This window comes from Sphaerodactylus townsendi, linkage group LG09, assembly GCF_021028975.2.
Source record: "Sphaerodactylus townsendi isolate TG3544 linkage group LG09, MPM_Stown_v2.3, whole genome shotgun sequence".
Taxonomy (NCBI): Eukaryota; Metazoa; Chordata; class Lepidosauria; order Squamata; family Sphaerodactylidae; genus Sphaerodactylus; species Sphaerodactylus townsendi.
In genome coordinates, this window is record NC_059433.1 from 19627516 (window position 1) to 19699604 (window position 72089).

General features: G+C 45.6%; 2 protein-coding genes across 3 annotated transcripts in view; both read left to right on the forward strand.

Moving 5' to 3' along the window:
* The first annotated feature begins 4558 nt into the window (after window positions 1–4558).
* GFOD1 (glucose-fructose oxidoreductase domain containing 1) lies at window positions 4559–52995 on the forward strand. Its single transcript, XM_048508513.1, is given in 10 exon segments — window positions 4559–4832; window positions 52175–52240; window positions 52242–52344; window positions 52347–52391; window positions 52394–52427; window positions 52429–52468; window positions 52470–52786; window positions 52788–52809; window positions 52847–52904; window positions 52907–52995. Coding segments are annotated over 10 exon segments (1035 nt in total). The 5' UTR covers window positions 4559–4571.
* Window positions 52996–70487: 17492 nt separating this feature from the next.
* TBC1D7 (TBC1 domain family member 7) overlaps window positions 70488–72089 on the forward strand; it is a 17744-nt gene continuing 16142 nt past the window's right edge. Inside the window, exon 1 of one of the 2 annotated variants that reach the window (XM_048507811.1) lies at window positions 70488–70640. The gene's annotated coding sequence lies outside the window, so the exon portion shown is untranslated. The remainder of the gene's footprint in view (window positions 70641–72089) is intronic. The other variant, XM_048507812.1, reaches the window with a different exon arrangement.

A 72089-nucleotide genomic window follows, 5' to 3' on the forward strand; every position in this document is an offset into this window, starting at 1 on the left:
TGGATCCCTGTGGTTCGCCAGAGTGAGCCAGGAACAGGCGTAGCTGGCTCATCAATTGAAGCTGGGTGAAAGTTCTCTAAACCACGACAACCACCAGATTTTCAAAGGTGACTACAGTGTCATGCAGCATTTCCAGGCTATAAACCTGACTTTTCAAGGGGAGTGTAGCTCCACCCAAGAGAGGGGAGACCTCAAGTTCCTGGTCTGCCTCTCTACTAACCCAGAGTACCCCTGTCATTATTCACACTGTCTTCATTTACCATATTGGGATTTAACCCAGAGTACCCCTGTCATTCACATTGCCTTTGTTTACCACGTTGGGGTTTACTCAATCAGTCTGGAAACAGCTTCCAAGTGTCTGAAGACAGCTTCCGAGCATCTTCATAATCTGCTCTGGTTCTCACCATTCTGAATAATGACATGGCATTTGCATACTTGGCTACCTGGCTGATCATAAATTAAATAGTTGCAAAGGCGGTCCCTGAGGAAAATCAGTTTTTATTTCCCTCCATTGTAGCCTGCAATGGAGCCAACAATGGGCAAGGATGACATATGCATTTAATATGACAAATAAATAAATAACATTGTGAGAACAGTTTTTACTTATAACCTCTCTAAGGTTTTTTTAACCAATTTCTAATTTGCACACCAATCCATCCCGTGAAAGCTAAGTTTATTCAGGAGCCTTTGACAAGGAACTTGTTTGTTTTTTAAAAAGGAACTCCAAGCGTACAATATCTACTATAATATCAGCAGCTCTTATCTAATTATTTTATCTTAAGGAGTTTATGGGGAATCATCCAGTTCTTTCTCCAGGGAACAGAGGTAGGCTGCACAAAAGTCTTAAAATACACTTACTAGCATTGAGCAGCTGCAATAAGAGCAGAGGTGGGATCCAGCAGGTTCTCACAGATTCCCGAGAGTAGGTTACTAATTATTTGTGTGTGCTGAGAGGGGGTTACTAATTGGTGATTTTGCCACGTGATTTTTGCCTTAGTTACGCCCTTCCTCTCAGCAGTAGCGCGCAGAACTTGAAGTAGTCTAGCAGGAGGTGCACTGGCATGCGTGGCAGCCTGTGCGCTGGCATGCATTCGCTTTCCGCCCAAGGATCACCGGCGAAGGGCTGCATCCTTGCTACACATCCTCGCCCTCTGCCCAGGTAAATGCTCCAATTCCCTGGAATGCTCCCTGGCACGCACTCTGTCTGTGCTCCAGCCCAGTTTCTCCCATTGGCGCTACGCCACAATTTGAATCCCACCACCATCGGAACCTGTTACTAAAATTTTTGGATCCCACCACTGAATAAGAGGATCCCAAGGGAGCAAGAGTAGAAATTCACTCATTTGGCTTTTGAAGAGGAGAGTCTAGCTTAGACATGAGGTACCGCAAAGATGTGGTTGTATAACAAGAGGAATAATGAACTTTTGTGTATATGTGTGTATATACTGAGATAAAGAATACACACCTTACCTAGAACATCCCAGGACGAAGGACCAACCCTGGGTGAACATCTGGGCATAAAGGAAGAAAAGCTTCAGAGGTTGAATATTGTAAGTATTAGAAAAGGATTCAGCAAGACCTTACTAACATGTGACATGATCAGCCCTCTACACGTGGCTGAATGTGGAAAACCTACATTAAATTAATTCACATTTTGTTTGTAAAAATCGTCCAAAGGAAATAGAAAAGAAAACAAACCAGAATGTGCTATTCTTAGGGGATGCTTGTTTTGAATTGCCTCGAGTTTTATTTCCATATATTGGAGAATTTTGTGGCTGCAAGTATTTCAGTGGCACACTTCCAATATACTAATATAGTTAAATATGTCTGAGTTTACAATGCAGTATACAAATATAAAAGGAGATGAATTTGGAAAAATAATAAAATGATATAATCAGCTGGCGACCACCCAAAGAGAGAAAAACAAACTGGAAAAAGTTTTTTTTTTTATTCTTCATTTTTGCTATCGGCCTCTACATGAAAAAAATTAATTTGGTTTGGTATGCTATTAATTTAAGCACATTTGATCTCAGAGGAGATACACTGGCGTGACTGCTTATCTTTTATGACCTTCTAGCAAATAATTTTATTTCATTTGTATTTATATAATCACTGGGCACATCTTGCAAGCTGTGAAATGGCTACAATTAACATCCCCTTAAATGACCGTGATCTTGTTGAAAGGACTGCTTTGGGTAATCTTTGAATCAGCTCTTAAATTAGTAAAATCAATGTATTTGTATCTCAGTTAGGAAGCCTTTCCACTTCTCCTCCCAGAAATTTCCCTTTCAGCATCTCTTAACTGATAATCCATTGCAGTCATGATCCCCCATTCTTCCTTCCATTGCGACTTTCCTAGATTATATACCTGGCTATGAGTAATATACAAATGTATGCATAACTAGAATTATCAGCCTCCAAACGGGGCTTGGAAACTCCTGGACTTACAAATGATCTCCAGACTATAGAGATCAGTTTTTCTGGAGAACATAGATGCTTTGGAGGGTAGACTCTATGACATAATATCCTACTGAAGTCCTGCCTCTCCTCAAACCCCGCCCTCCTCAGGCTCCACCCCCAAAGAGCCTCTGTCAGACCATATTTGCCTTGACAGCCCATTGGTTAGATTCCTTGTAAGGCTGGTTTATGTTCCATTCTGCGATGCATCTGTTACATTTAAGCTAAGTATAAATAAAACCAAAACATCCATAGGTATCAGCAGAGAAAAAGCTATAGAACTATTTTTTTTTTAAAAAGGGAAACATTTCAACACAAGATTGAAAACATCAGCTTTCACAATGTAGTAATGTTGTGCGTTCCCAAACAGCAGAAGGGAAGGCGGGAGGCATAGCTTGAGCATAAGGGCTTAAAAGGTGGGGGCTGACCTCCCTCACTTCTGGTGGCCTGACAGAATGGCATTTTCCTGGTTTTTCAAACACTGGTGGGAGGGGGCAGGAAATACAGAGATAATACCTGAATAAAATATATAATAAAATAATTGTATATTATATTTATAATAAAATAATATAAAATTTTCAATGATACTGAAAAGAGCAGCTGGATTGACACCCTTCTTTCCTCAACAATAAAGGCATCTCAAAGCACCTACCTCACAGGGTGTTTGTTGTGAGGGGGGAAGGGCAAGGAGATTGTAAATCCTTTGAGTCTCCTGCAGGAGAGAAAGGGAGGATATAAATCCAAACTCCTCTTCTTCTTATGCACCCCTTTCCCTTCCTCTCCCCGCAACAGACACCATGTGAGGGCAGGTGGGGCTGACAGAGTTCTGAGAGAACTGTGACTAGCCCAAGGTTGCCCAGGAGCAGAGGTGGGATCCGACCTGTTCTCACCACTTCTCTAGAAGTGGTTACTAATTTTTTCTGAGTGCCAAGAAGGGGTTACTAAAGCAACCTCCCTGCCCAATAGGGACTGGAGGTGTGTGTGTGCGGCGGCGCCACTGTTTGAATCCCACCACCATCGGAACCTGTTATTAAAATTTTTGGATCCCACCACTGCCCAGGAGGCTTCATGTGCAGGAGTAGGGAAACAAACCCAGTTCACCAGCTAAGGGTCCACTGCTCATATGGAGGAATGAGGAATCAAACTCGGTCCACTAAATTAGAGTCTGCCAGCCAGGAATGGGGGAATCCACCCTGGCGCTCCAAATTATATACGCGGTGTATGCGTATCTGTGCGTATGTCCTGGGGAGGGAGATTGACAGCGCGATCCTAAGCAGAGGGACGCCTTGTTGAGCCCTTGGATTGCACCGTGCAACAGACGCCCGCCTTGCGCGGGGCTGCAGCAGCAGCAGCAGCAGAAGCTGCCGGGGCGCGTGAGGGGAAGCCGCGCGCGCTCCTGCCCTGCGCGCCCTGCAGCGGCGGCCTCTCCACCTTCCTCCCGCCCTCCCCCGTCCCTTTGCCGGCTCTGCGGCGCTGCCTTCCCCTGCTTCCCCTCCGGCCACGGCGGCCAGAGCCACCCTCCCGTCGCACTGGCGGCCAATGAGCGCTCCCGAGGGCGGCGCAGGGGAGCCGCCCGCCCAGACTCCTCCTCCCCTCGCCATGCCCCGGAGTGTCTTGCGGCGAACATGGCAGAGGGCGACTAGAGCCGCCGCGCCTCGCTCGCAGCCACTTGTTGGCCGCCCTCGGCGGACCCCGCGCCCGGGAGGGAGCCCGGCTGGCGCTGCATGACAGCCGAGGGGAGGCCGCTGGGGCCACCGCCGCCGCGCTTGCAATCGGGGCGTGCAAAGCGGGCGGGCGGGCGGGCGGCCAGAGCAGGAAGCGGCGGCAACCGGGAGCCGGGCGCGCGTGCGGGGAGGTGATGAGCCGGCCATGGAGGCGACCGGCGAGGCAGAAACAGGGGAGCAGAGCCGGCTGCAAGCACCAGGAGCCGCTCGCCCTGCAATGCCGCAATAGCCGCAGCGGCCGCTTGCACCAGCTGGGACCGGGCGCCTTTGCAAGCCCGCAGTGCCGACCTTGCTGCTCGGCTTGAGCCGCCCGGGAGGGAGGGAGAGGGAGGGCAGAGCGCGCCTGGGCGCATCGGAGGAGCTCGGGGGCGGCAAGCAGCAGCAGCAGCCATGCTGCCCGGGGTGGGTGTGTTCGGCACCAGCCTGACCGCCCGGGTGATCATCCCGCTGCTGAAGGACGAGGGCTTCGCCGTCAAGGCGCTGTGGGGGCGCACGCCCGAGGAGGCCGAGGAGCTGGCCAAGGAGATGAGCGTCCCCTTCTACACCAGCCGCATCGACGAGGTCCTGCTGCACCAGGACGTGGACCTCGTCTGCATCAACCTGCCGCCGCCCCTGACCAAGCAGATCGCGGTCAAAACGCTGGGTGAGTGAGTGAGTGTCCGCACGGTGGGAAAGACCGCGCTGGAGACGCTTGGCGCCACCTTCAAAGCACCGGTGTGGCAGGGTGCGACAGCTACATAATGAATGGCCTTTTTCCTTGTCAGGCATTTTCCTTTTCAACGGTCTCCTTAGTTACTGGTTGGGTGGTCAAGGTGGGTCTGCACATGCTCAGAGGCGCTCTGTTCGTAAGATGAATGTGCAGGCTGGCTGCCTGTACACTGAGAGGATGAAGGACCTGAGGACTCCCCGTTTTGGTATCTGTTCAGCATATAAAGGGACCCAGGTTCAGTTCTCATCAGGCCCACTTGGAGGGATGAGGTGGGGGGTGATGTGAAAAACCTTTGTCTGGCCTGTCAGAATAAGCAGTACTGACCTGGACGGGCCAGTGGTCTGACTCTAGCTCAGGGGTCTTCAAACTATGGCCCTCCAGATGTTCATGGACTACAATTCCCATCAGCCCCAGCCAGCATGGCCAAGTGGCAGGGCTGATGGGAATTGTAGTTCATGAACATCTGGGGGGCCATAGCTTTAGGCCACAACATGCAGTTCTGCTAGTAACAGCATGTTCCACAATTGAGATTGCTTCAGAGGGTAACCCTGTTAGTGTACAATAGAACTGCTAGATTCAAATCCACTATAGTTCAGTCTAGCTGGATCTCATTGGATCTCGGAAGCAATGCAGGATTGGCCCTGGTTAGTGTTTGGATGGGAGACCACCAAGAAAGTCCAGGGTTGTGATGCAGAGACAGGCAACACAAAACACCTCTGAACATCTCTTGCCTTAAAAACCCTACGGGGTTGCCATAAATTGGCTGTGACATGGAATTTCCCACCACCAGCATTTTGAAGACCAGATTTTGAGGGAAGATTTAATTCTCACACAACCCCCGAAATCTTGTTGGTTCTAAGATATTACTGGACTTGACTCTAGTTGTTCCGTAATCGACCTCAGGCTCAGATTAAGCCCCGGAGGTTCAATTAAACAATGGGTTTGGAGGATTGGATTCATACTATTCTGTGGTGTTTATTTCTAAGGCGTGAAGGTCTGATGTGTGGTCCTACCTACGCAAAAAACCCTTTCCCCAAGCTTAAGATGTGTAGTTTGCACTCCTTTAGGGCAGAGGGAAAGGCCCCTCTGCATATGCTCAAATACATTCTTCTTTCCTGTTTGGTTCTGGGCATTTGAAAAGGATCCCAGCCTATGTCCTGATGAACCTCCAAATAAAATGCTATCAGAAAGTCCCCAAGAATCATTTATCTGGCTCAAACCAGTTACACTGTACATCCAATCCCTCTCCTACCATTTCATAGTACTATCTCACGAGTCATTAATTTTTTGAAAATATTTGATTTCTGAAATTATATAAATTGACAATATAACGACAAATCAGCTTGCAGTTAGAATTCCCCATCCAGTCCCAGGTGCTGGTATCTGTTTTCCCCAGAGACTGTAAATATTGTAATTTATGGAAAACGCCCTGGGCAAACTTTTTTTAAAATATAAGTGGGAGTCAGTGCCGGATTTAGATGGAAGAGAGACTCTAGGCCAGGGGTTGGCAACCTTTATCACCCAAAGAGCCATTTGGACCCATTTTCCACTGCCCCAAAGATCTACTGAGCCAGAGAGGCGGCTCCACATGGAGCTGCCTCCGGTTCGGCCCTTCCACTCACCTTTCCTTCCAGCGCTGCGAGGCAGAAGCGCCAGGCAGGGAGACCCCCTCTGCCCGACGGAGCAGGCAGCCGCCTGCTCTGTGGGGCAGAGGCGGGATGGCAGCTGCTGGGATGGCAGAGGGGGGATGGCGGCTGCTCTGGAGGGACACACCCACCCTACCGTCCCCCCTCCAGGGGTTGGAGGGCAGCATGGGCGTGTCCTTCCAGCCCTCCAGAGCAGTCCTAGAAGGAGAGATGAGTGGAGGGGATGCAGAAAACGGTGCCCTCACGCACGGAGCCACCTCCGATTCGGCCCCTCCACTCACCTTTCCTTCCAGCACTGCTCTGGAGGGCTGGAGGAACACACCCATGCTACCCTCCAACCTCCAGGCCATGCGGAGCTGCAGTATAAGGCCGAAAGAGCTGCATGCGGCTCCGGAGCTGCGGGTTGCAGACCCCTGCTCTAGGCTATCCCACTTGCGAGGCCTATCCCCATTCCACGCCCACACCACTAGAAGAAGATGGAAGAGTATTTTAAACAAAATTGAGTAAAGTCAAGGATGATGACGAGTGTTTAAAATCCTGAAATTTACAATTCCTCCTCTAAAGGACATAAGATGTTGTTGTTAAATGCTATAGTGACTGAAAAAAAACACCACACAAATAAGTAAGAAATGCCTATGACTGTAAAAAATATTATGCATCTTGGCCAGAAGACCTAGGCCAGTGATGGCGAACCTTTTCGAGACCGAGTGCCCAAATGGCAACCCAAAACCCACTTATTTATCGCAAAGTGCCAACATGGCAATTTAACCTGAATACTGAGGTTTTAGTATAGAAAAAACAGTTGGCTCCAAGGCGCGCGTTATTCAGGAGTAAGCTTGGTGGTAGTCAGTGGCTTTGCTTTGAAGCAACTGTGCAACGCTTCGAATGGGTGAATCATGACCCTAGGAGGATTTACTCAGAAGCAAGCCCCATTGCCAGCAACAAAGCTTACTTCCAGGTAAAGGATCATGCTTTAGTTCTTCCCGTGAAAATTAGTAGGGTTTAACAGCTCTTAACACTGCTTCCCCAAAACTAGGTCTTAGGTTTAATGCTAATAATCTCAATGAAATAATTGCACTATTATCACATGACAAACTCTGTGCATGCGTGCCCACAGAGAGAGCTCTGAGTGCCACCGCTGGCACCCGTACCATAGGTTCGCCACCATTGACCTAGGCTTTGGCCTGCCAATCCTATAGGTCAGTGGTGGCGAACCTTTGGCACTCCAGATGTTATGGACTACAATTCCCATCAGCCCCTGCCAGCATGGCCAATTGGCCATGGCCACAGCTATAGGTAAATCCGTCACTAGTTGGAGGGGATTCCATTCTTTTTCAGACATATCCTGTCTTTCTGGACAGGCAAGAATTCCTTGTTTTGAGTTGACTCTTTGAAGCTGTATCACACTTGCATTTGTCTGCCTGTTTTATCTCCTCCCTGCTTTCAAGAAGCCAAGACCAGAATGGGAGACCTTCCTACATTTTACCTTCATGTGAAAGAGGTTAGCCTAAGGGAAAGGGAACAGCTCAAGGTCACCCCATGAGTCTCACGGATGAGATGATACTTCAGCTCTGTTGTCTTCTCTGGTCCAGCTCTAAGGCCTGAATACATAAATCTTCCTGCCTGGTCATCAATTAATTGATACTTCTATGCATTTAACATTGTTTTAAGTTTCACACACAAGCACGCTAACTGCAGGAGAATGGTTAAATTTGAGTCTGATACTGATTGAACGATACTGTCGCATGATTTATAAATGTTATCTTCCATTCCCCCCCCCCCGATTCCTCTGCTTTTAATAGCCAGCTCAAAACCAGAAATTAAGTAAATTAAGCTTTTTAAAGCATGCTGTTACATAATTCCACAGTTAAAGGCAGAGCTAGAGAGGATGGTGGAAAAAATTGGTCATTCTGCTGGCACATCCTAAATAGATCATTATGTCTCCGTCCACCTGATATGGAGAGATGCATAAACATCTAATGTCCTCACCCTTAAAAAAAAACCAGTTTGGGCTACTTGAAAGTAGAACAGGAAACAGGAAGTTTAAAGACCTAGTGCTTCTTCTTCCTATTTCCATCATGTCTGAAGTTAATCACAGAGGTCAGAAAGATTATCAGATACGAGGTGCGGAACTAAACATAGTTCAGCAACAGAAACATAAATAAAAGAGTTGCAGCGGTGACTTGCAATAGATTCATTCCAAAGGCATCACTGAAAATTAGACTCCTAGCTTTACAAATAGGCCTGCACCCATACAATAAACTGCTTTTGTTGACAAAGTGGTCAATAATAGAAATCCTTTGATCTTTTGGGTCTCCAGGGTAAAAAATGCTGCCCCTCCCCCTCCAGGTCAGAATCAATTTCTGTGGTTTGACTGTCAGTGTTCTACTTGTCTGCAGTCTGAGGGCAGACGTTGGCTCATGAAAGTGCAAGCAACATTTGGGAAAGAATATTACCAGTCATGTGGGTCACTGACAAAAAATATTTTTAGTTTCTCAGATCAAATCCTGACTATTTAGTGGCGTTGGCTGCCTGCCAGGTCCCCTGAATTTAACATTACTGTTTGCAGTATTCAGTAAAGCCGCTTTACCTACCAGAGTCAAGCAGACCGGTAGTGCTAAGGGTTTATGAGCAACCGCTGGGATAATTAGTAAGCTCAGTCTGAGCAGGGAACAGCTCTGACTGCCTGCTCCTAAACACCTTTATTTGGAAGAAAGCAATGCTGATTTCGACGAGCTCGATTCCAAACAAGCATTTGTTAGGTTGGAATCGTAGCATCTCTGTGAGGAGTGGATCGCTTCCTTAAATAAGAGAACGTGGGACGGTTTAGTATGGTTCGATCTTGTCAGAGCTTGGAAGCTAACGGTTAAATTTGAGCACTTGGAAGGGAGACCTTCAAAGAAGAAGAAGAAGAAGAAGAAGAAGAAGAAGAAGAAGAGTAGTTTTGGATTTATATCCCCCCTTTTCTCTCCTGCAGGAGACTCAAAGGGGCTGACAATCTCCTTGCCCTTCCCCCCTCACAACAAACACCCTGTGAGGTTGGTGGGGCTGAGAGAGCTCCGAGAAGCTGTGACTAGCCCAAGGTCACCCAGCTGGCGTGTGTGGGAGTGCACAGGCTAATCTGAATTCCCCAGATCAGCCTCCACAGCTCAGGCGACAGAGCTGGGAATCAAACCTGGTTCCTCCAGATTAGATACACGAGCTCTTAACCTCCTACGCCACTGCTGCTCTGCAAAGGAAGGCAGTGGTAAACCACTTCTGCTTAGTCACTTCTTGCCCCACTAGAGGTTTCTAGAAGGCATCTGAGTCTTGATGACACTTTACACATGCAAAAGAATATGATAATTTCCGACGGAAAGTTCTTGATTTTTCTGGATACGCTATCAAGCTGGTTCTGGAGAAGTACACCTCTTTACTTAGGATGCTTAGCTTTTCCCTAGGGCCTATCAGTATGTTATTATACAATGAAGTGGTAAATTGTTTCCCTTTTATAATAAATGTTTTAGGCAGTTGTGATGGGATATTCAGAGATGCCGTTCAAAGAAAAGCTCTGGGAAGTAGTATTAAAAAAAGGAAGTAAAGGTAGGTAGAAGAAGAGTTTGGATTTATACGCCACCTTTCTCTCCTGTAAGGAGACTTAAGGTGGCTTACAATCTCCTTTCCCTTCCTCTCCCCACAACAGACACCTGGTGAACTAGGTGGGGCTGAGAGAGTTCTGAATGAACTGTGACTAGCCCAAGGTCCTCCAGCAGGAATTTAGGAGTGTAGAAACGCATTTGGTTCACCAGTTAAGTCTCTGCCACTCAGGTGGAGGAGTGGGGAATCAAACCCGGTTCTCCAGATTAGAATCCACTTGCTCAAACACTACACGACACTGGCTCTTGTGGTAGGGTAGATGTTAGTGAAGTGCCATACCTAAATCTACTGTGTACATAACATGCTGTCAAGTTGCAACTGACTTATGGTGACTCCAGCAAGTGAGAAGCAGAGGTGGTTTGCCCTTGCCTTCCTCTGCAAAGTCTTCATTGGTGGTCTCCCTTCCAACTACTGACTCTGCTTAGCAGCCATGACATGAAGAGATTGGGCTATATCACTCTGCCTTCTCTCTCACCTGGGTCCATTATCTAGACAAGAAAGGCAGGAGCAGAGCTGGCTTCTTTTTGCAACAATGGTACCAGTCACCATTTAAGGAAGCATACCTCTTGGGTGCAGGTGTTGAGAGTGGTTACTTCAGGACAAGAATAAAACATGGTTAACCTGACCTCACTAGAGCAAGTTATTCTCATCACTTACTCATCCCTGGAGAAATTGCTTCGTCTGTCTTGCCAGCAGTGGCTTAGTGCCAATAGGGCTGGGGGGGCATTGCCCTGGGTGTGCGACGCAACAGAGGTGTAGTTGGGGCATGGTGGGGGCGGATGGCGCTGTGGCAGGGCGCATACATGCCCCGGGCCCAGTTCCCTGCTCCGCCCCTGCTCACCAGCAAATTTTCTAGTTGGATTTCTCTCTCTCTCTCTCCCTCCCTCCCTCTCTCCCTCCCTCCCTCTCTTTCTCCCCCCTCTCTCTCCCTCCCTCTCTCTCCCTCCCTCTCTCTCCCTCTCTCTCCCTCCCTCCCTCTCTCTCCCTCTCTCTCCCTCTCTCCCTCTCTCTCCCTCTCTCTCTCTCCCTCCCTCCCTCCCTCTCCCTCCCTCTTTCTCCTCTCTCTCCCTCCCTCTCTCTCCCCCTCCCTCTCTCTCTCTCTTTCTCCCCCCCCCCCGCCCAGTTTGATGGGCATGAAGAGAAGACCAGCAACCTGTCTTTTTCTGATACCTGTGTTGGCAGCTGCCTGCTGAAATGTGTAGTTACTTGCCTAGATTTGGGATGTGCTTTCGTAAGGCAGCCCTGAATAGGAGCCACACAGCTCAGAATGGTAAGCTGCAGTAGCATAGTCCAAGCTCTGCCCGTGTTCGATGGAAGTTGCTTTCAAGTAGCCGGCTCAAGATTGACTCAGCCTTCCATCCTTCTGAGGTCGGTGAAATGAGTACCAAGCTTGCTAGGGGTAAAGCCAATTGGCCACGCCAGCAGGGGCTGATGGGAACTGTAGTCCCTGAACATCTGAAGCGCCAGAGTTGGACACCCCTGGTATAGATGACTGGAGAAAGCTGTGGCAAACCACCTCGTAAACATAGTCTGTCTAGCAAATGTTGTGATGTGATGCTACTCCATGGGTTGGTGCTTTCACAGGGGACTACCTCTGCTTTAGAAAGGCAGACACTATTTTCTTGTCCAGAAGTACTAGTGCCATCTGAACTCTAATGAAGTCACCGGTTTTAGCATATGTTTTGGTATAAGTGTTCCAGTAGCTTTTACCCTGTTTATATAATGTGTATGTTTCCTTCTCATGCAGTTTGTTGGCATTCCCAGAACTCTGTTAAAATATGACACTGTCAAGCTAGCAATGTTGTTTTGACTAAACAACTCAGGCACAAGTTGTGATTAGCTTTACCCGCACTGATTGTGAATACATCAGGTGTGGGGTATCATGCTTAAGTGTGGTATGTTGGAACTGGTTGTCCTGCCCTCTCTTTGTGACAACCTTTTAGTGCAACGCTCAATACTTTGTCTCAAAATTTCAAGTGTGCCCCACAGGTTCAACAAGATTGGGAACCCTTGGAGTGGAAGACTGTCCGTTGTGGACTTTCCAAGTGCACAATTTTAATTTACAGTTTTCAGTTTGTCTACTGTGATCCTAAACATGTTTATGTTTGTTAAATGTGCTCAGCGCCAGTGGATGTAGCAACGCAAACAGGTATAGACAGCTTGGAAAGGGGATTAGATAGGTTTATGGAAAATAGTGGATGTGATGACTAAAGGGAACCTCCACTTTCAGAGGCAATCAAACTCTGAATCCCAGTGTAAGGGGCAACATCAAGGAAAGACCTTGGCCTCTAGGCCCTGTTGTTGGTTCTCCAGAGGAACTGGTTGTCTGCTGTGTGAGACAGGATCCTGGACTGGATGGACCACAAGTCTGATCCAGCAGACCTTTTATCGTGTTCTTATGCTTGCAAACTGAATTCCTGATCAGTGGAGCCTGCATTCCCTCTCTTCATCTATGATCCATTATCCATTTTTGAACTTTTGTGTCCTTTTTTAGCCCTCACCTGATAGCCCAGGCCAGTGGCGTAGTGCCAAGGGGACGGGTGTGTGTTCATGCAATGCACTGGGCATGTGCTGGTGCGGGGGCGTGGCGGGGGCTTTCCAGGGGGTGTGGGGGTGTGACAGGGGTGCGGGGCGCATGCGTGCCCTGGGTGCAGTTCTCCCTTGCTCCGGCCCTGGCCCCTTCCCTTGCATTCCACCCTTCCCCACCCCTCCTTTGCATGCTATCCCTCCCTCCCCTCCCCTCCCTCCGCTAGGTTGGGTGGGCCAGGGCCAGATTCCGGAGTCCCTTCCCTCCCCTTCCCTTCCCTTCCCTTCCCTCCCCTCCCTTTCATGCCACCCCTCCCTCCCACCCCTCCCTTGCATGGCACCCTCACTCCCCTTCCCTTCCCTTCCCTTGCATCTTGCCATGAACATGCAAATGTTTGCTACTCAGATCACGCTAGCCCAAGCTTGACAGATCTCAGAAGCTAAGAAGGGTCACCCATGGTTAGTATTTGGGTGGGAAACCATCAAGAAAGACTAGGGTCACTCTGCAGTGGCAGGCAAAGGCAAACCACCCCTTCACAGTTTTTTCAGTAATAAAAAAGGTTACAATAAATTGTTTTCATGTTATAGAAAATATATATTGATCAATATTATAGCTGGGTTTAATTTTATTCCAGTATGTAATAAATTGATCCTAGATCTCATAGAAAAATATCTGCAGAAACTTTCCTTTCCCATAACTGTTGTATAAAATAAATTTTATTCGTAATTGTTACACACCATGTTTTTAAAATGTAGTGATCAATAAGTTGATTTTTGGCTCAGTTTCTGGCGACAACCTGTCTAATGGCCATTTATAAATCTACTGGATCCTAGTATTTTTTATAAATTATCTTATCTAAATGTCAGCAATTTGACCAAAGAAAGAGTTTTCCATTTTAACCTTTTTTGCATTACAATTTTCAATAAGGAGTTATTCTTAACATAATGCTTCCACAGAGTCTATTCTCCAAACCAGCCATCTGTGTAGTCTGGAGACAGGATTGCCAGATCCCTCCACACAATTGGCAGGAGGTTTAGAGAGGTGTGGTTGAATGCAGCAATTGGCATCATCTACAGTTCTACATGATGATAGCCTATCCAATTTATGCAGAAATGCTGGCATGTTACTGGGAGGATGCTCAAGCACCTGTGAAAAAACTTGTATTTTTTTTCCCGCAGAAGCTATCAGTGGATGATTGCTCGCTGTAACTGGGCAATTGTGAACCTTATTTGGAGATCACTTGTAATTTCAGGGGAGATTGATAACCCTAGTGGTAGGTGGGAGACAGTGGTGGGATCCCAAAATTTTAGTAACAGGTTCCCATGGTGGTGGGATTCAAACTGTGGCGTAGCACCAATGAAGCTGGGCGGGGCACAACGGGGGCGTGGCCGGGCATTCCGGGGTTGGGGCATTCCTGAGCGGGGCTGTGGCAAGGACGCAGCCGGCCCTTGGGCGGGAAACGAATGCACAGAGGTGCAGGCTGCCACGCACGCCGGTGTACCTCCTGCTAGACTGCTTCAAGTTCTGTGCGCTACTGCTGAGAGGAGGGGCGTAACTGAGGCAAAAACCACGTGGCAAAGTCACCAATTAGTAACCCCCTCTCGGCACACACAAATAATTAGTAACCTACTCTCGGGAACCTGTGAGAACCTGCTGGATCCCACCTCTGGTGGGAGAGTTGTTAGACTTTCCAGCAACAAACAAACAATTTGTATGTACCCACTGACAAAGGCGTGAACTGTCTTCCCTTGCACAGCTCCAAGATAACTGTTTTTTTGGACCTTTCTCCTTTACTAATCCATAGTTGAGTGTGTGTGCCGTGTATAAAGTATGGAGGCTCCTGTGTACTTCTTAGGTGTAGATCTTGCCAATCCCCTCCTTGCCAGAGGGTCATACATACAATCCCTGTTGTTCAGAGCATGAATAATCTCTGTGTTCAGCCCTGGTGAGTATGGGGTGGCTCCATCTATGTATCGGAAGCATCCGTGGCCCTTCTCATAGGTGTGTAATTATCATGTATTTTGCCATTACTGAGAACAGTCAGGGAAAAGGGTAAGAAGGAGGGAGTTCCTCTGAGCCTCCATAGTGGTGTGCTTAGGACTGTATTTGTAGGTTATTAAATGTATTTGTAGGCTATTAAACTGATGCAATTAAAATATTTCTGCAATATACTTAAATTCATTATTTTCATTAACATTAACGTCAGATAATCAGAAATGTACATTAGATACAGCCCCATGCAATTGGCTTAGCGCCGCGTGGGGAGGCTGAAAACTCAAAAGAGCTTCCTGCAAGCAGGAAGCCCCCTACTGGGCTTAATGGACTTCCCACCTTTTCAGTGGCACAATGGTCATCGGCACAGCCATGGCTCTAGATTGTCCCTGCTAGGATGGTGGCGGGGGCGCAGGGACTCTGTTATGGTATCCAGCACCATGTCCCACCTCTGGGGAGGGCTGCAGCAGCCACCCGCTGGCGAATTCATCCCTTCACTTGGGCAAGTGCCCCAGGGAGGGCAAATCCGCTGGCATGGCCCCGTGCCACTCCCACTGGTGGATTCAGCCTCCCCTCCCTTTGGATGGGACTGTAAGACTCCTTATATTTAGATTCAGGCCCAACTTTTCACTGTTGGCCTAATTTGAACCCCTACTGCTATTCAGTGGCTTACACTGCAACATTACCCATTGCTGTGCAAAACTGCAATTGCTTAGTTCACTGAAGAATGTGAGCTCGCGCTTTCATTAGGTCTTTCTATTAGGTGTTTTTAATATACATACATTGCAAAAAATGGTACTCCTTTTGTATTCTTCTCTTTAATGCAAGCCTGTTTTCCTCACTTCCTTTTTAACAACTCACAGCACTGTGTATTACTAAACAGCAGCTGTTTCACTCCCATTGATTGTACCTAAGACACATCAGCAAGATCAAGGCAGAGCTGGAATAATTTATGCGTGTCTGAAGCTCAGCTTGCCCTCCGGATGCTGTTGGCTCCTGTTAGCCAGGAATTATTTATCTTTTAGGTTCAAATAAATACTTTCAAAGAACAAATATTTTGCTTTAGGGATCTGTTAGCTGTCAGAATCTTTCGCAATATATAGCATACTATTTGCCCTCCCCCTATGCCGGTGCAATTCCTCAAGTGCATCTTGGTTTTGCAATCAAAAATCTCAAAGCCTGATCTTTTCTTTAGCACCGTTTATCTCAGCAGAAGTTCTAGTGATTGGCTGCTTCCAGTATCTTGATAAATCGTTGGGTTATTGCATTTGTAAGAAGATTATTGTTATCCTCCTTTCAAAACAGGCAGTTCAAGACATCATGGAGGGTACTATTCAGAGAAATTAAAAAATGGACAACTTCTGTTGGTTTGAGAGATCAGAATATGTAGAACCATTGAAAAGACCTGGACAAATTCGAATTCTTGACTTAGTTAATGCTGCAGTTGTGGTGGATAAATAAATGTATTTGTTTGTCTTTCTTTCTGGATTACAGAATTATAAAACAGTACAATACAGATCACTATAATCCACACAATAAACAGTAAAAGAAAATGCAGTCACACAATTAGAAAAACAGAGAAACAAAAGCAGTCATCTGGTATGACGACAGAAGCAAAATACCATCTTATTTGTGTTCATGAATGGGAATTCTTTTCCAAACTATAGCAAAACAATCCAAGTGTAAAAGTTAAAGAGAAAAGAACACCGTTATTTTTTAGAGATGGTGAATTTTAATTGGTTTTGGGGATCTCGTTGCCTCGAAGGTGAAGTTGGTAATATACTGTTGGTCCTTTTGCAAATTTATTTGAGCAGTTAATTAGATGGTAGAAGTAACAAAATTATGTTACAACCTCTTTTAGGATAAGACTTTGGTTCTGTTAGCTACATTGTACTCATACATTGTACTCATACTAGTAACTTACAGTGCACTTAAATAAAATTATGCCATTCTAAATAAAGATACACCTTAACTACACCATTCTAAGTAAAGATACACCTTAACTACACCATTCTAAGTAAAGATACACCTTAACTACACATTTAAGAGTAAATCCCAATCTCGTGTTACAGAGGAGGTATTGTTGTACTGAACTTTATGAATTTGCCTAAAAAGTTAAAACCAAGATGGACAAGTGAAGAAGAAGAAGAAGAAGAAGAAGAAGAAGAAGAAGAAGAAGAAGAAGAAGAGTTGGATTTATATCCCCCCATTCTCTTATAGGAGACTCAAAGGGGCTTACAAATTCCTTTCCCTTCCCCCTTCACAACAAACACCCTGTGAGTTTGGTGGGGCTGAGAGAGCTCAGAAGAACTGTGACTAGCCCAAGGTTACCCAGATTAGTGCACAGGCTAATCTGAATTCCCCAGATAAGGCTCCACCACCCAAGCAGCAGAGCAGTGAATCAAACCTGGTTCCTCCAGATCAGAGTACACCTGCTCTTAACCACTATACCACTGCTGCTTAAAGTGGAGGTTAATGGACAATGGAGTTAAAATGGAGGTTCATGGACAATCCTGACCTGGGGATAAGAGTTCTGTTGAATTAACTGGAATGTCCTTCAGAATAAAGATGCCTACGTGGACTGCATGGCTCTTAAACTGCAAGCTGGTAAACATACAGTCTTGTTACACAGATACAGTGGTAAAAAACAGAGATAACTGGTATATGTTGAATCTGCAATCCTTTTCAGACATTTCAATCATGCCTACCAGGAGTCTAGCAACCATGTGTAATGGGGGCACATGTCAGCTGCCATCATCCCGATATGTGCCGTCGGCATTTTGTACGAATTTACCATGTCCTGTTCGCACGTGGTGACAGTCCATGTGGAGAAAATCATGGGTTGCGTGCATAATCCAAACAAAACCAGACATGACTGATCGGAGTCCCATTTTCTGCTACGAGTTGAATTATGCAGTGAACAATTTGCCAACACGGATAATATCCGTGCCCATATTATAGCTCTGCTGATTCAGCTTGAACTGTTCAGAGACAGAGCTTCAAACAATGCAGCACTCTTCTGCAGCCGCTGTTTAAATGGATCCGAGAAGGTCATATATTGATTTCACTAACCAACAGGGTCTGAAAAGAGCTGGCCTGGACATCACTGGAGTCGCTACTGCATTAAATTAGCTAATTGATCTCAGCTCCAGAGCTGTCGGTCTGGTATTTTTGGCTGGCGCGAAAACTCATTTGGATATTTTAAATAAATAATTACCTCTTGGAACACAGTTCTCCTATTTCACCGTGATCTGTGCTTCCTTTTTAAATAAACAACATTATTTACCTATTCGCACCAAGGCTGTTTAAACTCCTTGGGTGGCTTTGGCTGTTTTAATACCGACAGGTATTTTAAAGGCAGCACTTTAAAGCACTTTGTTTTAGACTATCTCCAAAGCGTGATGTGATTTATGTGAAGGCGAAGGGTAGCGCAGAAGTGAAAAGAGGTTAAACAGGTTGTGTTTGATGCCCAGTGTTTTAACTGCAGACTATTCAGACTGCTCCCATGTTAATTGGATTGCCAATGTGCCAGTCATATGTATTGATTTAACTACTTCTTTTCATCTCTGGGCAAGAATGATGACTTGTAAGGAAAGAGTTCAGTGGTTCGTATAGCACATTGCTGGTGCTTTATGGAATATGTCGCAACCACATTGCTGGTGCTTTATGGAATATGGAATATGTCGCAAGTCACAGCTGACTTACAGCAACGCCACAGCATTTTCAAGGCAGGAGACATTCAGAGGTGGTTTGCCATTTCCTGCCTCTGCAGAGCAACTCTGGACCTCCGAATACTAGCCAGGGCCAGAGGTGGGATCCAGCAGGTACTCACCAGTTCCCTAGAGTGGGTTACTAATTATTTGTGTGTGCCGAGAGGGGGTTACTAATTGGGTCTGTTTTTCCGTTAGAAATTCCATTAGGTCCAAAAATCATAAAGTCCTGTTGTTTCCTGTGTGGCTGGTTAGCGAAGGTAGAAAACGGGATAATTCTCCCTGTTGGGCTGTTTTAAAAACATGTTTTAGAGAAATATGGTAAAGTTCCTTGTTTAAGGAAAGTATCCTTTTGATTTCTAGAAACAAAATTATTTGAAAGTATTAAGTATTTGACAGGCAGTCAATTAGAGGAGAAGTACCGGTAGTTGTTTCTGTTGGCAGTAGACGATAGGACTTGCTATAATGAGTTTAAATTATGGACAAAAAGATACCAGCTGGAAAGTAAGAACTTCTTTTTACCGTAAGAGTTTTTTACAGTAACAGAGAAATTATTAATGCCCCACCCCCGGAATGCCCGGCCATGCCCCCATCGTGCCCCGCCCAGCCCCATTGGCGCTACGCCACTGTTTGAATCCCACCACCATGGGAACCTGTTACTAAAATTTTTGGATCCCACCACTGGCCAGGGCTGACCCTCCTTGGCTTTTGAGGTCTGATGAGGTCAGGCTGGCATGGGCTATCTAGGTCAGGGGGGTGGAAATGATAGCAATTCAAAAGATCTGATTATTCTTCTGCTCTGCAGAGGTCTGTAACTTCAGGTGTTCATTTAAAATTCTGTAATTACTAGATTAGTCAAACTACCACTAGAGAATTCCACTAATTGCTTTCTGAAACCTAGACAAACATGACTCAGATAAAATTAAAACAAAATGTTGTTGTCTGGGACAAGCATCTGGTCTGTCCTAAGCCAAGTCATCTGACTTCCCTAACTCTGTATGGAGCTATTAGCCATGCCTAATATAAAACTAGTGAAACAGAGTACATGTTTTTATGTGTATGCATGTATGTGTGTGTGTGTTTATATATATGTGTGCGTGTGTGTACACATATCTATGCAAACATACACACACTTATACACAAGAATGTATATACATATATAAGCAAGTGTATGTGTGTTTATATATCCATTCACACATGCATATATAAACATGACTATTCCAGTTTCCTCTGGCATCAGTTGTAATTGGCTGTTAAGTCAATTGATTTGGTTTTCTTTATTTGTTGTAAAAGTATATGTTCTGCACAGATTATATGATGATCTAGCCTCTCAAAAGCCAGAAATATAGTATTCTTTTTTGTTAATAGCAGCCCTTTCTCTCCTGCTAGCCTGCCTTTTTGAACAGTATGCTAGAAGGCTTGAAAATGATTGTATACAGCTCTCTTGGGAAAGAAAAACCCTGATTAATCTGTTGTAGCGGAAGAGAAAATGTGACAGTGGTTGGGAATCCCTATAAATATTTTGCACAGTGTAAGAGAATGTAAGTCTGTTGACGTAACCCTCAGCTGCCATTGTGCCAAAGGGATATGTTTTAGGATTTGCCAACAAACATCTTTCTGATGACCACATGTTACGTGAATCTGTCTTAATAGATGACATTACATCAGCTTGAATGTAGCAATGATGGCTCCGTAGGGTTTTAACACTACTGGAAGTTCCTGCATTGCTAGCAAACTGCTAGTTCCTCTCCATGCATGAAATTACTTCTTCATTTTGTGAAGAAGATGCATGTGATCAGCTGGATCTGGTGGAAGATAAAATTAGAGGTGACAGCAAGGACATTTCTTAGAGGCTCATTCCGCACACGCAAAATAATGCACTTTCAAGCTGCTTTCACAACTGTTTTTGCCATTCCGCACAGCTTCAAAGAGCCCTGAAAGCAGCTTGAAAGTGCATTATTCTGCGTGTGCGGAATGAGCCAGAGTTAGGGGAAAACATTTGAGCCTTGTAAATAAGGAGCAGCAGCACGGACTGCCTTACTCTTGGGAAAAGATGGGGGTTGGCTGGATGCAGTGACCTGCAGCATTCTTTTAAAGGATCGTGAGTAGGATGGGACCAGGGGAAGGAAATAGCAGGCAAAAATGATGTTGCCTCACTGTTACTTAACAAACAAAAATGAAATGGGTGCTGCTGGTGTCTGAGCATGTGTGTGGGGAAGAAGGAAAGAAGAAAATCTGAAGGTTAATTATTTTCTCCTTCAATTCTGCCAGGGTTGCCAACTCCACAGTGGGAAATTCCTGGAGATTTTGGGGCAGGGTCTAGTGAGGGTTGGGTTTAGAGAAGGATAGGAGCTCAGCAGGAATATGATGCCATATAGTTCACCCTCTGATGCTTCCATCAGCTAATCTCTGCAGGGGCAAGCAGCTGTAATGAGAGGCGAACTCCAGACTCTATCTGGTAGCTGGTGACTAACTTCTGCTCTCCTTCTACCACTGTCTTCTCTTCCATTTCCTCTTCTTCCTTCATGAAGCTGATTGAAGGAAGGAGAATGCATGAGGCACGTGGACGGATTTGAACATCTTGTTGCATGCTTCTTCTAGCTGAGGCCAGTTATTTGTTCTCCTACAGCACAGCTAGATGTCTCCCCATTGCAATGTAAGTGGGTCTCCTTCCATCACCAGTATCTGGTCTTGAGGTGTACTACCTTTGAACTTGGAGGCCCCATGGCAGTCTTGCCAGGGAAGTTAAGGAAGTCTACTGTTGTGATTTGGGTTCTTATGTGGAACCTTCCAAAGTTTTGTGAGTGACCTTATCCCATGGAAGTCATTTTGTGATTGGGCTGTCCCATGGTAGCCATTTTGTGGTGGCGCCCATTATCTCACCTCCCTCCACCCCCCGTGAGATGGACAACACATATATCCACCACACAATTGCTTTACACTGAACCACAAGGAGAAACACTTCTCACCATGACACGTCTCTGAAGATTCCAGCTATAGGTTCAGGTGGATTGTTAGGAGGAAAAACTACCAGACTGCAGCCACACAGCCTGGAAAAAACACAACAGCCAGTGCCCATTACCATTTCTCAAAATTCCAAAAGTGATCTCAGGATCAATAAGGTTGACTAGTCAGTCTCCCATATACTGTTTTTATTCTGTCCCCAAAATCACTAATCCTATCTTTTTGCCTCACCTAGTTCAAAACTAAGAAGATATGATGGTGTGCCTTCATGAGTTCTAATGGTTCCTGTTTTTCAGAGATAGAATGCCATGTTGGCAGGGCCCTGGCCTAGGATATGTACTCCTTGTATACTGGCTGAGCAATAAAATCGCCATATATTGCTTAGCAACCTGTGAGAGGAATTTGGATGGGGATATGGGGGGCTATTAAAAATATGACTCCTGCACCAACAGGTGGTACAGGTATAGCCTGATCTGTGTAAGGTAGCCTACCCTGACTTGAACAATTTCTGGAAACTGGGGGTTGGTGCAAGAGAAAGGAATGTGATGGCTCTATAAGACTTCTGTTTCCTTTAGTCTCCATGATATACTATAGAGCAGTGATGGCGAACCTATGGCATGGGTGCCAGAGGTGGCACTCGGAGCCCTCTCTGTGGGCACACACACACAGAGTTCATCATCCACCCCCCCAAACACAAACACATCTAGACTGGCCTATGCCACTGAGCACGACGTGCGAGCACTGCGGTGAGCAGGGAGGACTCGGCTGGTGGGCCTGGTGCCTGTGCTCCGGGTAGTTGCTGCCGGGGGTGGTGGTGGTGGCGCAAAGGATGCAGAGATGCTAGAGAGGCACAGAGTGGTGCACGCAGGACTTGATGGCTAGAGCAGGCTGGCCCCTGCTCGAGCGGGTGGGGCGGAGGAAGAGGGAGCCAACCGTTTTTTTCTAAACTAAAACCTCAGCGTTCAGGTTAAATTGCCATGTTGGCACTTTGCGATAAATAACTGGGGTTTGGGTTGCAATTTGGGCACTTGGTCTTAAAAAGGTTCGCCACCACTGCTACAGAGTCTATCCACAGATGGTGCCTTTTCCTCCAGGAGTACAATCTATATCAGCTCTGCATGCAGAATCTGGCTTGTCTCCGTTGTCTCTCCTGTCTAAGCCTCTTGGAAAGCAGAGGGGTGGGGCAGTCTTCCATGCGAGACAGCTGAACCCCACATGGAGGATCATGCCCACTCACTCCCGGCTTCTGCTATCCATGCCAACAGGGCTTGGATAGCAGAGGTAGGGGGGATCCTCCATGTGGGGCAGCTGAGCCTTGTAAGGAGGGTTGTGTCCACTTGCTCCCTGCCTCTGCTATCCAAGCCCCCAAAAGCTTGGGTAGCGGAGGGGGGTGATCTAGCATTCAGGGCTGCTCAGCCCCACATGCAGGATCAGGCTGTTTCTTCCCTGTTCTCTCACTTTGAACTGCCTTTATCACCCAAGCCCAACTCCAAAAACCGATAAAGCCGAATCAAGTTCAGCTCTGCCGAATATCCTGGGTTGTTCTATTGGGAAATCGAAAACTCGAAAAAAACACAATAAGGTTTTTTGGGTGATTTGGGTTAACCAAATCACCAAGCCTAAATGTAATGTAAACTGCTTTGGTCCCGATTGTGGAGAAAGGTGGCGTATAAATGAAGTAAACAAATAACAAATACAGCTGAAGTTGGGAGACGGATAGAAGATAGGTTGGTGAATAGCTGAAGAAGAAAATGAGGCCGGGAAAGGGGAAAAGATATGGGTGCTTTCAAGGGGAGGGAAAGAGGAAAGATATGGGTGCTTTCAAGGGGAGGGAAAGAGGAAAGATATGGGTGCTTTCAAGGGGAGGGAAAGAGAAAATAGTGTAGAGAGGGGGACACGGGAAAGTGAGGTGCCACCCTTCAAGTACTTGAGGGTTTCCTGCCATCCAGGTGGGCCTGACCTAGTGGCCGGCACCGTACAAACAGGCCACAGTTTTCTTAGGGAGAGAGCTGCTGTGCGGAGGAAGGTGAGAGGGAAAACTTAAGACAGAGGAGGAGATAAAGATAGGTTGACTGTTTGGTGGAAATGAGATAGAATGACGAACTGCAGCTGAGGGAATTCCTGGAGATTTGAAAGGTGGAGCTTCTGTTGCCACTTCTAATGCCTGTATTTGAAGCAGCAGTGAAAGCAACAGAGAAATTGTCCCCATGAGGAAGTACATTCAACCACACCTCACATGAGCTGTCCTTGGACTGATTATTATATCTCAACCAAAACTTCCTCACGTGCTGTACTGGGAATACTGGGAATAAAATGGGCTGGAAGGAACAAGCTCATCGATCACCCTGAGCTGCTTGCTAGAAGGGTGGGATTATTAATTCCTCCTCTTGCTGTTGGCACTCCTTGTTCATGAAAATAATGTGTAGAAGAACATATCTTTTCTGTCTTGGAAAGCTCTGTTTGCCTTGAGACCTGTAATTCTTGTTAAACCACATTATTGTTCCAGAGGGATATGGAGAAACCTGTTGTTATATTGGGCACTTGAGCTATTGTAAATTTTTAGTGCCGTCAAGTCACAACAGGCTTATGGTGACCCCGTAGGCTTTTCAAGGCAGGAGACATTGGGAAGTGGTTTGCCATTGGCTGCCTTTGCTTCACGACACAGCGAAAAGACAGGATTAGTTATTTTGGGGACTCAAGGTAGGCTACCTGTTAAGTGTCTTTTAATAGGGTAGGGTTGGTGTACCAGTCAGTCGATTGGCTAAATATGGTCAGCTGACTGCCCAATACTGAACAATGGTCAAACATTTCATGATCAAAAGCTTGCACAAGCAGCATTCTACCTTTTTATTTAATCATAGGATCTTTTCTTAATAAGGGCAAGATTTCCCAGTTTTGTGGAATTCAAGTGCTGCACGTACACATCTTTGGATATAGCTGCGGTGGAGACAAGGCAGCCCAGGAAGTGAATAACTACTGTAGTGCAACGATGGAACAATATCTGATGATGTTCAGATGCAGCACCATCCCTACCTCCCGCATTTCACAGGTGGGCAGTTCAAACTACATCTCAGCTGCTGCAGTTCATGCATCACGGTGTTGCATTGCATGATGTTTTAGTGTTCATGTGATGCTGGGAGAAAAAAAAGATGTCTGGGGGAAAAAGTATCTGCTTTGCATGCAGGAAGTTCCATGCTCAATCCCTGGCACCCCGCCCCCCCCCCCCAAAGGAACAGTTAGTAGGTGATGAGAATTGTAGAATGGTATAGTATAGTCAGATCTTGGAAGCTAAGCATGGTCAGTTCTTGGAAAGGAGACCTCCAAGGAAGACTTTGCCGATGAAGGCAAGGGCGAACCACCTCAGCATCTCACTTGCCTTGAAAACTCCTTGTGCGGTCACCGTAAGTTGGCTATGACTTTGTGGCACTTTACACACCCAGTAGGTGATGCAAGAGACCTTGCCTGGGACCATGCAGATCCGCTGTAAGTCAGAGTAGACAATGTTGACCTTGAGAGAGCAGTGGTCTGACTCAGCAGTGGTCTTCTTCGTGTATTCATGCATCAATTTCCATCTTTAATATTAGATATTTAATTTCTATACTCTGTCTCACAAAAAGATATTGAACCCTTTTCAGCAAAAAGAACTAAGTAGAATTTAACTTCATGCTCCACGTGCTGGACCATCTTTGTTTCAGAATGCTTCGCTGGGGTCCTAGTGCGCTAGGACTCAAGTGGAGCATTGTGAAACAAAGGTGGTGCAGCACGTGGAGTATGAACGTAGTTCTTTTTGTTGAAAAGGGCATAGTAAGGTCAGTTGAGGTGCAGTGGTTGAGAAAATTGTATGCTTCCATATTAGAATCTAGTTCCGAACATATATGAGGATTATCATTCATTTTTCCACACTGCCTTTGTCAAAACCATTATTTTGTGCATTAGGAACATTCTACTTTGATACAAGAGCATTTTTGGTTCATTGAATGACTATTACCAAACTGTAAGACACTGGGATCTAAGTGGAACATTCTACAACAAAGAAGGTCTGGCATGTTGAGTTCCGCGGCGGAGGAACATACAATTCTACTGTTATCCTTTTTTGAGACAGACTATAGAACCCTGAAGAATAACCATGCTGGCAACTCCTTGACAAAAATCTAACAGAAGACAGCAATCAGTGTGGGTGTTTACCAGGCCACGGACAAGAAAATAGGGGTTGTCACAAGTAACCAAGGATGATTGAAATGTATGTTGCATTAGAATATGATGTTGACTACAACCTGGTAGACACAATCAGGATCTGATTGATCTGTGTTTGAATCCATGCCTCCCAAAATACTGCTTGACTGTGTTTTGTCAAATAAACTGCAAAGCATTTAGGGGAGAAATATAAGGTGCAGATGAGTATAAGGTTCATTTCCAACTCTGTATTTCAGAGAATCGCACTCTAGTGTACAGAGAAAGGGAGACCAAGCTTGCTGATTGTTGTTAATCAGATGTACTTCTGTGCAAAGGAGCCCTTATCTCAGTCTAGTTCTCACAGTCATCTAGTATTCTAGATTCTAGATTCTCACAGAGATCTAGTATTGAGTGTCATTGTTAATACTGCTGTTTTATGGGTGGGGAACAATAACAAACACTATTGTCATAGACCATTAGTTTATGGCCAAACAGGGACTGGATCCCAGTGGGCTGGTTCTATTTAGCTCTCCTGGGTTTTCTTAGGTCGTTTCCCCACTTACCATCGACCACCCTTTGCTGCGCGCTACTCTCAGCGTGTGTCATTTCTGGCGCGCTCCCAGGCTTCCCCACAACCTCGCGCTCTGCACGGGGTCATCAAAAGGCTCCGTTTTGAGGAGCGCTAGGAATGATGCGCGCTGAGGGGGCGCGAGAGCGGCAGCGTCAGGGCGGCTGCATTGTCGCCACCCCTGTAGTGGGGAGTGCCACGGGACCCCGCGCTACTTGGCGAGAGTAGCACGCAGCAGATGGTAGGTGGGGAAACGACCTTAGACAGCTGCACCAAAAAAAAATGGCTGCTCAAGGTCATTGTTTTTACAGATAGCATCTCTTTCGTTTGCTGTACTTTATACCTATGGATTCCCTGTCTTCAGTCTTTCATTTCCTCCAGCCTTCTCTAGTATTTTGGGTGTGATAAGATTTTCAAGGAGGAGGTGATTGGCTAACAGGGTTGGCTAACAGACGCAAAATCCACCAAGGCCAGCACTTCTGGGCTCAGCGCCAGCTTGACATTACTGAATGACAGACAGGTTTTAATAATGTTTTATCACCCCTTCTGTCCCTGATTTTCTCTTCATGGTTCATTTCATGGAACGTTCACAGGAATAGTTAATTTTTGAACCTGAAGACCTGTCTTTATCTACTGTGCAATTAAAAGTTTCACTGAAATAGTGTTATCAATTATTTACATAGAATATTCAAATTGTTGTACCGGGGATCACTGCCTGAGAGAATGATCATAGATGAATGATAATCGATCCAGTGTGGCACTGAGAAAAAACACACCATTCGAATTCACCGATGAAGTATTTGCAATGTTTTTGTATTCAGTATGGTTTCTGCTGTAAAGGGGAAGAAGTAAGAGGAAAAGGGTAGTTGATATCCTGAATACACACAGATAAATCTACCCTCCCGTCCTTTCCCCCTGTCCTTGACAGATGGGTGCAATATTATTCAATAACCATTGCTATTCTGGGGCTGAAAGCCAGAAGCTGTCAGTCTTGGATGCTTGCCCAATTTTTAATCATTTGTAAACCTGCAGGGTGTGTAGTTTCCATCCATTATCATTGTAAGACATGAGCAGCCCCATCCACGAGTCCAGGCAGCCAGCCGCAACACGTAGCCACATTGCCCTGCCGCTCCCAAAGGGGTTCCCCTGTGGTGTGGGGAGGCTTCAAAAGCATGAAAACCTCCCCACTGCCAAGAAGCCCCCGTTGGGCTTAATAGACGTAACGCCACCCAAAAGGGTGTCTTTAAGTCTCAATTTGCAGCTGGCAGCGTAACACACTGAATGGCTGGGAGAGAGTCAACTAACGTCAGCCCCACCCCTGCTTTGCCTCTGCTAAGACAGCAGCGGTGGCAAGGGCACTGGGACACGCCACACTCCAGCACCAGGGAGGGCCGTGGCAGCCACACGTTGGAAGAATTGCCCCTCCATTGGGGTAAGTGCCGTGGGAAGCAAATTTGCCAGAGCGGCCACACATCACTCCCATTGGCAGATTCAGGAACCCCCTTCTGAATGGGGTTCTAACATACCTTTCCTAAGCAGAGTTATACCCTTAGAAGTTCTTTTTTTAAAAAATAATTTTAAATTTTATTAGATAAATCATAAATAAACATTACATTGCGTTTCATTCAACAATTTGTCTCTGCCTTTACTTACATTTTATAGAAAAAAGTAAATATTAAATATAAAACCCCACCATCACCTTGAAGAAAAAAAATAGAGAAAATTTTTAATAATTAAAAAAAGGAGAAGAAAAATAAATAATAAGAAAAGGGAGAAAAAGAGAAGAAGAAGAAAAGAAAAGAAAAGAAAAAAAGAGAAAGAAAATGGGGACTTCCGATTAGGGACCTTATCCTTATTAATCACAGTCTCAATAATATTTTACTATTCAATTTGTATATCCTTAATTAATTAATATTTAACATTGAAGGTAAACCAACATTTTTTTGTTTCAGTTTCTGATTGAAGAAAATCATTAAATGGTTTCCAAGTCTTCAAAATGGTTTCTATGTTCCTCTTTCTTATTATGCCCGAAAGTTTGTCCATTGATGCAAATTCATATACCCTTGGAAGTTCAGTGAAATCAGCAATTAGGTAATCAGTACTGGATGGGGCAGAAGATCAATGGCAATCAGGTGGCGAAGGATTGACAGGTTTCTTTGTATTGTGTGATTCTAAGAAAGGCGTGACTCTGCTTAGGATCATGCTGTAAGAGGAAACCCATCACCATAAATCTTCTGCCTCATTCTGTATTGTTTCTGTATTGTTTACTTGATTGCTGGTGCTGTTTTCACAATTGTGAACTGGTAATTTGAGCTTTGATGCAGTGGTGTAGTTTATGATGTACAGGAACAGAATCTGCTATAATTGTTTGGGGATGATTGAGGTAAGAAAAGGGAAAGGCAAGTTTTATAGGACAGATGAGTAATGGTCTCTTTTCGCCTGAGCTTGAGGGGAGCCATGCCGTTTGGATGGGTTTTAAATTATTGCACAGCTTTCAGCTGGTTAGAGAAAGATAATGAAAGAGAGAAACAGCAATCAGACTGTAAGCTTTTAGAAAGAGCTTATCTTTTTGTACACTGGATAGTTTCTTGCATTATGAATTAGTAAACATTACTGTTGTGGATTTGCAAGGAAATAAGGGCTTATGTCTGATACAGTTGTACATATCTGTGTGACAGGAGAGATATGGAGGAAAGGACAAACAAATAAACAAACAAAAAAAACAGTAAGGGAATGGGGGACTGGAAACAGGACACTTTCTCTGTGTGTGTGTTTAGGGGAGAATGATCACAGGCATATTTAGAATATCTGCCGTTGCCTGAGACCTAAACAAGAAATGAGAAATATCTTAATATTGACACAATGGGTGCATGTATATGTGTGTCAAGTGCGTACACAGTGCTGTTCTCATGTTTTCTAAGAATTATATCCTGCAGACTTCAAAGGAACATGCTAAAGAACAGGGGTGTCCAACTCTGGTGCTTCAGATGTTCAATTGGCCATGCCAGCAGGGGCTGATGGGAATTGTAGTCCACGAACATCTGAAGTGCCAGAGTTGGACACCCCTGCCATAGAAAGTGAAGTTATCATTGCAATCTTGGACTTTTTTCCGGCCCTCAAAATCAGGGGTGGTGATGCTGAGAGACCCGGATTGACTTCTTTTGGAATCCAAACATCGGAAAATGTGACTTTAGGAAACCACTTTCACATGTATACAGAAGTTCTTGTACGGCTGCCAAATTAACAGTGATTCATTCTCAGTGGTCTAGAATGCGAAATTAATTTAAAGTGAAAAAGTAACTGAATTCCTTACTTCCCATATGACGTACTGCAACCACCAGAAAATCTCTCATCAACTATATGATGACTTTCTTGAGCAAGCTTACGAATGTCAAGTCGTAACAAAACCAATAAACACACATCTATTCTGTTTGGTTCTTTCTACCAAGATCTGTCTGTGAATATGTAATTGATCCTTTATGTGAAATGCTTCTGCGATAAATGTACTCGTTACTTAATTTTGATATATCTTTGCCTCTATCCTAATTTATAGGATCTCTTTGCTTACTCTTGCTTTGGTTCTGAAATTTCCAGTGTAATACGCAAGTGCATAACTCCATGTCCAGGATTATACAATTAATTTAAGCAGCCATTGCGCTAAAAATAATGACCATATTCCTTTGAAATAAGGAAGAACAGTAGAGGAATTTGAAACGATCTAACCTGATTTTTTTGAAAACAAGGAAGGGATGCTTAGTTTTTATGTCTCATTGTACTGTATTCCCAGCAGGCTTCCAGGATGCAGCTGGTATAAACTATGTCCGTCGATTGTAGCCATGCTTGGAAGGCAGACAATAGTCACGACTGAACATTCTTTGTGAAATGGCACATACTGTGGCTTTCAGGACTGGCACTCGCGCCTCTGAAGTATATTTCTGTCATTGTCTGAGAAGCCGAGGAGAGAAGCCGTGTGTCAGATGTGGCTGGTTGAATGTTAGCACACGCTTTTAAAATGAAACGTTCTCTCTTCAGAACAGCAACGTGAGGACACGCTGGCCTTGTGGGAGATGGGGGAGCTAAACTCATTCAGATAATAGCCACATTCTCTTGGCCTTTGGGTTCTGTTTGGAGAGAGCCTGTGTAGTTAGCCGCACCGAGAAGCCCTGAGGGACAGATGTCTGCATACAGCTGTCTGATTAGCGAGCGCTTGACATTACAGAATGCTAAGCAGAAAACATGCTAGGTACAAGGTGACATATAGGACACTCCGTTGGGAGTACAGATATTCCTTACCAATTTAACAGACCAATTCCTTACCAATGTAGCAATGCAAGAATATCCTGCTGTATTAACGTGCCTATAGGCACGATCCCTTTATGATCACTATATGTGATTATAGGTACCCCCTTTGCATTTATTTATGCTTCAAGCAAATCTGTTAGTCTTTAAGATGCTGCGGGATTCCTTTTTGTTGTTTTGCTGCACTGACTAACTCAAGAATTTTGCAGCCTTTCGTGTTTGTATTTATTGGGTTTGCATCCCAATTCTAACAACTTTGTGTGTATTGAATTTGGATTTTGAATCCAGTTTATTCAGTGGGACTGTGAAGCTTCCTTAAACTGTCTAGTTTTCTTTCACCAAACTATACACATGTTTATTCAGCCCTGTTGCGGGTTTGATGGCCATGTTCTTCATAATATGTACTAAAGGACTGGACTGAGCACTGAAATTACCGGGATTTTTCATGGCAGGCTGTTCAGAGGGGCACAAGCAGGCTGAGCTAAGTGGCCCCTGTGGCACACAACTCGTTCCATTTCAATTTGTCTCTGTTGCCACTGCCTGACCTGGGAAGTAGGACTGCCACTTTTGAGTTGGGAAATTCTTGTAGATTTGGGGGCAGACGTTGGGGAGGGTGGAGTTTGAGGAGGAGGCAGCTCAATATGGATGTGATGCCCCCCTCTGAGGCTGCCATTTTTCTAGGGGAACTGATCTCTGTAGCTGGGAGATCAGCTGTGATTCAAGCCCCTAAAATGTTTTCAGAACCCTCAGTTTGTCCACACTCATCTTCTCGGAAACGCTTCCTGACTGCCCTTTTGTGATTCTGGTTTGTTGTTTTAAAAAAACTTATTAGATTCATAGCTATGAAGCTTCAAAGCCTTGTGCTGCAATTCTCTGGACTAGAGGTTATGTCTACATAGCTATGGAGAAAATGTCGGCAATGAGAAAGTCCAGGGACTGGGGAAAGGTATGGGAACGTTTTAAAGAAATTGCACAGCATGTGAAAACTTTTTCAAAACATTTTCAAAAAAGAATTGCTAGGGAACATCACGCAAATAAAACGTTTTCAGGCAGGAAATAAAACATTTCATTTCCTACCTGAAAACGTTTCACTTGTGTTGTGTGAAAAGGCCACAATCAGCCTCACATGGAGGCTGGCAGTCCTACTTGAGAGCCTGCGGGTGGCTCTACTGTTGGTCTGGGCACTGGCAAAGAAGTAGCTTGTGATGTTCTTTATCAGTGGTCATGATGGAAACCGTGAGGCCCAAGCACTCTTGGCCAGCCCATAGTGCTCAATATACTAGTCCTGCTTGCTAAATTATTACAATGTTCCCAACCATACAAAGACTCATTTTGTTGACTTATTTGAAAGTTGCCCTGACCTGGGTAGCCCAGGCTAGACTGGTTGGCCCTGATGCATACCAGACTTGCTACACCAGTGGTTCTCAACCTTCCTAATTCCGTGACCCTTTAATACAGTTCCTCATGTTGTGGTGACCCCCCAACCCTAACATTTATCCATTTTACAGATGGAGAACATTGATGCAGAGAGTCTTAGGCAACCCCTGTGAAAGGGTCGTTCGACCCTCAAAGGGGTCCTGACCCCCAGGTTGAGAACCACTGTTCTACACTGATGGCCCCATCCAAAGGTGGGCGAATCCGCTGTTGGGAGCAGTGCAAGGCTGCGCTGGCAGATTTGCCCTCCCTGGGGCACTTGCTCTGGTGGAGGGGCAAATCTGGTTGCGTGCAGTTGCCACGACCCTTCCCAGTGGTGGGATGTGGCACTGAACCCAGTGCCCGTGCCCCTGTGCCCGTGTCCCAGCTGCTGGCATAGTGGAGGTGGTCTGGGGGAGGAGCCAACGCTAGTCAGCTCTCACCCAGATGTTGTCCCAGTTGTGGCGTAGGAGGTTAAGTGCTCATGTATCTAATCTGGAGGAACCAGGTTTCATTCCCCGCTCTGCTGCTTGAGCTGTGGAGGCTTATCTGGGGAATTCAGTTTAGCCTGTGCACTCCCACACACGCCAGCTGGGTGACCTTGGGCTAGTCACAGCTTCTCGGAGCTCTCTGAGCCCCACCTACCTCACAGGGTGTTTGTTGTGAGGGGGGAAGGGCAAGGAGATTGTAAGCCCCTTTGAGTCTCCTACAGGAGAGAAAGGGGGGATATAAATCCAAACTCCTCCTCCTCCTCCTCCTCCGCTTCTTCCGCTTCTTCCGCTTTCGCTGCTGCTGCTGCTGCTGCTGCTGCTGCTGCTGCTGCTGCTGCTGCTGCTGCTGCTGCTGCTGCTGCTTCTTCTTCTTCTTCTTCTTCTTCTTCTTCTTCTTCTTCTTCTTCTTCTTCTTCTTCTTCTTCTTCTTCTTCTTCTTCTTCTTCTTCTTCTTCTTCTTCTTCTTCTTCTTCTTCTTCACTGGGGCTTAGGACTTAGCCACCAAAAAGTCCATTAAACCCAGTAGAGGTTTTCTGGTGGCAAGGAGGCTTTTTTGCATTTCAAGCCTCCCCATGCCACCGGGGGGGGGAGGGGAGCTCCTTGGGAGCAGCGGGCCAGTGCAGTTGTGATGCTGCGACCAGGTAATGGCAAACAGTCTCTGAATGCCTCTCGCCTTTAAAACCCTACTGGAGTCACAATTAGTTGGCTGTGACTTGAAAACCCTTTCCATCACCATTTAAAAATTACTAATTAAAGTGATGGAGGATTATCCCCATTACACAAGTCCTGCTGGAAACAGAGCGATCCAGTTGCTGGCTCCCCTTTCCTTCAGGGGCCGTCAGTCAGACCAAGCCTTTTCCCTCACAGTCTCAGAACCATTGATTTCAGGAAGAATGGCCTCTTAAGGATAATAGGCATTTACTTTGTGAAACAATAGGCTTGGCAGGCTGCAAAACATGACCTAATTTTGGGCAACGCACTTGCCTCTGATAAAGCTGTCTTGGCTTGGGGTGGAGAATAGTGCATTTATTTGGATGAGGTGATACTTGATAAGCTGTTGACTCAAGTCTGTGCTTTCCCCCCAGTTTGTTAGCAATTCAGTGGTTTAGGGTAGGGGTTTTGTCCCTTGCAGTGCATTAGGAAGAATGACATGATTTTGCCCGGCAGGGCTCTTATGCCTTTTGGCAGTTGCATGACAAGCAGAAATTGTGCAGGTAAATCTGGTTGTTTGAGGTGCTAATGTTTACACACAGCCAGTGAAACATCTCATGATCCGAGAAACGTGGAGCCCTCCCGTAAGATCAAAGACAAACATTGGGGGTTGGCATCTTGGATCCTGCTGGTTTTGTAATGCTCTGGCCTCCAGGGATGGTGCGCAAAGTCTGGACCCTGCCTCCTTTTGAAGCTCATTTTTAGGCGAGCGAGCGTGGCCCCACCCTTCCCTCCAGCAAATGAAACATGTGATTAGCAACAACCGCGTGTGAATTTTTAGCTCTGACCTCTTCATTATGTTAATGAATTTTCTGCAGATAGGGTGTTTTTCCTGTTCTCATTAAGCAAAGCGTCTGCGTGGCTGGTACAAAAAAAAAGGAAGTTAGTTCAGAATGCCTTCAACATTTTTTGAATAGTAGATTTACATCAGAATCAAGATGTAATGGGGCAGGGGTCTTCAAACTATGGCCCTCCAGATGTTCATAGACTACAATTCCCATGAGCCCTACCACTTGGCCATGCTGGCAGGGGCTGATGGGAATTGTAGTCCATGAACATCTGGAGGGCCATAGTTTGAAGACCTCTGTAATGGGGGATGCAGAAAAAGGTTATACCTAGAACAGTGATGGCAAACCTTTTTGAGACCGAGTGCCCAAATTGCAACCCAAAACCCACTTATTTATCGCTAAGTGCCAACACAGCAATTTAACCTGCGTTACACGGGAGTAAGCTTGGTGGTAGTCGGTGGCTTTGCTTTGAAGCAACCGTGCAACTCTTCCAACGGGTGAATCACGACCCTAGGAGGGTTTACTCAGAAGCAAGCCCCATTGCCAGCAACTGAGCTTACTCCCGGTAAAGGATCGTGCTTTAGTTCTTTTCATGAAAATCAGTGGGGTTTAGCAGTGCTTAGCTTCCCCAAAACTAGGTCTTAGGTTTAATGCTAATAATCGAGCCCAACGGCCCAGGCCAGCCTAGATGTATGTGCGACAAACTCTGTTTGCACGTGCCCACAGAGAGGGCTCTGAGTGCCACCTCTGGCACCCGTGCCATAGGTTCGCCACCACTGACCTAGAAGAAGACAGGTTTGGCACTGATACCATTGGAAGTGTGATTTTAACACTGCAATGAAGTTTACGATCCATCCCCACACCCCGCTGCATTTTATTTCTGTTTTGTTGTGGTACAGACAGAAGGACCGAAAATAAAGATTTTGATCTGAAAGGGCCACCTGTTTTAAAACTAATATGTTTTCAAGGAAGCAGCAATTTTGGGATCTTTCTGGCTGAAATAAAATGTGCATATCCCTTAATTCTGCATTTCTTCTTAATATGGTTTTTTTAAAATGGTTTGTTATCAAAGAAGGCTTTGAAGGAAGCTCTTTGTTTTATCTCAATGCACTCTTGGACAGGCCCTGATGAACTACTAGAGAAACATACTGTACTCTTGTCAACTCCAGAACATTTTCTGTGCTATTAGCTTTGTTTTACTTTGTGCTCACTGAACTGTGATTGAGCTCTTTGCACTAAGCCAGTACTCATGGGAAAACGGGGATCCTAAGAGCTTATGAACAGACCATGTTTTTAAAGGGCACATTGAAGTAAAATTAAGTTATGATACTTTCTGTTGCCTGGGAGTCTGAACGACAAAAGCCTACGAAATAATCTGGAAGCTCAACGCAGTTCATTCAATTTCGGCACTTGCAGATTCTGTGATTCAATTGGATTATACGTTTAACTTTTCCAATAAAGTGTTTATGTTCAGATAAAGCAGTAGCTGCCAGGCAGAAAATTGTCTTTCCCTTCACAAACAGCTTCAAAAAGCCGTGCTCCCAAAGGGCAGCATACGTGTTCTGCGTGTCCTCTGTAGTGCTGTGCTCCTGATCCAGAATGAGTGGACGCAGGGCCAGTGCGCTTATATTCATTCCTCTTCTGCATGTATTGTTTCATTAGAGTCGTTAGTCCCTCTTTCCCTATCAGAAGCATATAGCTGCTTGAAAACTAAGCTATTAGAACAAGAGTATCGGGATATGATAACAGCTGCGAGGAAAACGTGTTCCCCCCGTGACCCTGCTTATTCCAATTGAACAAGGACACATGGCCAATTATTTACAGTGGATCACCAACCCTAAATTAAGAAGAGCTTTAACACTGGCCAGATTCAATCTAATGCCCTCTATGCTGCTCTATGGCAGATATCAACAAATTGATAAACAGAGGAGGCTATGTCCATGCAATATGGGTCAGGTGGAGACACTCGATCATACCCTCTTTCATTGTGTAAGGTTTGCAAAAATCAGAATGTCACAATCTGCACTTATCCCATTTCTGTATAACAATCTAACTGATGCTCTTAAGATACCTATGCTTTTGAACAACATGGATCCCACAGTGTGTGAGAATGTAGCAAAATTTCTGCTAACAATAATAGACGTAAGTCTAGATGAATACCAACCAATGTCTATGTATTATGACCACATATAGCCAGCAGTAATTTTTCTAGCTTCTGTCAGTATCCGATGACGTTTAAGTGAGTTAACTTAGCTGAAGGAATGTCCTATAGTTACAGAAGGACCATGTATATATTTTAGTATTTAGTATTTTAGTACCAGTGTCTATAATTGTGAGCAATAATGGGCAAATTTTGTATGCTGATTTTGTATGTTTATTTTATGCCAATAAAGGCTTGTGACTGGAATGTATTGTTTCAGTGCACGTATAAGGTAGTATGTAGAGCTGGCTTCTCAACATGGTACCTATGGGTACTTTGGCACCTGCTGACACCTTCCCTGGTACCCACCCAGTGTTGTGGAAAGTAGGTGGGGCTATTGTCCAGCAAGGCTTCTGATTGGCCATTGGGGATTTGATCGGCTGTGTAGATTTTTGAAAAGATTGCTTTGGCAGTAGCTGCCACTCCAGCAGACAAATCAGCCAATGTTCGACTGAAGGTGCGCTTTTGCCGCCATTTTTTGACTGCCAGATTGGATGACCTTGTGGCCTTTTACCCAGTACAGGGACAACATTTGTTACTGGAACAAGTGAAGGGAGTAAAAAACAGATGATCCTGTTTTACAAGATGGAGTTGGTTCCCAATGGCCACCAGTGGGGGATGTGGGGTAGGGTTGCCAGATCCAGATTGAGATTTGTGAATGGATCCTGGGGAGGACAGGGGCCTCAGCAGTGTGAATTGGTGGGCTCCAATCTTAGCAGCACAATTTACCTACTTCGATCAAACAGCTCAAGTTCTGCAGGATTGGAGCCCTTGTCATTATACAGCCCATTTTCAAGAAAGGTTGTACAATGGATCCAGTTAACTATAGACCCATAACTCTACTAAATATAATCAGTAAGTTATATTCAAAGCATTTCTGTCTTAGGCCCTTTCCGCTTTTACACCCAGCAGTGCGGTGTAATCGGCATAAACAATGCAGCCTTTTGGGATTGTTAGCATGGACAGTCGGGGAATAAATCGGCGGTGAAGCGCAACCTTCGCACAGGCTGCGCCATTGCCAATACTGTCTCCTGGCACAGCTCATACGCAGAAGCCAGGGGACATCTGCAACCTGGAAGGCGGCGGCTGTGAGTGCTTGAGCCAGGGCGTGTCCCCTGGCCTCTGCGACAAGCCGGACGCCAGGAGACAAGGTAGGCGTTCAAAAAAGGGGGGGGGGATGGCGCCTTTCAGCCGCTGCCGTGCGAACGGCAGCAGTTGGAAGCCGCTATTTCTGAAATACCTCGCTCAGGGAGCGAGATTTGAAGAAGCGGCCCCGTCCGGCACAGGGGTTATTGAGGCCCGCCCGGCTGCATCGTCGCGAGAACTCCCCCTCCCCAGGGACGCTGTTTTTAGCGTCACTGGGACGCTGTATTCCACCCCTGCGGAAACAGCCACAGATTATGTGGCTGGTTAGATCAGGAAGACTATATAGAGGATGAACAAACTGGCTTCAGAAAGGGTAGGACAGCCATGGACCACTGCCTCATTTTGTACCACCTAATTGAGAAATACATAAGTTCCAGAAAAGGCTGCCTGTTCACAGCATTTGTTGATTTAAAAGTTGCCTTTTATACTATATTTAGGGGGAATCTATGGACAAAACTGCTTAATACTTCAATTGACAAACACCTATTGCCTTTGATTCTCAAGCTTCATGAGAATACTAGACTTTGAGTAAGATGTAGTCATGAGGTTCATTTGTAAATGCAGTTCCTAGAGAGGTATGAGATAGGAATGCCTATTGCCCCCCTTTCTAATCAACATCTATATGGATTCCTTAATAAAACACCTTCAGAAATCAGATGTCCACGCCACAAAGCTAGCCAGGAAAAAGCTAACAATGCTTATGTATGCAGATGCTGCTGCAGATTTTATCACAAACTAAAGTTGGATTGAAATGAGACCTGGTTATACTGGGATTACATTGACAGGAGGAGCATTTAATTAGCAATTATGATAAAACCAAAATAATGTGTTTTTAAAATAGCTTTAAGAACTCCTGATGGCAAACCCATGAACAGAAAATTGACCAGGTGAGATGTTTTAAGAATCTGGGCGTAATTTCCCAACATAATGGCAGAATGTTGGCTCATATTCAATTTGTTGTAGACTCACTCAAAGGAGCTCTGAGGCCACACTTAGATTCTATTGGACTAAAGGGGGAAACCTCATTCCAGCTGTGATCAGTTTATTTACAGCCAAATCATTGACACAGCTCACTTATGGTGCCCAACTGGGCCCTTAGAACAACTTTGCCTTACTAGAGTGAATACAATCAAGCCTCAGAGCTTCATTTAATGCCCCTAAATACACAGCCAATCCAGTCCTTCATCAAGAAACAGGGCTATTAAAGGTAAAGGCTAGGGCCTAGATCAGGGGTAGGGAACCTGCGGCTCTCCAGATGTTCAGGAACTACAATTCCCATCAGCCCCTACCAGCTGATGGGAATTGTAGTTCCTGAACATCTGGAGAGCCGCAGGTTCCCTACCCCTGGCCTAGATGGTTATTATTAACTATTGGCTGAGAATCCATCTGCAGCTGACAGGATTAATATCCTTCCAAACTACTCTTAGACTAGAACATGAGGATTGTAAAAAAAAATTACAAAATGAGACAGCCTTTCTTCCAAACTCATTTAAGACTCTAAAATCATGGTCAGGAAACTTTGCAGCCCTGTACCTATCAAATATCGCCTTGCAAAATTCCAATAGGCCTTCTCTAGGGTGCACTTTAACACATTTCCATCAACCTTACCCAAAGGAAGGTTTCAGCATTGTCAGAATCAAATGGAGCTTGGGTGTCTTTTTGTGCTGGGCCAGGGCGGACCGAGTGATCAGAAACCGTGGCGTAGCCCATCCTGCCTGCTGGGATCTCGGCTGATTGCTCAGAGACAACAGCTGAAGTTGTGCCTGCTGATGAGGTCAGCGGATGCAACAGTGTATATTGGCTACACTGCTGGTCCACAAGCTGCCCCCTCTTCTGGCTTCTCAAAGAGACTGTGGTGGAGAAGGTGGTAGAACAGCCAATGTACATCGTTGTACCTGCTGACAAAATCAGTGGGCATGACTTTGGCTGAGTCTCAGCAATCATCTCATGTGCCAGCAGGCAGAGTAGGCCAAGTAATGGGTGTCAGGATGCTATTGTTGGGAGGGGGGCAGTGTCTGGGAGTGCTTTAGCTTTTTCAGGTGCCTTGCTATCAACTGTGCTGGCCTTGGAATTCCTTGGCTGGGAAGGGCCTCCAGGCTGGACGTTTCTAACTCTCTCTGTTCCCATGTGGGGGTGGGGATTATGCTATCTGTATTATCAACTGCTTGGCGCCTTTTCGCCAGAACTGTCTCTTCTGTCTCTCATATGTCTTCAATAAAATCCTTGAAAACCTACAAGCGTTTTATTGCCTGAGCGGGCGACTGACATTGGGTTCTGATCAGGCCCAGCCCAAAAATGTTCCAGTGCACCATACCAGTGTGCACTGGCACAAAAGATGCTCTGGTTATAGCAGTGTGACCAAACTTTGGAATCAAACAATCAGTGTTCAAAAAAAGTCTCTTCAATGTATTGTCGAAGGCTTTCACGGCTGGAATCACTGGGGTGCTGTGTGGTTTCCGGGCTGTATGGCCGTGTTCTAGCAGCATTCTCTCCTAACGTTTCGCCTGTATCTGTGGCTGGCATCTTCAGAGGATCTCTGAAGATCTTCGAGATCCTCTGAAGATGCCAGCCACAGATGCAGGCAAAACGTCAGGAGAGAATGCTGCTAGAACACAGCCATACAGCCCGGAAACCACACAGCACCCCAAAAGTCTCCTCAGTTTAATAGATGCTGTTATAAGACTAATTGCATCCAGTTTTTCAGACAGGAGGGTAGTGGGTAGGAAACTGAGCTGAAGAATCATGTTTTGATGATAAGTAGGTCACACTGTTACCAACTGAATTAGAGTTTAGGATATTAATATTGTTTATTTCTACAGCAGAGTACTTCAACATGACCACATTGGCTCCAGGCTCTGTTCATATGAATGAAGTTATGTAGAGCGGGTAAATTCACGATTCCACAGACATCTAGGGTCCAGACTTGTTTCCCCATTGGCATTCATGCTGCCTTCACTGTCTGCACAACTCCAAGAAGGTGTTTCTTTGAACAAGAATGGAGGTGGCCTCTCATTTATGACCTCAAACAGTGTCTGCTAGTGCCTTGTATAGTGCTGTTGACCTAATTGGAGCTGTTTCCCAAAGAACCCATGTAGAACCAGGGGATTCCAGCAGGAAAATGTGGCAAATGTAACACAACAGATGTCCATGAGAGAATCCTCTGAGCCAAACATTTTTAGCAAGGAAGGCTATCGCAAACCCAATAAATGTCAAATTACAGATGCCAACCTAATATTGAATGAGAGAATCCAAGCCAATGGCAAATCTGAGAATTCAATGCAAACAAACTTGAGCAAAGAAAACAATGGCCTTACTCATGACAACCAGCAAGGAACCAGCAAGGAACCATGGGAGATTGAATTTCAAAGCACAGCAGGAGTCCATGTGAAAAGACATCTGGAAGCGCCAGAGGTTGGACCTTACCTCTGAGTTTAAGGGAGCACTCTTCAGATTCTCCCCAGCCCTACTGCATTAGGTGCCAGCAAAGCCATGATTTCAGAGAGGGTTACAGACCCTGACCGGCTTGATGAAATTTCCCATCCCATTTTTATAAAAAGCACATAAAACATGTCAATGGCCTGGAATGGATTGGAAAGGTGCTGGAGAACAGAATTATGACCTCACTTAGGCCCCTTCCACACATGCAGAATAATGCACATTCAATCCACTTTTACAATTGTTTGAAAGTGAATTTTGCTATTCCGCACAGTAAAATCCAGCTTCAAAGTGCATTGAAAGTGGATTGAAAGTGCATTATTCTGCATGTGCGGAAGGGGCCTAAGTTAAGAGATATAAAACTGAGATTGCAGTGTGAAATTTAAGAATTAGTGTACCTCTGATGCACTGATCAAGGGTGAATTCTATTTTGGGGTTAAGCACATAAAATATCTATTTGAGTAGATGTAGAAGTCAAAAAAGCAATGGTTTTCCAAAGCCAAGATTTCTCTCTCCTCTCTTTCTGCATGAGATGAACTGTCTCTAATTTCAGTGTGATGCCAGTTTGTGTGTGTTAAGTGCCATCAAGAAGAAGAAGAAGAAGAGTTTGGATTTATATCCCCCCTTTCTCTCCTGCAGGAGACTCAAAGGGGCTGACAATCTCCTTGCCCTTCCCTCCTCAAAACAAACACCCTGTGAGGTAGGTGGGGCTGAGAGAGCTCCGAGAAGCTGTGACTAGCCCAAGGTCACCCAGCTGGCATGTGTGGGAGTGTACAGGCTAATCTGAATTCCCCAGATAAGCCTCCACAGCTCAGGCGGCAGAGCGGGGAATCAAACCCGGTTCCTCCAGATCAGAGTGCACCTGCTCTCAAGTTGCTTTTGACTCATGATGACCCTATGGATCAACGTCCTCCAAAACATTCTATCATTATCAGCCTTGCTCATAATCTTCGTGAACCTCCCTTGTAATATTGAAGAGAGGTTGCAATGTGCGCTGCATTCTTAGGATTGCGCTTTAACATCTACTGTCTTAGGATATCTGGTTTTGTTGTGAGATCTGAATTTGGGCTTTAAAAAAATTGAGCTTTAAAAAATTGGACTTTGCTTTTAAACCACAAACCAAGATGAAGCTGTAGTTTAGGATCCTGGCTTGTGGGCAAGAAAACAAACTGCAACTTGTTAGGGCACCAAAATTTTGGATGCTACCACAACTTGTGGTGAAATCACATCATTGTAATATACAACCTTATCTGTGCGCCTGATGGTGGAGCTCCTGCTCTTGTGGTTTGTAGGCTTGGTCACGTCTCAAACAAGCTGCGGTTTCCTTGTGATATCTGAAGTAACCTTGGATGTCCTTTTACTTTTTGAATTACAACATTTCCCTCTGACATAAAATATAAGAGAGCAAAATATTAGATCGGAGAGGGATAATTCTAAAACAATGTCATATAAGAACAACCTTCATCTTGGAGGTCATTAAAGCTACCATCTGCTGTGGCCTCACTAAAAAGAGCCCTATAGATGGTGAATGGGATGCAATTAATGGAGGCAGCTAGGGGAGAGGTTTCAGAAACTTATCTGAGTATTCCTCAACAGTACAGTGGAACCTCGGTTTTCATTGCCTTCGGTTTTCATCGGTTTTGGTTTTCATCGATTTTTTCAGTGAAAAATTTGTCTCCGGTTTTCATTGGCTTACTTACTCGGTTTTTTCATCGATTTGCAGTAAGGTGCAGGGGTTTGTGGAGAAAAATCACCTGGACAAAGCTGTTGCAGGCTGTGTCTGCAACTTGTTTAATGACAATGTCTTGCCTCATTTCAGACAAATCTTACAGAGACTTCAGAAATAGACCTCTTTGGACAGCTTTCTGGTGCGACATTGGTCCACTGGCACTGAAGCTGAAGATGCTTAAAGTGTTATTGTTTGTTACTGTTTTCAGCATTAAACACTATATTCACCCAAAGTAATATGTTTTGGTATGTTTTTGGAGTGCCTAGAAGCAGTTAATTGGATTTACATTGATTCCTATGGAAAAGTTTGCCTCGGTTTTCATGCGGTTTCAGTTGCTTTCATCTATTCTTCTGAATGAATGGGATTACCAAAGCAAAGACCCGAGATTCCACTGTATTTATATTTCTAGGACTACATCCTACTTTTCTAAGCACCAAATGAGCCAAAGAGATAGATCTGCCTGTCAAAGGCCCAGCGCGGTGTAGTGATTAAGATCAGGTAGAATCCAATCTGGAGAACCACATTTGATTCCCTTCTTCTCTGCATGAGCAATGGATTCTAATCTGGTGGACCAGATTTGTTTCCTTGCCTGAAGTTTAGTGTTGGATCCAATCCTGGCCCCAGCTGGGCTCAACCATCCCTTGCTGCTCCCATCTCCATGTGGAGATCGAGCCATCCCCACACCCAACCTCCACATGGAGATGGATGTGGGGTGAGCCCTTCAGACCCCGTTCACAATCTCCATGTGGAATTTGCTGGCCTTGCTGACTTTCAACTGTGTCCCAGTCTTGAACTCTGTGGGGAGTTCCGGACTGGGGGGCAGTTATGAGGGAGTGGGTGCACATCCAAGAAATGGCACCTGGGGTTTGAGACCCCCCCACCACAGCTGGATAAGCCAGTGTTTAACACAACACTCTCTCTGAGGTGGGAAAAGAGAGTTTCCTTAATCTCTTCTGTGGTCCCATTCACCCTGCAGTCTCATAGCTCGTAAGCTGCACCCAAAAGCCAGCCTGTGTTGTATTGAGCACAGAGTAGTCCCCTTTCATGTCTGTTTTCTTGCATAAGCATGATGCTTTATTTACAATAAAAGGGGTCTGGAACAATAATGAAAGTGAAGGAAAGCTGGAGTGAATTATAGCCAAATGCCTTTGTTACTGTTCATTTTGCTTTGAACCTTCTCTTTTTTTTAAAGTCCTTCTAAAATATTCAACAGTGTGCATGGTTCTCTCTGAAATCCAAGGCAGTTGTCTTGAGTAGTTGGCCAAAAAGAGAAGCTGACCGAAGCTAGTTTACCCCACAAATTCCAGTTCTTTAAAATGTATGAAAGTGTCTCTAATACAGGCTATGTGTGCTTTATAATGAAAATCAGATGTGAAACATTAAAAATACTTTATTTTCATTTTTTTAAAAAACCTTTGGACTCCTTTGGTATGAGTTAGAAGCCTATCTGTCTGCCTTTCTGTAAAGTATAATAAGGCAGACTAAAGGTAATTGACACTGGGTAGAAGGTCATTTGATACTCCTAGAACAGGGAGTGCTGTCGAAAGCAAGTGACAAATTTCATGAAAGAGACCTAAATTAGTACCTGGAAGGCTTACAATGCAATCCTAAGAACAGCTACACCCTTCTAAGCTCATTGAAACGGATGAGTTTAAAAGGGTATATCTCCACTTAGGGTTTCGTTGTCAGACTGCCTTTCTGAATAGACTTTCTTTGGGAATAAATCCCACTGAAATTAATTAGGCTTCTGTCCAAGTAAACAGTGGTTTGGGCTAGGTTGTCAGATTTATCTTTTAATGAGCCATGAACTCTCTGGTTGGCTTTGGGCAAACCTCACTGTTTGTCTTTCAGTCTATGGCTGTTTTTGAAAGGGGAATAAGAAAGCACTTCTACCTCATCATAATGAATACCCCAGTGGATATGAATGTGGTGAAAGGGAGGGGAGCTGTTTGCCCGTGTGTGCTCAGCTGAGGTTTCTTGTTTCTGGAGGATGAAATGAGACACAACTTTGGCTTCATCTGGGCCTAATGTCTTTGGTCCTTTCTGGTTTGGAATGGATTGAAGAAATGGTATTGGGAGGTGGTGTCTGGAGACCCCTCAGATTGTACATAAGTTGTTTATCATTGACACTTGGTTCCATAAAACGTCTAAGAGCTTGCTGGGCTTTTAAGAGTTGTTGGTATAAGAAGACAACAATCCCCACCCTTTAATAATGTAATGAGCACACACTGAGAATGTTTGCTTTCCATTAGAGAAGGGGAGGCAAGGGATTCCTGTCTGAAATGGAGGCAGTAGAGAAAGCAATTAGTTGGAGTTGATGTCCCCGGAGTCAGCAAAATATCATGACCAGATGTCTGTGTTTTTCTGGTTCGTGCTCCGCAGAGGATGTCTGTGGATAATCCAGAAAGGAAAAACAACACCTTTAAGCAAGAAGCAGTTAGAGAATAAAGTAATACACTTTGGAAAACATGACCTTCTGGGAATAAACTTGCGGTTTATTCCCAATGACATCCCAATGGGATGGATTGGATTGGATTTCATGTAAAGTATCCATCTTCCCCCTTTCAGTTTCCCAAAACCTTGCGGTAAACATATTAGCTTCAGCACAGTGTCTTCAAGCAATATTTAGTTCCCTCCCTTAGGGATTTGGACAGTGACATTGCGGAATCAGAAACCTGAAGGCCATCTTTCATGAAGGTACACTGTGTCTGAAGCTATGTCTTATGCTATGTCTATGCCAACACTATATCCACTCATAAACTGTATCCACATTATTGGAAACTGTGCTATTATTGTGCAATAGCAATAATTGACAATTGGATTTTCTACTGCCAACAAAACAGTGCAGTTGCAAATTATTGTTGTTTAGCAATAGTTCAATATCCAATCATGGGTGGAAACTTCCATAGTTGGATATGGTGTTATAATCAGTGGTGGGATTCAAATAATTTAACAACCGGTTCTGGTGGTGGGATTCAAATAATTTAACAACCGGTTCTGGTGGTGGGATTCAAATAATTTAACAACTGGTTGTTTACAAGCACCATTTTAACAACCGGTTCTGCCGAAGCGGTGCGAACCTGCTTAACCCCACCACTGGTTATAATTATACCAATATCCGTGGTAAAGTGGTTGGAGATAATTTTTTTCTCTTTTTCTTCCCTTAAAACCAGAATTCAGGAGCACCCAGTGAAGTTGATGGGTTATAGATTTAGGACAAACAAAAGAAAAGAGTTCTTTGTTCCTTGAGTGATTGACATGAAATCCTAAGAACACTTTCTAAATCCTAGTCAGTACATGTGAGTAAGATAAGGGCCTGTTCCGCACGGGGCAGGTAGACTGGTGCGGGGCCAGCAAAAACGCCACTGTGGGGGAGGACTTCGCACCGCTGTTGCTGCTGGAGCACGGTGGCAGCAGTGCATCCTCCCCACAATGGTGTTTTTCGGACTCGCTCAATGAGCAAGTCTTTTGGAAAATGCTGGCATCCACCCTGTGCTGAACAAATGGCACCGAGTGGACACTGGCGTTTTTTCCACACCGGCGCTGATCCGTCTTACCTAGTTCCCCGGCCACCGTTGCTCTGGAGAGGCCAGGGGACACGCCTCCTGGCCTCCTGCCCTGAAGGCATTGCCATGGCCATGGGGGTGTGTCCCTTGTCCTTTTCAGTGCAACAGCAGCCAGGAGACATGGTAAGAGGGATCTGTGCTGGCGTGTCCGTGAGAATGTACCCCGCAGGCAGCTGGGGCACTGGGGCCCTTTGCAGGGCACTGTGCAAATGGCCATGGAGGGATGCACTGGCGGCAAGTATGCCGGTCCACCCCCGCTTGCGAGGTCCGTGCGGAATGGGCCTCTGAGTGAGTCTTCTTAAGATGGCACTGTAAAATGTTGAATTCACTGCTGGTCATGGTACTGATGGCCACAGTGTAGGTGGCTTTAGCCATTCATGGAGATGAGATCCATCAATGACTGCTAACCACAAAGGAGAATCCACATCTACAGAGGCAGCAAATCTCTGAATACCAGGGCTAGGAGGCAACATCAGTCAAGGAGTTTGGCCTCTGTGCCTTGTTTCTTGGGCTCTCCAGAGCAACTGGTTGGTTGTGAAACAGGATGCTGGACTAGATGGACAACTGGTCTGATCCAACAGGGTTCTTCTGATGTTCTTATTCACTGCCTAGATAGTCTTGGGAAAGACTTGGAGCTGAGAATTCTCTGCCAATTGGTATAGATGGTACTGGATTAGATGAGCCCATGAGCTGGTGTAAAAGGCAACTTCATGTGATCACTGCAGGCAAAATCCACTTTGGTTGGTGGTGTGGTTGATCACCACATCTGACTAGCTTCTGTTTGGTGAGATACTTCCTGTTATTTGTTTGTTCCAAAGCTTCAAAGGAGATTGTTGTTCATCCTACTTGCATGCTTGAACTAGCAGAAATCAGCACGGGAAATCGGCACCCAGTTTGTGTTGGCAATACATAAAAGCACTCCAGTCAATAGAAAATACTAATATGTAGGATTTCACTATATGAAGTTCGCTGTTACTATATTCATGGGCAACTGGGCTCCCCTGTGGATGTCATTGTCAACCCCACAACCCCCCCACAACCCCCCCCCCACTAAACTGAACATGTCATTATCAAAAAAACCACCACACACTAAAATACTAATGTATTAATACAGCCCAATCATGGGTTGAGCAGGTTCTCTCAATTCTCCGCTTTCATTTGTTAAACAAAGTAAGTCTCTAGCTCCTCATTTTTGGAGGTATGCCTTTTTTTCTTATATCTCTGTGAGGGAAGGAATAGACATAGACAAGCCTTTATTGGCATTCCAAAATACAATAAAACAATTGTCCATAAAAGACAGATAGATACAGCAGCCATTGAGGGAAGGAATAGAGATTTACATTTTTAAAAAATGAAAGCTGGGAGTTCAGAAAACCTGCTCCACCTGCCAATTCAACACTATATCAATATGTCAACATAAGCAAGCCCCCCCCCAAAACAAAAGGAGGGGTACTGTGCTGTGATACCACAGAGGACACCATTGATGACAACAGCACCCTCCCCCTTGATAACCCTGATTGTTTAAAGCAGCGGTTCCCAACTTGGGGTATGCATATCCCGAGGGATACATGCCAGAGTATTTGGTAGTATGTGAAAAAATTGTGTATTGGGTTTGCTAATATAAGGGCACACTTTTAGGGAAATGGGTTGCCAACGGGTACGCGAGTGAAAAAGGGTTGGGAATCACTGGTTGCATGTCAGGAAAGAATGAAATTGACTTCCCTTCCCGTGAAAATGCAGAGGGAGGGCAGACGTATGGAACAACTGTGCCCAAACTGATTTCAGAGCTCACAGTTTGACTGCCAAGAAAATCAGGTGCAAGTCGAACACGTGGGGAAACCGTTAGAAAACCTCATTTGCAGCAAAGGGTTACAACCCAATTTCATTAGTTTTAATTGATAATTAAACCAAAGCAACCAAAAACTACCGCTGAACCTCACCTCTTAAAAAAAGTAGGTCACCCCTATAAATTCATGTGACTTTTTGCCAGCACAGACTAAAAATATATGTCTGATTGACTGAATTCCAGGCTCCAATTTAGAAGTCAGCAGGGCTGTTCAGCAGTACCCACTGTAGCCATCTATTAAACTACCAGTCTCTGCCAGTGTAGGGGTGGAACCAAGGGCTGAGCACCCTTCAGACTTCTTCACCCAGACCATGCCCAAGAAGAGCTTCAGAAATTGGCTTCCATAGTTGCTACATGTATAGTGATATGTCTTCAAGGTTTTGCTATGTGCCCCTTGAGGGCATAGAAAAGCTTGTCACACATTACAGACAGAGGTGGGATGCAGCCTATTCGCACCTATTCGGTAGAACCGGTTATTAAAATTTTCTCAGTTCGGAGAACCGGTTGTTAATGATTAACTCCACTAGGGACAAGGGGGTAATCTCTGTCCCTGGGTACATCAAATCTCGTCAAGTGGGAAATGCAAAATCACCCGCCAGGGCCTCCTGTGGCTCCCTTCCCCCCATGGCACCCCACCCCACTCCACCCCACCTCTACCCCCCACCCCATGGCGCCCACCCACACACACTTACCTTCATTTCAGAGCGAGATGGGAATTGGCAGACAATCCCTAACTTGTCTCTTTTCTGCAGCCCATAGCTTTTGCCCTTAACAAAAATGACTACAGTAATATCCAAGTAAAAGGGGACTGCAGCTGGGGCACACGTGCCCTGCGTCCTTGCCACAGCCCCGCCCAGGAATGCCCCGCCCCCGGAATGCCTGGCCACGCCCCCGTCGTGCCCCACCCAGCCCCATTGGCGCTATGCCACTGTTTGAATCCCACCACCATCGGAACCTGTTATTAAAATTTTTGGATCCCACCACTGATTACAGATATATACTTTCTGCATTTCTAGCTGTTTGTCTACCCATTAGTTCCACAGAAATGGTATTTTTTTTTGCTGTGCAGCCAGAAGCACAGCTGGAGCTTAAGGTCAGCGACCTGAATTCATTCAGTGAAATCAGGCAGACTTTATTCTATATCAGGGGTAGGGAACCTGCAGCTCTCCAGATGTTCAGGAACTACAATTCCCATCAGCCCCTACCAGCATGGCCAATTGGCCATGCTGGTGAAAGGCTGATAAGTGGACCCTAATGAGCTCCATTACCCTGTTCTATATGGATCAAGTGAAGCAGTGGGAGAGGGCTGGCTTTTCAGGGTGAACTCGGAGGCACCACTTCATCGGAAGAAGCTCAACCAGAAGATAAATATCTCATGGGGCTGACATCAAACTGTTTAAATTTGTTCTGAGGAATATTCTAAAATAACCCATATACCGTACTTCATGTTCTGTAAAGCCAAGTACTTCAGTAACACCGGGTAGATCTTTTTTGCTGAACTGGCAGCTGCTGCCAAAACAATATTTTAAAAAAAATCTGGGAGACACAGATTCAGGGGCGTAGCTTGAAGGGCAGCCCTGGGCAGGCTGCAGCCCTGGGCAAAACCTGAGAACCCTCCACCCGCGACCAAATTTTTTGCACCAGGACATTGGTGCCTGCAGGGAGTGCATTTTAGACATATCCAGCACCAACATTTCAGCATATCATCAGGATACTGTCCTTATGCTACTCCCAAGTCTGGTGAGGGTTTGGTTCAAAGGAGTCCAAAGTTATGGACTCCCAAAGGTGCCCATCCCCATTGTTTCCAATGGGAGCTAATAGGAGATGGGGCTACAGTTTGAGGGTCCATAACTTTGCCCCCCCCCTGACCCAAGCCTGCTAAACCTGGGAGCAGCTCATCAGGGAAGTCTCCTGATGAGACCTAAAGAAGTTTGAGACTGTGCCTTCAAATGTCCCCAGCCTGCAACCCCCATGGACAGCAATGCAGAAAACTCAATGCAGAACAAAGATTCTTGGGCAAATTTCAGGGATGTTCCTGCAGGGGGCGCATTTTTGGAGGTATTGACACCAAAATTTCAGGGTATCATCAGGATACTGTCCTTATGGGTACTTAAAGAGTTTCCCAGTGCAGTTTGGTTAGGGGTCCAAAGTTATGGACCCTCAAGAGTGCCCCATCCCCATTCTTTGCTAAGGAGATGGGAGCTACCTTTGAGGGGTCCATAACATGGACCCCTAACAAACTGCACAGAGGAGCCTCACATCATCTCAGATGATACCCTGAGGGGCCCCAGTGCCACATAAAACTGCGCCTGCAGATTCTGGAAAACCACTAAAATGCAAAAGAAAAGCAGACCCAGCATTTTGATGCCCCACAAGGTGATGCCTGGGCAGCTGCCCACTGCTGCCCAATGGGCATTACACAGTGCACACAGATTTGAACGCTTACTCTGTCATGCGGAAGCTCTCTAGGTGACCTAACTTACCTCATAGTTGTTGTGAGGGATAAAATGGAGGGAGAGTAAATTATGTAAGCTGTTTTAAGTCCCCAGTGGGAAGAAAGGTTATAAATAGAGTAAATAAATATGAAGTCCTGATGGGGCTGCATATGCACTGAATACTGCATGTGCCCCCATAGAGTCACATAATGTTCTTGGGGCCATTTTCCAAATCAAGAGCCCTTCCCTTTCCCCCCTTCCTGTCCTTCTTCCCAGGTGGGTGAGCCACAAACAGATGATGGAGCCCCTCCCTCCCTTCCCCTTCCTTCCCCTTCCCTCCAGGGTGGGTGGACCTCAACCAGATGATTGCCCTGCTTCCCCTCTCCGTGCCAACCTCTCCCTCCCTTCTCTTCCTCCCGGGTGGGTGGGCAACAACCAGATGATGCCCCCTTCACCCTCTTCCCTTCTCAACCCTCCCTCAGGATGGGTGGGCCATGACCAGCTGATGGGCCCCTGCCCCTCCCAGCCTTTATCCTCCCTCAGGGTGGGTGGGCCATGACCAGCTGATGGGCTCTCTTCCCCTCCCTCAAGGTGGGTGGACCTTGACTATCACCTAAAATGGCACCATGGTGCTGATCTGTGTCAGGCCCTTGCAACGCCCGGGGAATTTAGCTCTCAGCTGCTGTACGGCGTTCCGCGCGGCCCGCACGCTGGGAAGTTGGGTGTCGTGTGATCCAGCCGAGACCCGTTAAGCACAGGCGGCTCCCGGTTCTGATGGGAAAGCGGCAGCCTCAGCGCGAATGCGCCCGTCCCCAGCTCAGGCGATCACAGGGCAGGCGTGTCCCTGGCCTGTGCGGCAACGCCAGAGGCTGGAGGACGGTGGGGCGTTTGGGGAAGGGGAGAATGCGTCTTCCAGCTGCTGCTGCAGCGGTTGGAAGCTACTGTTTCAAGCTTCGCTCGGGGGGGGCCGAGGATAGAGCTGTGACCGGCGCGCCGCTGGGGCGAGGCTGCGGCTCGCGATGCAGCTCATGCTATCACCCGAACAACTCCCCTAGGGGCGGCGTTTTACCGTCCCTAAAGTATATTGATGACCAGCCCGTCTGAAGGGCAGAGTCTCAGTATAGGAGTCTAGTCGCGATGACTCCAGAGCTGACTGGTATCAAAGCGTACTGTCTGGTTTGGCCCTCTGTGGTATGAGAATAATAAGGAAAGGAGTTTTGACAGCGACTATGTATAGATAGTTCACTGACTTTGTAAAGTCCATGTAAATTGCTCTTGAAATAGCATCAAATGATTTGGTTTGAGATAGCATCTATTCCTGTCCACAGGAATTTTTCTTTTAGGCTAGTGCCCTGCTTTCAAAGTATTAAGATTGTCTTGAATGTTGAACCAAAACAGATAGAAAGTAAGTGGGCCCCAATTCTGTTGTCCTGCTTTGATCAGAGGGACCAGCCATTTCCCCTTATAAACTATACAGATCAACCGTTGGAAATATGTTCATATCAGATTTGACAATGACAGAAAATGAGGAAAGAACTTCCAACATTATAGAAGAATGAGACTTAGATGTTATGGTGTTCTCCATTGCAGTCGGACGCGATGTATACAGTGTACCACTCTCTAAGTTATCCCAGAATGGCACATGACTCCAACAATCTTGATGCAGCTATGCTAATCTGGGTTTGGTTAGATCGAAATGAGGGACATTTGATAGCCTCATGCATATTGCCTTGAGTTCTTGGAATAAGGGCAGAATTAATATATCTAATACATTTTATTGTTTTAAAAATGAATGGTGCTTGTAGAATGTGTTGTCGAAGGCTTTCGGCCCGGATTCAACTGGTTCTGGAGGGTTATGCAGGCCAAGCGTTAAAGACAAAATCCACCAGACCACGGCCACAGCAGAAACCCTCCAGAACCAGGTGCTTGTAGACATGTTGACTTACTCGAGCTGGTATCTCAGGAACATGAGATGTTCTAACTCCCTGTGTTTGTTATGTCCGACCCAGGGGATTGGGAAGAATGTCATCTGTGACGTGCATACACCCCTCTTGATGCCTTTTAGGATGATGTCAAGCTGCCCACTACTATCCCAAGCTCATGAGCATTATGAGTGCCGTTCTCCGTTTCCTGCCTGCCTTTGTGAAGATGAAGCAGCTGATCCAAGAAGGCTACGTTGGAGAGTACTTGTGTGTGAGGTCCAGGTTCACAGCGGCAGCCTCTTGGGAAGAAGTACAACTGGAGCTGTGATGATTTGATGGCGGTGGGGCCTGCACTCCGTTGGTACCCACATCATTGATCTCTAACATTCCTCACCAGCCAGCCAAGCCCATTGAGGAGTACCTTGGTTTACTTAAGACTTTTTGTGAAACAGGCGGACCACATCAAGGGGATCTGACAAATCACGGCGATGACTTCTATGCGTTTCAGATGGTCTTGGAAGGTGGAGTGTGTTGTACTGTGACCCTCAACTTCAACATCCTAGAATTCAAACAAGACATTATTGTGAGTAGGTTCTGGCAGGTGACTGGTGTAGTAGGAACTGACTTATGCGGGCAAAACAATAGCTCCTCTCAGAAGGAGCTCCTCCTGAAAGATTCCACCCCAGTCAGCAACTCCTTGTTACCTGAGAGGCCTTCAACTGGTGACATCCATCCCGTATCTCCGAGGAACAATAAAAGATGATGCAGGCCGTCCGGCAGGCATTTGAGGATCAGGATGACAGAAGGACCTGGGGCGATTGACGCTCACAATGGCTGCCACATTTGGCGACTGCCTTTATGCTTTGTGTGTGGTGGACACCATTAAAAAATCAAAACCAACTGGGTGAATGGCAAAATATTGTGATTATGACCCGAAGGAGCAGAATTAAGCCCAGCATATGCCCGATCCAGTGGAAGCTATGCGCGGGAGTCGAATATGCCTGCTAGCTTCTTGTCCCATCTTAAAGAGCCGGAGGAAGAGGGTGGATCAGTTACAATTCTTTCCTTACAGAAAAGATACCTTGAGCATCATGCAGCGAGACCAAAGGGGAGACAATCCAAGGGTAACTCCTTGACACGTGGCTCCATAATGCCTAGTTGGTGCTGTGATAGTAGCTGCTTTACAGGGCATTTGAAATCCCTGCACCCGGACCGAGCAAGGACTATTCAGGAGCCTGCTAAAAGTGTTTACAAAGTAGCAGTATAGGTGGGTGAGATGGGATTCTTGTATAACCATAAAGTCGTAGCTGGTTGAATTGTTTACTGTAGGAAAAAATGGTTCAAGGAAGGTCCAGTTAGGGCTTTCCCTTGCCAAACAGCTTGAGCTGTGAGAGGTAAGAGAAATGTCAGAAAGTCCTTGGCAGACAAAATGGCTGACTCCTGACACAAATGTTTTCATAGCAGCCCTTCTGGTAAGAGCTTGCTAATGTATTACTGTTACATTCAGTAACTCCATGCACCCTCGTCAGTTAATGGACCCAAGGTACTGGCATGAATGTATCACTTGCAGAAATTTGGCAACTTGGTTTGTTGCAGCTAACATGGAAGGTCTTGTTCTTCAGATATTTTTTCCCTTTTGTTTCTTCCTGCAACATGAAGAAAACAATAGGGTGTTGTGTGGTTTCGGGTTGTATGCGGCCATGTTCTGGCGCATTTTCTCCTGTCTGCATCTGTGGCTGGCATCTTCAGAGGATCTGATGGTGAAGTAAAGCAAGAGGAATATGTATACCTGTGGAATGTTGGCCACAGGTGCGAAGCGAATCGACGGTTCTGAGAATGCCAGCTTCACAGATGCCTGGCTTAACGTCAGGAGAAAATGCTACTAGAATACCCTTACAACCTAGAGCACACAACACCCAGTGATCCGACGTGAAAGCCTTCGACAATACAGAAAACAATTATGGTTTTAAAATACGGAACTAGCTAAAATAGTAGTGTGTCTCACATAGGCTGCATTCAGACATCACACTAAACTGAGATTTGAATAACCCAAGTTAATTGTAATATTTGAACACTTGGCCGGTCTTATGTTGTTAATTTATTCCCCTTAAGTGGCAAGTTTCAACCCTAAATTATCAGTACTGATCTGAATGATTGACCTATAGTGGTCGAGGTACTGTCTATATTCTAACTGGTACCTCTCAAAGTCTCAGGATAAGGTTTTGCACCCTGCTACCTGATCCCCTTTTAACTAGAGGTGCCGGGATCTTCTACATGCAAAACAAGTACTCTTTCTCACCAGACGGGGACCCATTCAAAACCGTGGCCCAGAAACTGGGAAGAATAAAATTAGGATTAGGGCTTGTAGCTGGTTTATTTGCCACAATTGGCAGTAATTGTGGCTTGCTATGATGTCTGAATTCACATCACAATTTGTTGAGTAAATGCCAGGACACAGAGATGGCAATATAGAGAATATGACTGAAGATAAACAGAGGTTTACAAAATGCAATAGAATTTGTTGTTTACATTTGGTAGACTCACCAGAGTTTATTGCGTAAAACTACAGTTGGGACAAACCAAAGTTTATTGTGCCCTTGGAATGTACCCTGGGTTCCTGGTGCTGAAAGCACCACAGAAATCTATGGACAAATAAGAGATATGTACAAAGATTGTCTGCAGTGGGGTCACTTAGTCTTCTGATGTGCTCTTTGGCAAATTTCAGATGCATAGCTAATTAATAACCTTGTAAAACCAATATGGCGAGTCCAAGATAGATTAAATGTTGGCAAATTTACTGGGGCATAAACTTCTATGGAGGCAGTAGACCCTCTTTGTCAGATGCATGAAAAAATCTGTCCAACAAAGTGAGGCATCCACAAAACATACAGTACAATAAATATTTTGCTTTTAAGGTTCCATGGGGTTCTTTGTTGTTTCGATGCTGCTGTTTGTCTTTAGACTAAGGTGACCAGATGGTCACCTTTCTGAACAGAATGCAGCGGCCCACTTGAAGTGAGCCTTGCACTACCTTCCTGGGGCTTGCCATTTCCCGCCCTGTCACAGGGTGGGAAACAGCAAGCCCCAGAAGGCCGTGCTCCTGCGGCCGTGCTCGGGAGGCTGCCGCACTGCCTTGCACCCCAGAAGGCAGTGCGGCAGCCTCCCAAAAATTGGGACAATTTCAATAACCTGCGGGACGCGGGACAAATTGTTTGAAGGCGGGACTGTCCCGCCAAAAGCAGGACGTCTGGTCAGCCTGCTTTAGACCCCAGATTGAAGTAGTATTTAACAACTCATAAGTTTCAACCAAACGGACAAATGTTACTTTTATTGGTGGGAGTTGTACAACACCGTGAGGAAATAGAGAAGCTATACATGTGTTCCCCCTTCCCCAGGATTGACACCCACCTTCTCTCATGAGGGTAATCTCTGACCATAACATCAGGAGGTTTGTGCAACCATGTTCTAGTAACACTGAAGTGATAATCCCTGATCCATGAATAACAACTGAAGGGCCTGCGGTTTCAGCTGCTGAGCCCAGAGAGAGATTGTCATGCATCAGATTGAAGACATCAGATTAAAAAAGTTAATTGAGCACTGAAATACAGCTATCGACTTGTGAGAAAGATGGTGCCAGCACAAGGAACAAATTGCAGCTATAATATTGGATTTCTGATCATCCAAGGATTTAGGGTTTTTTACTGTTCAAGTTGACGTAGATTCAGTTTTTAAATGCCAGGCTTATAGTAAAATCTGTGTGGGCTTGCTAAAATGGGAGATTTCTATTTCTGCGTAACCACGGAAGATGGGACACATCTGCCTACAGTCTAAGCTGTGGATTAATCCTGTTAATTACCATGGTTTTTTTTGCCATTAGAAATAGCCTTTGCCTTAAGAGTCCTCCAGTCTCTTTGACAGCTCTGCAGTGGCAAAGGGAGGAAACTGCTATCTATGCCTTTTCTTGTCCCCATTGCCAATCCCATTGTCTATCCTCAAGGCCCCCCTGAGGACACATTTCCAGCACAGCAAGTGGAGACCATCGAAGGGACAGTAAGGTTTTATTAATTGCCACTTTCCACCTTAGGAGCAGCAGTGGCGTAGGAGGTTAAGAGCTTATGTATCTAATCTGGAGGAACCGGGTTTGATTCCCAGCTCTGCCGCCTGAGCTGTGGAGGCTTCTCTGGGGAATTCAGATTAGCCTGTGCACCACACCCAGCCAGCTGGGTGACCTTGGACTAGTCACAGCTTCACCGAGACTCTCGGCCCCACCCCACTCACAGGGTGTTTGTTGTGAGGGGAAGGGGGCAAGGAGATTATCCAGCCCTTTGAGGTCTCCTGCAGGAGGAGGATATAAATCAAACCTCTCTCCTCCTCTTCCCCCCCCCCTCCTCCTCTTCTTCTTCTTCTTCTTCTTCTTCTTCTTCTTCTTCTTCTTCTTCTTCTTCTTCTTCTTCTTCTTCTTCTTCTTCTTCTTCTTCTTCTTCTTCTTCTTCTTCTTCTTCTTCTTCTCCTTCTCCTCCTCCTCCTCCTCCTCCTCCTTCTCCTCCTCCTCCTCCTCCTTCTTCTTCTTCGTGCAATTTCCTAACAATTCTCTGTTAAGAGATCTCTGGACTCCACACCAAGCTGTAACTCCTAGCATTCCAAGAAAAGAAAAAATATTGGGAGTTAAACTGGTTTAATTAATGATGTTGACGTGACCTTAAACCCTGTGGCATTGTGTTGTGTCAGTCATCACGGATCTGTACAGGCTATTAACCAAATGTGGGCAGGCTGCCAAGGATGCAGAAAGAAGGCTGTTAAGAGCCCAATCGGCCAGAATCACAAAGGAGACACAAAGATTTCCACTGTTTTCAAGAGGAGCCAGAGTGTGTGCTGAGTGAACAGGAGGTTTGAGGGAGAAATACTTGACATTGTTTGGATTTCCTGTTGCACCCTCGTGCAGCAATGCACAACCGTAGTCAGTCCATGCATCCACTGAGGTATCAAACTCCCCAAGTGATAGTGAAGAATTCTGTACTTGGCTGTACCAGTTATCTGGGGCTTATGTTCTTGGTTTGTTCTACGGAAATATTTGGGAAATCAAGGAAGAACCTGCCATTTTCAGGGAGTTCCTGCCAGATCATGAGGTCCTCTACTGGAGGATATTAAAGGCATAATGCTAAATGTTGTAAGGTGCTGCATTTGGTTGGCAGCATCTTACCTACACAGGTAGACCATACCTGTGCATAGATAATACCAGGGGTGACTTTTGGTAGAGGAGTCTCCATGGATGGAATTGTCCTCCCTATCCCAGTAAGATGAAAAGCTGCTGAATGTCTCTTTCTGCACAGGCAGTTTTGTAGTCCCAGAACCCAAGATGTACAGTGTCCTCCTGTTCTTTTTATGCTCTTTATACATTTAGCTGGAGGGACGGCAGCATGGTATAGTCCAATCTTGTCAGATCTCGGAAGCTAAACTAAGGCCCTTTCCGCACGGCAACGGTGCGGAATTGTAATCAGCATAAACAATGCCGTACCCCGGGACCGTTAAGCGCGAGACGGTCGGGAGGCTAACGGCGGCAGCACAGCCTTCACACAGGCTGCGCCGTTGCTGAATGCCTACCTTGTCTCCTGGCTTCCGGCGTGTCACAGAGGCCAGGGGATACCCTCCCACAGGCTGGAGCGACAGCTCTGGAGTTGCAGGCCAGGGGGGCATGTCCCCTGGCCTCTGCGACGAGCCAGAAGCCAGGAGACGAGGTAGGCGTTCAGGGACGGTGCGGGGGAAATGGTGCCTTCCAGCCGCTGCCGTTCGCCCAGCAGTGGTTGGAAGACGCTGCTTCTGAAAAACCTCACTCAGGGAGCGAGGTTCGGAAGCAGTGTCTTTGAGCAGCTCAGTGCCGGCCGTGCGAACTCCTTCCCAGGGACGCTGTTTTTAGCATCACTGGGGCGCTCTTTTCCACCCGTGCGGAAAGGGCCTAAGTTGGGTCAGTGTTTGGAAGGGAAATCTCCAAAAAATATTCTGCAGAAGGCGGCAATGGCAAACCACTCCTCCTTCTTAATGGCCTTGAAATCTCCCTGCTGGAGAAGTGACGTTGGCTGTGACTTGATGCACTTTACACTCACACATATGCATAGCAAAAACTCTCTTGGGTAAAGTAAAAATCCCCTGTTACGTTACCAGAAAATAAAACCAGAATTACAAAGCAAAACATAAATCCAGTGTACTTTAACAATTTTTTTCCACCATGTTGTTTCAGGAGTCAGAGCTCACTTCTTCAAACGTAATAGAAAGAAATAAAATTTCCATTACATCTGAAAGAAGCAAGCTCTGATTCGCAAGAACCTGGAATTCATGTCATTAGTCTGTAAGATGCCACTGGACTTGTGGTTTGTTTTGCTATAACAGACTAACATGAGTGTCCTTCTGGAATGACAGACTGCAAGATATATTTTCCAAAATCTGTACGTAGCCTCTGATGTTGAGATTTGCCGTGAAAAATGGTTCCTGCAGTCTTCTTACCAGAACTGTATTGTGGGGTCAATTTACCTTTCCTTTTTATAGGTACCAGACTTCAAAAGCACCCAGCTGTTTTGTAAAGGATGAATCTAGCCAATAGATTATTATCTCTTTGCTTCCTTAACAACTGAAGCCCAAACTAGACGATATAGCATCCATGGGCACTACACATAGACACCGACATCAATGTATCACTGAACTTGGCCATTACAAATTCTGCGAGGTCCCAATCGTGATCAGGCCTGCAGAATGTTGGGACCAGGTGGTCTTATTTCTCCCTCAAGTGCCAAAACAGCCCCCCCTCTCCATGGCTGTAACGTCTAACAATGCCTTTGGGATCCAGGCTTGAAACAGTCAGGTGGTCTTTGTTCTGTCTTCCACTTTTCTTGCCTTCCCAAAGTCTGTATTTATCTTTCTGTGGTTGATTGAATGGGGAAGATGTAATCAGGAAAGACTGATGGGGCTGAGAGGAAAGTGAACCCACCTGTTCAAATGATCCTGTCTTTTGCCTTCTTACGAATCCATAGATTGCTGTGTATGATGCGCTCAGCTGTGTGCAAGATCACCATGTTCACCCCCAACAAAACATCACTTGGTGGGTTGGGGGCTTAGGGGAATGGATCGCAGTTTGAGAATCAAAAAGGCCACTGAAGATTTGAATTTGTTCCTGACCATTTGAGTGTAGATGATAAGATTCTCTGCTTTGCATATGAGCAGACCAGCAAATCTGTCTTGACAAAGCAGCTAATAAATGACTGTTTGACTGCATGATTGTAGAGATTTCATATTTTAAAAATCCAGTTGCAGCCACTTACGTTGTTGTGGTATTTCATTCCCATTACAGGCAGACTTGGTCAAGACTCCTTGGGTTTTTTTCTTCTGTCACTGTATTGCTAACCTTGATCGTGGTGGTGAAGACAGCACTCAGATGTTATGGACTACAATTTCCAGCAGCCCCTGCCAGCATGGCCAATTTGCCATGCTGGCAGGGGCTGCTGGAAATTGTAGTTACAACATCTGAATATAAAGGTGCTCCCTACCGCCATAGATGGTGCACTAAAGACACTGGGTTGGATCCAACCAGCATTTTCCACTTAGGTTCCCCCAATTCCTGTCTTTACTACAGTTCCTGTGCCCCCCGCCCCGGCTGCTTGGATCCAACCCGTTAGGCAACAAACTTGAACCCTGATAACCCAGCCCTGTAAATCCTGTTCTCCCTGTAGAATTAGCACCGTATTCATGCCAGACTGCAGTTCCCTACTTCCTTTAATTCTTGAATGATGCCTTTCTGTGTTGATATTTTTAATGTTCACAAAACCCCCAAGTGTACATTCATTGCTGTATTAAATATATATATATATTGTGTTTTACGAATAAAATGCAAACAATATATATAATAATGTCAATGCATGGGCATTTTATGTACAGTAGATATTTTAAAAAGCTATTTATCAAACAAAAAGTGTGTGATAAAACCAGAGTCTATATTTTATATATCTATAACGTAGGTAGGAAAATGAAACGGCATCTAAATTATAAGGAGGGTTTGGGGATGTTTTTTAACAGAGAGGAGTTGCGCTTGACTATAGCATTTCAACAGCCCGGCTACTCTGAATGGAAACTGCCCGGTTCTGGCCCCCAGGGAGAGCCAGACCCGTCAATTGTGGCACAGGCTGTGTTCCAGGTTTCCACTGATTGGGTGAACAATGTCCATTTGTTACTTTCACCGTGCTTGGGAAATGTAGTTAGTAATAGTGAGTCATGAGCATCTGTGCTGCTTAGAACGTGGTTTCCTGCTGTTCTTACATATTTGCTTTGATGAAATAAAAGGAACAGAAACAGTAAATAAAGGCGATAGGATTCCGACTGTCACCCATTCTTTTGTTGTTTTCTCTTTCTTTGTACTTCATCCTGCTAAACATCATATTTTGATCCTGTTGTGGATTTTACAGGCTGTGTGGCCATGGCCACGCAGCCGGAGCTAAAACTACCAGACCACGGCCACGCAACTCAACCCCCCCCCCCCACAGCCATTTAATACTTTCGCTCAAGGGGCTGCCCTTCCTCTGACCGCCACGGGAAACTCCAAGCCGGCCGAGCTCCACATCTCAGAGGCACCCAGCCATTTAATTAAGGCTGTGAAAGCCTTTGATAATAACATATGACTTAGTATACCTGAATGAAATCACTAACATTTCTGTTTTGCAAGGATTTTTTAAAAATGGGAGGGGAGAAATGGTGGTAAGAAGAAAAGAGTTTTGTTGATCATTTTGAAGGGATGACCAATATTGTAAGGGTACATTAGATTTTTATGGTTATTCCAGATTAAGTTCCAATTTCATTTTATGTCTGTGATGTATCAGAACAATCCAATGACTTGTCATCAGAAGAAGAAGAGTTTGGATTTATATCTCCCCTTTCTCTCCTGCAGGAGACTCAAAGGGGCTTACAATCTCCTTGCCCTTCCCCCCTCACAACAAACACCCTGTGAGGTAGGTGGGGCTGAGAGAGCTCCGAGAAACTGTGACTAGCCCAAGGTCACTGGCGTGTGTGGGAGTGTACAGGCTAATCTGAATTCCCCAGATAAGCCTCCACAGCTCAGGCGGCAGAGCGGAGAATCAAACCCGGTTCCTCCAGATTAGATACACGAGCTCTTAACCTCCTATGCCACTGCTGCTCCTTAACCTCCTACGCCACTGCTGCACACACAATATCCACACTACATCCACACTACATCAATAACTCCCTCAAAATGAATCAAAAGGATATTTGTCAGACATTCCTTATTTTTTAAGATGTCAGTCTCCAAATGTTTTCACCTTATTTTACTCAAATCATGGAGTATACATTACTTTATTTTCATGCACTGTACATTATGGTATTTCATGCCATAATAATGGCTTATTTTTGACATTTTGATCTGGTAGAGAAGATAAATCTATTTATAAGTCTTCAACCTCAGCTTGATGTGTGAAATTCTAAGTGGAACTTTACATAACAAGGAGACAAATGAACCCAAGATTTTTGAATTTTTTTCAACAATGCATACATAGCTACGCAGGCACAAATATCCCATTTTCCCTGCATTCTGATTGACTGTTCCTGTTTAACCACGGCCGTGTTGCCGGTTTCCGCCCTCTTCGAAGGGAATGCTTCCGATTGGTGAATCTACGGCAACCCTGGGAGCCCAAGCAGGACCTCCCCCTCCCATTTTTCCAGCATGGAAAAAAAGATTAGGGCATTGGAACCATGACACATGTAAACATAAAGCATGCAACCCCCTCCCCCCCCGCCACATTGTGATATACAAAATAATAAAATTTATCCAAAAAGGGAGCAAAGCAATATGTTCCATCCACATTCAAAGGTGTGCTTCTGCATAGCTTTGTATTTTGAGCACCATTTTTTTAAAAAAAGGAAATGCATTCCTGTACAAATATGGGTGAAACTCTGCTCACAATTGCTACCATGGGGAGAAGACGTGCTCAGGGGACGTTTGGGAAACGGCGGGCTGTGAGTCACACCGGCTGGCAGCTCAGCAGAAATGAAACAGAAATAAGGTAAGGCGAGAAAACGGAAATAGGCCGGCTGCTTAATTTCTTCTGCATGCAAAATGCATGAAAATGTGTTTTAAAATGGGATACGCTGGGGAATCGTTTTTTCCTTGAGGGCCTCAGTAAGCTACAAATTTACTTGTTAAGAGGTACAGAAAATCTGCCTTTGATATATGGAAATAATATTTTTCACATGAATGAATCCAGAAAAACAGCAAAACTCCAGCTCCACATTCTCCATTCAGAGCCAGTTTTTGAATGGTAGTTTGTCTAGATATACAGAAAGATTTGCAGAGATGTCAGCAATGCTGGCATCCTGACATGGACTTGCCTTATCTTATCAGATCCCCTAAGCCAGTGGTGAGAACCTGTGTACGGGTGCCAGAGGTGGCACTCAGAGCCCTCTCTGGGGGTACGTGCACAGTCACCCCCACACACACATCTAGGCTGGCCTGGGCTGCTGGGCTCGATTATTAGCATTAAACCGAAGACCTAGTTTTGGGGAAGCAGTGTAGGTAACCCTGTTAAGCGCTGTTAAACCCCACTGATTTTCATGTGAAGAACTAAAGTGCAATCCTTTACCTGGGAGTAAGCTCAGTTGCTGGCAATGGGGCTTGCTTCTGAGTAAACCCTCCTAGGGTCGTGATTCACCCGTTGGAAGAGTTGCACAGTTGCTTCAAAGCAAAGCCACCGATTACCACCAAGCTTACTCCCGAGTAACACACGCCTCGGAGCCAGCCATTTTTTCTAAACTAAAGCCTCAGTATTCAGGTTAAATTGCCATGTTGGCACTTTGCGATAAATAAGTGGGTTTTGGGTTGCAATTTGGGCACTCGATCTCGAAAAGGTTCGCCATCACTGCCCTAAGCTAAGCGGGGCTTGTCTTGGTTAGTATTCTGATGGGAGACCCCCAAGGAATACCAAGGTAGCTATGCAAAAGAAGGCAATGGCAAACCATCTCTGTTTCCTCTTGCCTTAAAAACCTTCCTGGGTTGCCATAGGTCAGCTACAACTTGCCAACACTTTATATATACACAAGCACATAGGCAACAATTCAGAAACCAATCAGATTTTTCTAGAAGCACAGGTGGAGGCTTGAGCATTTTATTTCATTTCAATTGTATTTGTACCCTGCCCTATCCCCAAAGGCTAACACAGTAAACAATGCATTCCAGCAATATAACAAAATACATAATAACAATAATAAATACATATGGCTAAATAAGCTAATTCCAGATGGCGACTTGATAATACAGGCTATATAGCTTCAAAAACCTAAACAGCAGCATTAGCAGACAATATCTAGTATCTTAAAAATAAATCAATACGTACAGTGGGTCAATAATTTAACACCATCAGAGCAGCACTACACATTCCAGTATGAGAAAAGATTCGGTTTCTGTGGTTGTATCTTGGGATGTTTCCATGTGGACGTTTGCCTCCATCTTGTCTTCATTACTGGAATGTTGTTTGAGGGAATTTCTACATAATGTCATTCGTTATTCATCCTGCTTTGGTGAAAGCTTCCCATCTGCAGTCTTTCCCAACCCAGGTTTCACATGCTTTTCACAAAGATCACAAACTGCCTTTGATCACCATATGAATAAGAAGATGTGCGTTTTCAGGACTTGCCCCGAAAGTGCAGTGAAAGACTCTCAACCTGTTTGCTTAGCTCTGCACCATCCTCTTGGGCAGTTACATTATTATTATTATTATTATTATTATTATTATTATTATTGTTGTTGTTGTTGTTGTTGTTGTTGTTGTTGTTGTTATTTATTGTATTTATAAACCGCCCTCCCGGAGAGTCAACAGTGGCGTGGGAGGTTAAGAGCAGGTGCACTCTCTGATCTGGAGAACCCGGGTTGGGTTCCCAAGCTCTGCCGCTTGAGTTGTGGAAGGAGGCTTATCTGGGGAGTCAGGTTAGCCTGTGCACTCCCACACATGCCAGCTGGGTGACCTTGGGCTAGTCCTGGCTTTTTGGAGCTCTCTCAGCCCACCCACCTCACAGGGTGTTTGTTGTGAGTGGGGAGAAGGGCAGGAGATTGTAAGCCCAGAGTCTCCTGCTGGAGAGAAAGGGGGATATAAATCCATACTCCTTCTTCATCAAAGAAAGGTTGGGGTAGAAATCCAAATTCTTCGACTCTTCTAACTCTCTTTAACATGAGAATGGAGAGGGTTAAAAAATCCTACTCTTTGCACTATTCATTGGGGCTGGAAAATAAATGTCAAAATAAATATTGTAACTGCAGGGGATGGTGCAGAGCTAAGCAAACAGGTTGGGAGTCATCTTGCACTGCACTTTGGGGAGGGAACTCTCCCAACTGTTTCCTCTGATTCTTCCTTTCCTGGTATTTCAGCACTCTTGTGAACAAGAGCCATTCTTCCACTCAATCCATTCTTTTTTTTTAAAAAAAACTTGGCTCTAATCCTTTTGCTTTTTTTTGCAGGGTTCTAGCATCTTAAGACAATTCAGACCTGTTGGTCCTACCCTGCCCCATGGCCGCTAAAAAGCATCTTTGGAACCCCCCCCCGATGTTTGTACATGTGTAAGTAGTGACATGTGAACAAATATAGGTGTTCATTTATATATTTGAACATAAGCTTGCTCTTGAATTCAAAGCAAGGGATGCAAAGAAGGGCTGTGAAACACCCTACATTTAAATTTTAAAAACCCAGATTAAATAGCTAGGCTGTAGGCCAGTCCTAAATACATGCAATCAACAAAGGGAAGAAGTGGTTCCATCCTGCAGAGAATTACTAAAAGGCCACTGGAATTACATCCAATTACCTAATTAAGTACTGATTAATAGGAGAACATTGCCCAGAAATGAGGGTTATCCCAAAGAACTGTATTGAGTTCAGTTCTTCTTCCCTCAAGCCATTTCACTGCTTGAAAATGCCCCATCCAGCTATTTTAAGCTTAGTAGGAAAAAAAAGAAATTAGAACCTGTATTGTGCCCGCCACACCTCCTTTAATACAGTTTTTTAAAAATGCTGTACTCTGTTTCACATAAAGATGTTAGTAGATTGTATATTCCTCCATAAAACTAAGCATGCCGGACCTTCTGTGCTGTAGAGGCAGCTCCAGCCTGGGTCCTTGTGCTTATCTAGCCCTGCTCCCTCATCCCTTTGAAAGTAAAATGCATTTTGGCACAGATGCTCTTGTATCAATGCCCGACATTCAATAATGCACAAAATAATGATAAAGACAGTGCGTAAAATGAATGATAATTCCTACATTTGTTTGGGACTATATTCTAATGCAGAAGCATACTCAACCACTGCATCCCACTGACCGAACTAACCTCTTTATGTGAAACTGATGGGGAGAATTGATTGGGGAGAAAGGGGTGGTGGTGGTGGTGTTGCTGGTCCATGTTCCTGATCCAAACAGAATCTCTCCAGAATTTCATTTTAGGCAGATCTCCCAGCAACATCTGTGATCTGGCTCTTAAAATTGAAGTATATATAGAAGCGAATTCCCATTATGTTGTGCAGTAAAGGTTAAACACAGGGCTAGGTGATGGAGAAGCTTTACCCACTCGATTTCTGCTTGTTAAAACAGACTTACTAAAGGCATTAGGATACCTTCTGGAAAAACCTGTAATCTTGAATATTGCACAACTGCTCATACACTGGAATAATGAAAGAAAACAATGCTGCTGAGTTTACTAACCCCCACCTCTACTTGCCATGAAAGGCTGATCACAACTGAAAATGTGGGGCTTGGCTACTCCCCTGGAATTAATATAACAAAATATTTTAAACTGAGTTTGCCAGAGAAGATAATAAAGGCTTCTTGCACTCTTAGGGTGTATATGCCTTGTAACTTTAGGGCAGGGGTGTTCAAACTGACGGCCCTCCAGATGTTCACGGACTTTGATTCCCATCAGCCCCTACCAGCATGGCCCAATGACAGGGCTGATGGGAACTGTAGTCCATGAACATCTGGAGAACGTAGTTTGAACCCTGCTTCAGAGGATCACTTCACATTTCACGCAATGATAAATGGGCTGTTGCTCACATTAGTTTATATTATTCCACAGCATATTTGTAAATTCTAAGATGCATGCCCTGACCCTGGATAATCGAGCCTAGACCAATCTTGTCCAGATCTTGGAAGCTAAGCAGCATCGGTTCTGGTTAGAAGAAGAAGAGAAGGAGGAGGAGGAGGGAGGAGGACAAGAAGAGTTTGGATTTATATCCCCCTTTCTCTGGATTTATATCCCCCTTCTTGTAGGAGACTCAAAGGGGCTTACAATCTCCTGCCCTTCCCCTCACAACAAACACCCTGTGGTGGGTGGGGCTGAGAGAGCTCCAAAAGCTGTGACTAGCCCAAGGTCATCCACCTGGCATGTGTTGGGAGGCACAGGATGATTTGAATTCCCCAGATAAGCCTCCCACACAGCTCAGGTGAAGCCAGAGGAATCAAACCAGTTCCTCCAGATTAGAATGCACCTGCTCTCTTAGCCACTCACGCCCTGCTGCTCCTTGGTTAGTACTTGGATGGCAAACTGCCAGAGAGTCCAAGTCCACAGTGAACACAGATGGAGGCCATGGCAAACCACCTCTGGACCACTCTAGCCTTGACAACCCTGCTCTAAGTCAGCAGTAAAGTCGAGATCTGACACAACAACATTTTCCAAGGTACATAGGAGTGGGAACAATGGCAAACCCTCAAGAATGCTTGTATATATGGCTCTCTGTTGGGGCTACCTAACACGCTTAGAGTTGATTGACTGAGGCAACACAGTCTGAGGAGCTTAACAAGAAAATGCGTCGAAATGATGCATCTATGCATAATCAATACTTCTACACAGCCTGGGAGGTTTACGTTCCTTGATTGTTTAAAAAATCTTTTTAAAAAAACTCACCTGGGATTTACAGAAACTCTTATTAGATTTTGGTGCCCTGTCCTGTGAATCTTTCAACCCTCCAGAAACAAAACAAAAACTGGTTTCTTCAAATTAGAAGTGAAATGTGTACTAAGAGAAAACTGCCACCTAGTGACATTTCCTGGGCACGTTCACGTAAAAACGAAGCTACTTATTTAAGTTTGCCACCTACCATAACAGTATAAAACTGCTGCCAAGAAACTAAAGACTTGTGCTCTGCCAAAATGAATAATCTGTCACATTTAAACATGTCTGGTGTGGAAAGCACTTTGTCGGCACTTTGTATTGTAAACTGCACAATATACACTTTTAGAATTGACCAATCTTCCGGCGTGAAGCGCATGTCTACTCAGAAGTAATTCCCATGGTGTTCAGTAGCGTTTAGTCCCAGGTAATGAGCCCCTTTCAACTCACTGAGATTTACTGACACCCTTTCCTATTGTTGCTGGCCAAGAATGGTAGAAATCGGGTGGGTTATGGTTTTGGAAACAGCTCCAGTCTGAAACTGACCTGTCAGCTTCTGCTACCTGGACTTTTTGTTCCCATCTAATGTGACTACTACCCGGTTCGTCAGTTCATTCAAATACATGGCAGAACTATGCTGCAAAGCAATTATGGGTTTGGGCTTACTGTATGTATGATATAAGCCAGTGATGGCGAACCTTTTCGAGACCGAGTCCCCAAATTGCAACCCAGAACCCACTTATTTATCGCAAAGTGCCAACATGGCAATTTAACCTGAATACTGAGATTTTAGTTTAGAAAAAACGGTTGGCTCCGAGGCACACATTACATGGGAGAAAGCTTGGTGGTTGTTGGTGGCTTTGCTTTGAAGCAGCCATGCAACCCTTCCAATGGGTGGATCATGACCCTAGGAGGGTTTACTCAGAAGCAGGCCCCATTGCCAGCAACCGAGCTTACTCCCAGGTAAAGGATTGCGCTTCAGTTCTTCGCATGAAAATCAGTGGGGTTTAACAGCGCTTAACAGGGTTACCTACACTGCTTCCCCAAAATTAGGTCTTAGGTTTAATGCTAATAATCAAGCCCAGCGGTCCAGGCCAGGCTAGGGGAGGGGGGCTCTGTTTGTGCGTGCCCACAGAGAGGGCTCTGAGTGCCACCTCTGGCACCCGTGCCATAGGTTCGCCACCACTGATATAAGCTGTAATCCCATGTTTTTAGGCATGCGTGTCATCAAGTCACATCTGGCTTATGGTGGCCTCTGTTGGAGTTTTCAAGGCAAGAGACGTTCAGAGATGGTTTGCCTTCACGTCACAGTCCTGGTATTCCTTGGAGGTCTTCCATCCAACTGTTGTCAGGGCTGACCCTGCTTAGCTTCCGAGATCTGACAACAGTGTCATGAGAAGCTGTTGTCTCCTTGTCCAATTATTAACTGTGGTGCTCCTGAGATGCAGTTACCTATTTCTGAGAAGCTCCCACAGGGCTGGGAAAATGTTCAAATCCCACGGGTGGTTGCTGATTGCACGAATCTCTGTTTCCTGTAAAACTGGGCTTCCCCCCAACCATGTGGAACCACTTCTGTGAAAAACAAAGTGCCATAAAAAATAGGCCTCCAGTCATGTGGCTGGGCCATTTCCAGCGCAATCCTAACCAGTGTGCTTTCCTTCTAAGTCTGTCGAAGTTACAGCACTGTTAAATGTTTTGGGAGATAATTGAAAGTCACCTAGTTCCTCATGCATACTAAATATAATGAATTGTCAACCGTTGGAAGGCAAGTAGCTTTGAAAATACACTGGATTTTCTGAGTGGTCATGACACAGTGAAACAAAGCTGATTTTGTCTAGTATCGCCAAATGACCTGACACCTTTTGTTTTTTCCTAAAGGTCATAATATATTGGTTTATAGAGCGGTCTGTAGGGACCATCCTTGTCAAAATACATAAATATACTTTCCAATGGGAATACACTGGGATTTCAAAATGGCCATTGGTATGCTTTGGTTGTGTTCTATCCAGTCACCTCGATTGTGTTCCCATGGGCATTTGGAAGAAATCAGTACATTCCTAATGATAATTTGATTTCCTTGGTCTAACCTGCGGCTCTCCAGATGTTCAGGAACTACAATTCCCATCAGCCTCTGTCAGCATGGCCAATTGGCCATGCTGGTAGGGGCTGATGGGAATTGTAGTTCCTGAACATCTGGAGAGCCGCAGGTTCCCTACCCCTGGCTCTAGCAAAACCTGACAAGGGAGCATTTTTGGACTGTGTGGTAGAGTGAAATTGAAGTCAGTCAAAATCTGTTACTCTGCCCACAGTCTTCCATATCCTTTAAAAATGTGCAGGAGGTCCAAAGGCTGGATTGATTGATTGTTGTTGTTTTGACTATCAAATCTCAGGCTCATTCCGCACTTGCAGAATAATACACTTTCAAACTGCTTTCAGTGCTCTTTGAAGCTGTGCGGAATAGCAAAAGCCACTTGCAAACAGTTGTGAAAGTGATTTGAAAACGCATTATTTTGCGTGTGCGGAAGGGGCCTCAGTTGACTTATGGCAGTGGCGATGAACCTATGGCACTCCAGATGTTAATTGGTTCATGGCCAATTGGCTGTGCTGGCAGGGGCTGATGGGAATTGTAGTCCATGAACATCTGGAGTGCCATAGGTTCGCCACCACAGACTTAGGGCAACCCCAAAGGGTTTTCTAGGCAAGATATGCACAGGGGGTGGTTTGCCATTGCCTGCCTCTTCATAGCAACCCAGGACTTGCTTGCTGATTTCTCATTCACAAACCAAGCAGGGTTGACCTTGCTCAGCTTCTGAGATCTGATGATACCGCTATTGAGGTATATACGCAACTGAAATTTCGCACTGTTATTGGTGTATTGCACTCATCTGGATTACATATACATCATGGAGCTCTGAAGGGGCATTTCTTCATTTGATAGTGTTGGGAAATACTGTCAAATCGTAGCTCCTTCTGGGTAATGTTGCAGGAATTTCAAGACGGGAGACTATTACAGAGGTTGTTTGCCTCTTTGTGGCGACCTGGACTTCCTTGGTGGCCTCCCATCCGAATACTGACCAGGTCCGACCCTGCTTAGCTTCCAAGATCTGGCCAGTTTGGCCCATCCACGTCATTTGGACTGTTCCAAAAAAACTACTGCGGATCTACTCGATGACAGATCTTTATTCGGGACGCCTCTCCGCGCTTCAAGGAAAGAAGCCACTGGAAACAGGAATTTAGGACCCACAGGAATTTAGGCGCCGCAGCCAGGAGTGCTGCTTTCACTTTGCAGCGAATGCCTCTCGGACCTCTGTGGGGCTTATTTATGGCGCGCGTGAAGCCTCGCCCTGCATGGCCGCAACATTACGCACGGCGATGGAGAGGGAGAAAGGGAATCGCGAGGGCTTCTGCGTAACCGGGTCCAGGCTAGGAGGGGAATGAATGGGGGCCAAGGGGCCGGTTCTGCGAGGCCAGCGGGCTCTAGGGCCTGCCAGGCGACGGCGGCGTCCTCCCTCCCTCCCTCCACCCCACCCCCGGTTGGGCGGGCCAGCGGCTGCGCGGCGCAGCCTGGCAGAGCTGCACGGGCCCGGCGTTTTTTTGCTGCTTCCCGGGAGCCGGCGCTGCAACCTGGCCGGGGGGCTGGAGGTGCGTTTTGGCCGGGGCCGCTCCTTGTCATGACCCCTGCCGTTAACGCCGCCTCCCGCCGACCTCTCCCCGCCTCCCCGCCGCTGCTCCTTGTGGCTCCGCTTCCTTGTCTGTGCGCTTCCGTCTCCGCGAGTACGAGTCCCCTCCGCCGGCGACTTTTGCTGGCCGGTGCCTGCCTGCCTGTGGCCCCTTCCTGCCGCCCTCCTGCTGCCAGGACGGCCTCTCCGCAGCGGCCAAAGCAAGACACGAGTGGGAGCTGGCTGTGGCAGCGTTGCTCCTGCCTCTGTTGACGCGCAGTGCAGCTTGGGAAAGGTTGGGGGTGGTGTAAGGGATGCTGTGCCACGCAAGGTCCTCCAGGTGGGACCTGGGGGACCCCCCACCCCGGAGAGGAGAAGAAGAAGAAGAAGAGTTTGGATTTATATCCGCCCTTTCTCTCCTGCAGGAGACTCAAAGGGGCTGACAATCTCCTTGCCCTTCCCCCCTCACAACAAACACCCTGTGAGGTGGGTGGGGCTGAGAGAGCTCCGAGAAGCTGTGACTAGCCCAAGGTCACCCAGCTGGCGTGTGTGGGAGTGCGCAGGCTAATCTGAATTCCCCAGATCAGCCTCCACAGCTCAGGTGGCAGAGCGGGGAATCAAACCCGGTTCCTCCAGATTAGATACACGAGATACACGGAGTTGCATCTACAGGGAACTACAGAGGTCCGCTCCCCTGGAGAAAAAGGATGCTGTGCAGGGTGGGCGCTGCGGCGCTGCTCCCTGCTGAAGTTGCGCCATCTCCAGATCTCCAGGAGGTCCTCTTTCTGGATCTGACACCCGCCCCCCTCGCTGGCAACCCTACCACAGAGATCAATTCCCTTGGTGAAAAATGATGCCCCAGTGCCGGGTGGGCTCTGAGGCATCGTATGCCACTGAGTCTTTCCCTCTGCAGGCTCAATCTGCAAATCTCCAGGAATTTACCAAACGGAAGCTGGCAACCCTTCATCCCTATCCCCTACCATTCTGTTAATCCTCATTAATAGCTTAGATATCCTCTGTGCCACATTGACTGTTTCTCAACTATTGTTGTTTCTGCTACGGCTTGATCTTGAACTTGCTCTGTTATTCTGAAAGCATCCCACAAATTTTTCCTTTCCCCTTGCTCGGCTGTTTCTCACCACCGCGCCACTCCTGCCCTTTTCTCTGATGTCCTTTTCTTGACATATCCGCGCTGTCTCTGAACGGTGTTCTGTTTTCACCACCATTCCTCCATTCTTCCGCAAGTGATGGGCCTGGGGGTGACATCTTGAGTAACTTAAAAAAAAAAAATCCCAAGTGAACACAAACTAAATGCTCTACTGTTGACGGATGTTAGCTAATGTGGGTTTTTAACAGGATGGCAAGAAAAGAAACTGAGATACTAACTAGCTGATTCCTGTAGGCAGAAATGATTGCTGTATTAAATTTTTAA